Here is a 63,573-nt window from a genome sequence, read left to right on the forward strand (position 1 = left end):
GCCCGCCGGCGGCGGAGTGCCCGGCCCGCTGCCCGCTGTCCTGCCCCGAGGGCAGTCCGAGAGGGAAGGAGGCAGGAACGCCCGCCCTGTGCCCCGCCGGCGGCGGGCAGTGGTCCCTAAGCTCGGTCCCTCGCTAGCTGCAGCCTTTGCCATATCGGTATCCCGGAACAGGAAAGTCCCGGTTCATCTTGCCCCCCTAAGATCCTGTCTCCCTCCTCCCGCTCCCCTCCCTCTGCCCCTTCCTGCCTTTGGCCCGTGCGAGAGGAGCCTGTTCTCTCCTCGCGGGACGGGGCTGGGGCGCTGGGGGCAGCGGGCAGGGAAGGGGGACTGGGCTCTGGGGACCATCCGCCTGGGCTCAGCCCCCTGCCCGGAGCCAGCGGTCCGGCGCCCGCGGGCAGGGCTGCCTGGAGCCCTCAGGGTTGAGCTGAGATCCTGAAGATAGTAATTTTTTTTTTTTTATTTCTTTTTTGTTGTTGTTGTTTTATTTTGATTTTTTTCTCTGCTCTCGGCGCTTCCGAAGCGCCTGTAAGATTTGCAGAGAGAGAGAGAGAGAGACTGGGGGAGGAGGAATTAAGGAAAGGGAAAAGATGGCGAGTTGCTGGAGCAGTGTGGAGAAAGCGGCATTTTTGTGCTGCCTTTTGCTGGCAATGGGGAGTCTCATCTGCTGCGCCCGGCCGGCAGAGGAGGAAGAGCAAGAAGAGCAGCGCTCCTGTCACGGTGCCTTTGATCTCTACTTCGTCCTGGATAAGTAAGTGACAGTCGCATTTAAAAACGTTTATTCACCCTTCAGTGATTCCTTGCACCAGCAGGGATGTTGTTTCTTTCCCCCGTCTTCCCGGACGACTTCTCCTGATGCCAAATATAACGTGTGGGTCTCGTTCCTTATTTTTTCTTCCCAAAACTTGCGCATTTTCCAAGTGGAGCATTTAGGGGAGCAGTGTCCTTTATGCTGGGTTAGTTGTGCATGCAAACCTGGGAAATTGGGTTGCTTTCACGTTGTAGCATGTGGGGTGTGGGCTGTGAGTGTTGGATTTGAGGGGGTGTTGGTCAGTGCCCACATCGTTCCTGGAGTTTTGTGTCATGGGCTGTGTGCAGAGATGTCACTTGTGGGACTTAATCAGTGCTAGGACCATGCAGACCTACCTAAAGATAAGATCAGACTGCTTGTCTGTGTTTTTGCAAATTGACTTATAAGAAGGTTTTATAAAATTTATTTTTGCTCAGCTTCTTCAGAGTTGTCTAAACTTGTGTTTGAATTACATCTATTAAAATAGGACTTCTCTTTGATACTTTGTCAGCTGAATTCAGGTATGGGGGATATGACTAAGCTCATGTGTGTAGGCATGTTTTAGCAAGCACTAACAGAGCAAGTGGTAAACTGGTGCACCCACAGGTGTTTTTCAGAATGTACAAATTTCTCTTTCTTCTTGTGTACTGCTCTGGCTTGACAGAGGATTAAAGCCAAGGGATTAACTCAAGGAGTAAATTGTTAGTGTCCTGCAGTGTGATGACTGTGTTATCTAATACATTCTGGGTTACCTGTGTGACGGAGTATTATGAAAGATGGAAGACCTTGTGATTCTTGCCCTCAAGCCAGGTATAAAGTCTGCATTGTTCTATTTCCCATTTGGGAGAATGGATCAATCCATAAGGCCCTTGGTACAGCCTGCAAGAGGCAAAAAGTCACTGTCACTCAAGATGTATATTTCTGTATTCAAGAAGGGAAAAAGTATCATTAAATAGTGATTCTGTTTTTAGAGCCAAAGAAGCTGAAGATCAAAGGCATTCTGCTGTTCTAAAAGATACACTAATGCACCATGTGGTCATTGTTCTGTTTTTCTTTTGCTTAGAATTTGTTCCTGAAGTAACCTCTGTGTCTAGAATGGGCTCTGTGGGGGGCTAGTGTTAGTTCTCGAATTCATTCCTGCCAGGCTTCCTAGAAGTGACTGACACTGTTGTTATGCCCAGTTCCCACACTGAATTCCCAGTAAAAATGAATTTTGTGATAGCAGTATGGCTCCTCTGTCTTCTGTAGTACAATTCCTTTGTTACAATGACATTGAGTACCCCTAGCAATCTCCACTGTTTTCATCTATATTTCAGAATATATATATGTATATATTTATATTCATCAGTATTTCAGAAAGCCCTTTTTTGCCTGTGCTGTTACCATTTATATTGTATTCAAGGAGATAAAAGCAGAGAAGAGAGCAATTTGCTCAGAGATACTGATCTTCAAACAGTAGGAAGTTGATCATCTAAGCAAGTTCTTCTCTAGTACTCTGGGCCTGAAATAATGTATTTTCTTTTTGCAAGCAACAGGTCTTTCATTTTGTTTCAGGTGCTGTCCATTCTCTACAGTGGTCCACTGGAAATTGGACCTGATCACAGTAAAATGTCATTTGGGTTCCAGTGGGAAAATTCTCTTCAGCTTCGATTGCAAACTGAGTCTTTTTGAGCTTTGAGAGTTACACCAAATAACTCTCCTTTGGTAAAGGCTGTGTTGAGTTACTTGGACCCCTGAGTGGTTTTAGAATCTATCCCTGCTCCCACCAAATCTGTAACAGTGGGGTGGCAAAGCTGCTGTTGGTCTCAATGAGATTGCATTACAATCCATATGGGTAATATAAGAGTGCCAGATCTTGGGAGCTGTAGGTCCTGTGCTGGCTGATGGTGTATTTATCCCAGCTGTGTTCTGTGACATCTGGCACAACACAAGGAGCTTTATGGAGGCAGGAAGGACTGATTTAGTGGATACACCCTGGGTCTTGGGACAGCTCATCAGGAAGGAACTCCAGGTAGTGTTGAGAATTCATTGTTGTTGAAGACAGTCAGCATATTTCAGATAGGGAGAAGGCAGGAAGCCTGTCAGAAGCATCTGGTAAATCTGTCAATACAGTGAACAATTATTTTTTTTTTTTAGGGTTGGATACTGACATACATCTGTGAAGAATTCTGTCTGTAATTTCAAGTGGGAGAAACCCCAGAAAAACCCAGCCATATGCATGAAGTACACCCCTATAGCTTGGGGATTGCCTCTCTTTATTGGTGCCCTGCCAGTCTGGAGTTGGATGCATTCAGTCTTAGTTAGCTGTCTCACAGTGGGACTGAAGTATTGGTTGTGTGAAAATACCAGGCTTTAATCCTGTCACCTTGTAGTGAGCTGAATGACAGCTCCTGTCTCTAAAATCAGCCTGGCTGAACCAAAATGACTTTAAGTCTGGTTTGCTTTGCTTCCCAATAGAAAGATCTGTAGGAGGAAATCTGGAAGAAGACAACAAACCTTTCTCCTTATTCAGTGTGTGTTACTGCAATGACTTTATTGGGGCATGATTTTTCCTTTCCATTCTGCCAGGCAAAGTCTGTGAGGATTTAATCCTGCAGGCAACAACCATCAGATGGAAACGATCATCTTCTGGTGAACTTATTGGTATAATATATGTGCTGCCAATTAGAAAAAAGAAACTTGCTGTTTTCTTGCAGTTTTTCTTTGCCTGAGTTTGACTGCCGTCCTTCATGTTAACTCCACAGGATAAGCAAGATCAGGAGAGTGCCACTAAACCTTAGATGCCCCAAAAAGCTGGCATAATGAAAGGGAAAAGCAGTGTGTGTGGGAGGGAGACCAGCCATCATCCTCCTTAGGATTGGCTGACTGTGCCAGAGCTACATTAGGACTTCCTTGTCTCTGGGGATGCTTAAATGAGGAAATCTCTTGAAGCTGGGAGAGCAGGACATTTGCTGGCTGCAGAGGTGGCTGCCTAGAGTCTGCAGTCTTGCTCTGTCTGAATCTTGTGCTTTATGAGTTGTGCAGGCCTGAGCTTGTTTGGAGGCATAGTGGAAGACTTTAAAATACCATAATGAAGCAGCAAAAGTTCTTTTATAAGCAACTAAGTCACTCTGTGCATGAGGTAAGGCGGCGTACATTGCCGTTGGCACACCCACCTCTCCCATGGCATGCAGTAAGATCAAGTCACTTGTGATAGCAAAGCTCTCAGTTTTACCTTTAAACAAAGTAAAAAGCTTTTAAGCCAGACATAATGGATTTTTGAGTAGTTCTCACTTGCTTTGGTTGCTTCATTTGCTTAGGTTGTCCCAGTGCACAGAGAACTTATTTCTGTCCCATCTCAAACTGTGGAGGACAGGCCCTGTTACGGATTTTGGTTGCTTGACCATCAGGTCTTGTAGTGACATACTTGTGCTTGAGAATGTAAATAATTCCCTTTCATCCTGCCTTGCTGTTAACGTCCAGCTGTTGTTTGTAATCATACTGAGTTGCACTTGATGAGAAGAAAGGATGACTGACCTCTAGTGTTTCCTAATTATAACAATGCCTGGTAGCATCATTATGATTGTTTATTAATGCAACAAATAGAAACCCCTTTAAAGTAAGGAGTTATACTTAGCATAAATATCTGCTGCTGGCAATGCTTGACAAGACAAGTCTGAACTGCTGAGCTATCTGTGTTATAATTTTCCAAATATGAAACAACTTCTTGGTTATTTTTGACTGTAAAATAGACGGAAGTGTTTTCTTATTTTTCCTATTTGGGAAGTTTGCTAAAAGTTGTTTGGATTTTGAGGAAAAATGAGCTTTACAGACTTGGGAAAATGCTTCCTTTTTCTAAAGCACAGATCACGCCAGCAGTAATGTATTAGTAAAGTCTTGGCTAGTTTTCTTGGATTGTAACTGTTATGTTGGGAAGTTTGCTTAACTACATTTTCTTCAATCCTCATCTTCCCCCTGAACTTCTGTGTAGTCCCTCTTTCTCTCCTTGGACCCACAACAATATTGCCTTTCACATCAATTTTACTTTGTCTCCTGTTTTCGCAAGAGCATCCATGTCACCAGCAACTTTGGTAGAGACATCAGTAAAATGTGCCCAGTCTCTCACTTGTAATCCATTTTTCAGCTGCCTCTCTTTCAACGTGGTAAGCCTTGCTCCAGAGGTGAATGTCACTGTTAGGGAAGAGCACAACCTCTGATTAGGTGGGAATTTGCTACCGTGTCCAATATCCTTCCTGATTTTGTTTTTTAGGTTCTGTATACCCTTTCTCAGCTTGCCATTGATAAGGCAGTGGGTGTGGGAAATGTCAGGAGGGAAACAGGTTAATCCTTCCTGATTTGCCAAAAGCTTTCAGAACAAAAGCATTTCAGGAGCTGCTATTTAAGGTCACCTTCTATAATTTTAAGATAACTAGAGGGAGTTGCTGATCTCCATGTATGTTGGTTTTGGGTTTTTTTTCACAATATGCTGCATTTAATGCAAACAAATTGCATTTGATAAACACATTATTTGCCCTCTGCCCCAATCGTTTCCTTGCCAATGATTTGAATGAATTTAGTACTCAAGAATTACAAGTACTAGTGAGAACAAATATTTTTTGCCTTAGGGTCTCAATGCAGCCCTGTGCTTCTTTTCCTGCCTCGTGTAGTCCCAGCCTAAGATCATTGGGATGGAGCTGGATCTGTGGGAACTCCTGCAGCTTTTCTCTCCATGCTCTGAGGCCACTGCCATTCTGGGTGCTGGTTTTGCACAGTGTGTGGGGAGGGGATGAGTGGCTAAACAACTTTGTTGTGGTTGGAAAATCAGACTGCTGGCAAAAAATGAACATGTGTTCTATTACCTACCTTAAATATATCAGAAAAATTGGTAGTGAGTGACTTTTAAAACACTGCTGAACTGTTTTGTCCAGGTAGGAATATCTACCTACTGCGGTCAGACTTCAGTTCATTGTAAGATGTAGAACGAGATGCAGGTCAGCTGAGAGGAGTTGCTGTCTGAACAAAAGTATCAGCTTTGTTCCTTTGATAGCATTGATTTGTGTGTGTGTATTTAAAAGTGATTATCTGTCTTCCTCCTTTTCTGTCTGACTTCCCTTGCTTATAACTTGACCACATCATCTACATGACACCTCTCATAATCTCCAGCTGCCTGTAAGCAATATTTTTTTATTGCTTTCAAAATGTAATCTGCTGGTATTTTGCCTTGCATCTTTCTTTCTTGTGGTTTTATTGCAGCAGTGCTATGATTTGCTTACAACCAGGTATAATTGCTTGGAATGTTCCAAGGCAAATTTTTATTCTATTTCAGACATACCTGTGTTATTTGAACCAGCTTTTATTTGTTTGTACTTTGTCTGATATTTTTCTGCTAGCTCTGACTTCTGTCAGGAAAAAAGAAATATTCAGGAAAACCAATTCTCTTCCCTTTAGTCCACGAAAAAAATTCTTTATGAAACACAAGGCAAAGCTAACGGGTAATGATTATTTGACATAAAACATGTACAGTTAACGGGAAGAAAAAGCCATGGCAGCTTGTCATTTGCAGTCTATTTATGCATGTAACTAAATCTGATTTATCTGGGGCTTGAGCCAAGGAAGTAAACCGTGAGATTCCCACTGACCTAGGATTTTTATTTGTGTGTTCAGTGATTGAGAATTCCATTACTTTTGTCTGGGCTTGCAGACCAAATGCAATGTAAACTGTGAATTTGTATGAGGTGTAGTAGAACTGAATCTTCTAATCTCAAATGTAGAAATGAATTGACTCCTGTGAGCTATTAACACCTCAAGAGTTGTATATCCCCGGTCCTGTCTATCATTTGCACCTTTTTAAGTGTTGCATCATGGCTGGGACTGTGTGCCCTGCTTTGCTCCCTGTGCTGTGCTGAAGAGTACCAGGATGCTCAGAGAGGGTCTTCTTGTCCTGATGCTGTTCAGAGCATCCCTGGAGCTTTTCAGGGAGATCTGAAGTGTTTGAATGCAGTGTGAGCATGGCTTCTGAATTTCACTTTGTGCCCTGTTGTTGGTGAGGGACTTATCAAGAGCTATAGTATGGCACCAGGTGGATAGGATTTGTGAATGAGATGGATGACTGTAGGATCAAAGGGCACTGTTTTGTTTGAGACATGATTTCATAGAAATCTGTCATATTGCTGCAGACTTTATCCCTAGGACAAAAACTAGCTATGAAATTCATGGGTTTGGTCATGAAATTTTTGGATTCAAGTAGTTTGGGTCGTGTACTTGGATGCTGGCCTAGGATTAAAAGCCATTTTGCAGCCACCTCTCTGCATCTTCCCCTCCCCATTCCAGCCCTTGTCTTGTCCATTAATGTTACAAGTACTCTGAGGCAAGGACTGTCTCAGAATGGCTGTCTCTGCCCGTGTTTCTAATTGCCTCTGGAGCAGATGATGGAAACTCGTCCTTCCTTGCCTGGATGAATCACCCAGTCAAGGTCCCTTCCCTGCATGGAAGATGCATTGTTTGGGAGAGGAGGATTCTTGTCACTTTGAATGCTCTGGTGGCTCAGAAGGGAGCAGAGGGGTGGATGAACACTTGGGCATGCATGTCTGAAACCACAACAAACTCAGTGCCCCAGGGTTTGCTTTTATTGCAGAGCCATTATTAGCAATGTGCAAGAATTCTGTTGTACAATGTGGTTGTGACCACAAAGAGCCCTCCAAATAACAACAGTGTCACATTTGTGAGCAATGGACCATGTACAGGGCCACCACTAGCTCAAGGGGGTAGAGACTTACAGGGACCTACAAACTTAGGAGGTCTTGTACTCCCCTGACACCATATTCAGACTAAAACCAGCATCAGTAATAATGTTTCTTTTACTTGCTCCATGATGTCTGGAATTGCTGCCTTCACCTAATCTGTAATGGAGGCAAATGGGCATGGTGTGTGTGTGTGTGTGTGTGTGAAACAGGACAAGGGGCAGCTCTGTGCTTTCAAGGGGTTTCACTCTGTCACTTTCAGCAGGGATGAAAGGCTCTGGGTCCTGCTGCCTTCTCTGTGTACATATGGTAATAAAAATGTTTACCCTTTGGGTAGTGTTGGGGTTTTAACTTTCCCTGCAAAGCCAGGTGACTGCTGTATATTGCACTGGGTGGATCCATACGGGCTCCTGACAGTGAATTCAGCAGAGGCTGTGGAACACATGTGCTCTAGGACAGACACAACTGACCCTCCTGCTGTTTGCCTGCTGAAGTGGCTGGGCTGAAATTGGCACCCCTTATGCCGGGGTTGTGCTGCTTCACTTCTCCAGGCTCCAGCTTCCACTGCTGCTGGGAGTCTGTCAGGAAAGAAGACAAAGTTTCCAACCTATCTTGGCTCTTTGTCTTCACAAACATCAGTGAAATTCTTCAGATTGGGTGGGCACAATTTTAACATGCTTAGGGTTTTTATGCTGACACAGAGCTCTGCTAAACCAGAAGGAATCACTCCAAAGTTGGCAGGAGTGGAATCAAGCCCTGGAATCACATCACTTCCTTCCACCCCCAGAAATACTCACTGACCTCCTCTTTTCCCCTCCTATCCAGCAGTAGCAATATAAAACTAAGGAAAACAGCAGCAGCAGCTGCTCCTCCGAGCCCAGTCCTGATGTGGCCCGGAGGACATTTTTTCCTGTGTTGTGGTTTGCTGACTTTTCTCTTTGTCTTGAGTGTAATGGGAACAGAGCTCACGGAGCAGGGAGCATGCTCAAGGCAAATGGCTTCTGTGGGGTTTTTTCTTATCTTCACTTGGGCTGAATTCTGGTCCCAATTGCATAGGGATAAACCTGGGGAAATTTAGCTGCTTCTCTGGTCCCATTCCAGGTTTACCCCAGTGAAAGCAGGAGCAGTAACAGGCTCTGAGATGCTTTCTGGAACATTCCAGCTTCCCACAGCAGCTGTTTGTTGCTGTGTACTTTCCTTTACCCTGAGAATTATGTCACCTCTGAGGGCTAAAGCCTCACCATCCTGCTTTGACTCTGAAAGGTGCACAAACAGCTGGTCAGCTAAGTCACTACCCTCAGAGCTCCTGTGCTACCCCACTGCTTTGCAGAGAGTATTAGGCTGGCTGGGCTTCTTAGCAGAGAAAGTGCAGGGAGGAGGGCCAGGGCTCAGCAGGGTAGTGGCAGCCTTTGGTCAATGTGAGGGGCTGAACCAGGTCTCTGATGGCTAAAGGCAGGAAATGTCAGAGATGCATCTGCTGCAACACAGTGCAGACAGCCACAGTGCTGTTGTGGCCCAACTGGTGCAAACCTCCACAACAGCATACATAAGATGCCCTGTCTGTGTCACTTCCCCATGGCTTGTCCCAGATGCTGGTGAGTGTCTGTCACACCCCAATGTTTTTGTGCACAGTGCTGGTCTTTGGCAGGCTTCATTTCTTCTCCTGGTCTGGTCCAGCCACAAAGAGCAGCAAGTTAGTTTATGCTGATAGTAGCAGTGATTCTGCAGTATGGAAGATAAGGTTCCAAAGGCAGTGAAATGGCTCAGGATTTTCAATAGTGTGGGGCAGTTCTGTTTGTCAGTGGTGGAACTTATATTTGATGACATTTGACAACTTCGTATATTTTATGTGTGTGTGTATATATATATATATATGTATATATATATATATATATACACACACACACACAAAGTGGCAAATAAAAGTCCTTTACAAATAGCTTTACAAACATGGATATTTAGAGGGATACTTGGGTAAGAGGGGAGGGTAAATCAGGTTCTTCTCTAAGCCAGGCCACTCCCAGTGGTGTTCATGAGGGCTTTGACATGACTGGCATTGATGGCATTTTGGTACCACTTGTGGTGGGAGGTGACACCTGGACTTGGAGGAGTGTGGAAAAATGGTTAAATGCTGACCACTTCCCTGGTACTCCCTCTATGGGATTTTGAAACTAACATTTTCTTGTTAGTATTTTTGTCTGGCCTTGACTTTACCCTGTTGGTAGACTGAGACACTTCTGACACTTCCCAGCCAGTAAGCAACATGTGGGTGCAGAGTTCCTCTTGGGGGTGAAGGGCACCCACTGCTGTGCTGAGGTAACTGCTCTGCAGGGCTGTAGCTCTGAGATGTAGAGCTGGGCACTCTGAGAGCCCACTATGCTTCCAGTGAGGACTAATCCATGACACAGACCTCCCTAGCTTTTCAGGGATGGGGCACCTACTGATTTATTGCAGTCAATTGTCCTCCTGGCTGTACCCTTTCCAAGAAAAAAAAAAGAAATTCTGACAGTCCTTAGAAGGTACTGGAAATGTTGGTTTGTTGCAGTTTGAAAGAAAATGTGCTGCTACTTTTTTCTGGATTGCATCAGTGCCTCTGCAGCTGGCAGTAGAAATTTGATAGTTCATGTAAAATAGGTCAGTCTTTACCAAGTAAGAAATTATGGTTATTCTGTGAGGGGCATTGACTTCATTGAAGATTTCAGGAGTTGAATTGAAGTCAGATGACAAGCTGAGAATGAAATTGAAAGTGTCAGTTTCAGGGCGGGGTGAGGGGGAAAGTATTTTAGAGAAGTTTGGGAGCTGTAGATGCATCTTGGATGGATTCAAGGAATTTTTGACTTCATCATGTTTAGATATTCAGCATGGGACTTCAATAAAAATCCTGGAGAGCTATAGAGTATTGATGGGGTTAATTAGGTAATAGTGCCAGCACATTTTATTGGTGCTGTTCACAAATGATAAACCTGTTGTTGTGTAGCACATACAAACTGGGGACTGCAGAGGATCCAGAGCTGTGGTTTGATTGTCCCACAATCCCACAGTCCCCAGTGTTTCCTTGCCCTCCCTTGCTGCTTGGAAATTTCTTCATTCTTTGTTAACTAGTTTGTTCTGTGAATGAATCACCAGTTCTCCAGAAGAGCAGCATGAAAGCACAGGGTTACACAAGCCAATTTATTCTAGCTTGTGCACTTCAGGAGGTTCCCTTGGTCCTGTCCCTTTGTCTACCCCTTCTCCACTCCACCAGCAGTGCTGCAGGGCAGGCAGGGCCATCCTGCATTGCACATGTGGGCTTCTGTGCCTGACATACAAGGGCAGGAGGAACTGGCATAAGATCGCTTGGAAAGCCCATAGTAGAACTGAGAATAGTAAAATGTACTTTTTCCTCATGTTTACACAGAAAAATGCCTAACAGCAGTTTGAGGAATCCTACTGCTATATAGTACATGAATTTCAGAACTTTTTTTCAGTTCTGCATCAAAGCCCCTGTGATTTTGTGTGTGTGCCATTGTTTCATTTATCTCTCTTTTCATCTGCCTGAGACACCTGATAAATGAGTTCAGCAAGCAAGGAAAGCAAATGGTTCATTCTCTCATAAACACCACAGTCCTAGGGAGGGCTTTAAAAATCATTGACTTTGATGTTTTGTAGACTTTTTAATATCTTGAAAGTGTATGGTAAAATCAACATGGTAGAAATCAATAATTTACTGTAGGGTTGCTGTGTGCAAGGCTCTGTTTGAGGTCTCAGTCCCATCAGACTGCGGGGGTCTCTGCTTAGACTTGGAAAAAATCCAGGGAGGGCCAGTAATGTAGTTTTATATAATGGAAGTGGCAGCATGGATGTCTTCTGCAGTAGAATTAAGTCTTGGCATGTAAGTCTTCTGCATGTAACTAAGTTGTGCAAGTTTTCACAAGAAATCCATAATGAAGCCAGGGCTTGACTGCCCAGAACATTACTCCAGCAAATTAGGCAAGACTATTGCTTTCTCTTTTGAAACAAACAGTAATTCATGGAAAAAAATCTCCCATACATTCTGGGAGAATAGAAGATCAGTCAGGATTCTCTGTGTGTGGTGCAAGGGCAGAGCTGTGCTCTAGGAAAGCAAATAATCTGATAGCAGATAATTTAATGAAGTCAAATAAAATTAATTAAACTAGAAGAAAATATTTATATTTTATGCTATAAAAGGAACAAAAGTAAATGGAAGGACTACTGAGTTGTTTCAAAATTTTATGGCAAGCCATTTCAGACCTTTTACTCCTTGTCTTGGAGTCAGTGGGTTTTGTCATCATGGTTCTTATTACAGCTTTCATCACAACTCTATGTAATTTGTGTCCCTAACCAGCTCTGGAGTAGGACAGGCTTAAAATTCAAAGTGGAACAAGGAATTTCATTGCAAAGAAAACTTCATGTAATCTGTTATGTTTTGTATGCAGATCTGGAAGCGTCAAAAATCATTGGACTGAGATTTACTCCTTTGTGGAAAGCCTAGCTGAGAAATTCATAAGGTAAAGTTTTTTTAAAATCTTTAACTTCCTGCGCATGATCTATTTTTCTGTTTAGTGCTTATTAGCAAATGAATTTCTGCTGAGGTAATGAGTGTGATGTGGATCTGGCTTGTTTTTCTCTTTCAGCCCAATGCTGCGGATGTCCTTCATTGTGTTCTCTTCACGGGGCACTACGATCATGAAGCTGACAGAGAACAGGCAAGTTCCTCCCACTGCCCTGCTCCAGAAACACCCTCTGTCCCTCCTCTCACACAGCACATGGCCCCACACCCAGAGTTTGGGGTCTGTCTTGGTCCTTGTGTGGCAACAGCTGAAACCCTCTCCTCCATTCCCTGCTGGAGGAATGTTTAGAAGGCCTTGGGGTGTTCCATTTCAATTTTCTTTTCAGCTTTGTGAGAGAAAGGCAGCATTGGGCTGTCTGTTCTTTGCTGTGGTATTTCAGGGAGAAATTGCATTTCCAGTTGAGGATCCAGGTACATACTTGCTATCCCCAGCTACCCAAATAAGGAAGCTTTTGTGGAAGAGATCTCAGACCCTGAACTGGTGAGCAAAGGAGTATATGAGAGATCCCCAGTGCCCTTGGAAGGGACTCAGAGCCCTGATCTTTACACCAGGCAGTCCCCAGTGCTGGAACAGGACTTCACCAGGCTGTGGCACCCCTCTCTTGGACTGCCTGCAAACAGCACCCATGCTAGAGGTGCTTTGCAAAGCCAAGTGACAGTCTTTGTAAGCAAAAAGTGGAGCAAAATTCTGGTTGCCAGATTGATAACCAAATTTTCTTTCTTTAAAAAATAAGTGAATAAAAACCTCCAAACCACCACTGAAAACAGCCCCAACACAAAAAATCCCCACCCCCACCCTAAAAGGTTATTTTTAAATTGAATTTCCTCTACATATACAAATCCCTGTCATCTGGGTGTTTCTAAGTATTTTCTTTCATTTCAGCTTCAAGCCTTCACCTTTGCTGCTCCTGTCTGTGTGAGAGGGCCTCAGTAGTACAGGGCGCCCTATAAGTCGTGGGAACTCTGGAGCAGGAAGAGCAGCTACTCCCTCAACTTTGTAGTCCAGGGACTCATCCTAAGACAGACACCCTGCAGGGCTCTTGCATTTCTGCTGGCTTTCCTGAGCTTTTGTTTCAGGTCTCCATCATGTATCTTGGTGGCAGAGCTCAAACTTGCTTACTTTTCTCTGGGTGAATTTGCTCTTTGCAAGGCAGAAAGTTCAACATGTTGAACATGGTATTGGAGTGCTCTCTGTCCTTAAATCCTATTCTCTGTACAGATCACAGTGTACCTTTTCAGCTCATTTTATGCTTCAAAAGAGAAAAAATGTGCTTTTTGCACTAAGGGCATCCCCAATCCAACCTCCTGATTTTTACCTTCATCCCATATAGCCTCCTGTATTCTCTGTAATTGTGGTTGTGCCACCTAAAATACCCGGTTGCAAAATGGAGTTTAGGAAGGTTCTCACTATTCTCTTAAAGGCAGCCCCACAGCATCTGGAGCTGATGTTTGAGCTGCCTGTGTCTTATCTGTAGAATATTTGTGCCTCGTGTTCCGTTAATATGATGAAAACCCTTGTCAAGGATCAGGGTCTTTTGGTGGTCAGCGATCAATTAAATTATTAATGTCCCTGAACAATCTTTTTGGTTAATAGGTATTTGGGGAGTAAGCTATGCAACAGGGGTCATGGCATACAAGTGCTTCTGTGTCCAGGAGTAATCTATGGCCCAGGAAGGCTGATGAGTCCTTGGTCTAGGATAGGAAATTCTCCTCATTCCCATCCTGGTCTCTTATCTTTTGGCCACTTTTTTAAAATGGAAAAATCCTAATCCAGACTGTCCTGATGACTGATTCAATACAGAGCTTTAATTTGTCCCAATTTTGTGACAGGGTCATAAGTTTTTATACTATGTTTTGTTCTCCAGTTTATTAAAGTTTAATATCTGGCATTGGCTTTAATTCAATCTTATCCTGGCTGAGAATATACAAGAATGAGGGAGCAGGGACAGAACTTCATCTTTGAAATATGTTGTCCTAATGCTGTATCCTGTGTCTGGTTTTGTGCTCCCATGGGTGTTTGGGTGATAAATTGTGGACTTCGAAAAAAATTGTGGTTCAGCCAGTGTTCCAGCTGATGTGTATGCAATCTGTGCAATTGATTGACAGGCTGCATAATCTAGCTGTGGTACAGGAATATCTCAACAAAAGAAAAAAAAAAAAAAACTTCTAATAAAACATTCTCCTGGGATTTTTTTTTTTGTTTATTTGTGTTTGGTTTTTTTCAATCCAAAGGGAAGCCATAAGACGAGGACTCGACATTCTTAAGGAAGAATTGCCTGGAGGAGACACGTTCATGCATGAAGGATTTAAAAGGGTACACATTACAGTACCTACTTCCTTTGTTTTACACCTAGAAACTTTGCTGCTGGTATTCTTATGAGCTAACCATGTTCTGCACTTCATTGCAGGCAAATGAGCAGATTTACCATGAGACCTATGGAGGTATGTGCTGTGCAGCATTCATGTTAATGTCTGCATTGAGGAGACTGAGGGATTATGGTTCTTTTTGTGACCTGCAGTAAACCCACTGACAGAAGTGCTGGAGAAGGAGGGCTGTTATGCAACACCACATTCCATTTTGACTGCAGCCCTACTCCTAAATGGGTGATTCATGGTTTATTGAGATCAGAGAAGACCAGTATGATCCCAGATCCGGCCATTGCAGAATGCAGACCAAACCATAGCAGTCAGAGCTGCCCATCTTGCACCCAGCAGACAGGAATTCCCACATTTTCCTTGTCCTTTCTATCCTGATGCACTCAGCCCTCTCTGCTTTGTGGTCCCACATCCTTGTCCTCATCAGTGTGAATGAGAGTTTTGCATGAGTATGAATGATTTTTGTTCAGATTCTGAGTTGCTAAAATGTGCATTTTCACTAGATTTTAAGAGGAAAGTGTATTTGTGGTTTTTGTCTGTGCCAAAAGAAGACCTAGTTAGTTAACAAGACTTGCTTAGTTCATACCCTGGTGTGAGGTTGTTCTCATTTGTGGGCTCATGGTCTCTTAGGAAGATGGAGAAATGGGTCAGTGCCTTTTTATTAGAATAGACTGCGAGTGTAGGAGCAGCAGCTCTGCACAGTGTTGCAGCATTTCTGCCAGTAAAATCAGGAGTCCTGAGGTGTCCAACTGAAAACAATTCTACTTCATAACATATAGCTAAGAACTAATCAAGTATTCTGTAAATTGAATTAGGAAGGAAAAAGAGTAGATGAGATCTGGATCTAGAAGCTAAGCTACCTGGGAAGAAACAAGCATTGAAAAGAAAACAAAATAAGAACTCCAGTTTTTTAAGCATATTTCAAGTATTCTGGGCACAAAAAAAAAAAAAAAAAAGGAATCCAATCTATTTTTTCCCCTCAAGTTGCAGGTCATTTTTTTAAGATTTATGTCTATGTCTGACATGGCATGGGAAGGACCGTGTGGCATAAGAAACCTGTCAGAACTAATCAGTCTGTAATTTCAGACAGTATGGAGGAAGACATTTGAAATTGTAACAGATTATTTTGAAAAGATAACAAATACTTGCCTGAAAGTAACATGTATGTGTATTTGTTACTCTGCTTAAGAACTGTGGACTCTATGGTTGGTTGAACCATAGTTTGAATGTTAATTTGGTTTAATTGTGTTAACTGGTTGCATTTTTGTAGGTAGCATTGTATTCTATACTGCATTATATATATACATCTATGCAGTCTATGCAACCTTTTCACTTAAGTGAAGGGTTGGGATATAAAATGTTGTATGACAATACATGATTTTTTCCCTAATGAACCTGATCTTAAGGTTTCCACATGCTCAGAATCCTATGAATTTCACTGGAAGTTCTTGTTGCTGGAGAACTGTAGGACTGAGCTCCCTGTAGCAGCCCATTTCATGCCATGTTCTGTGGGGTTGCTCTTTCAGAGCCTGCTGGAGGGAAAGGTAGGACGGCAGGAAAGATCCTTTTGCAGAAGTATCTCTTACCGCAATCTCTGGACAATGTTTATGTAGAGACACGTTTGTCAAGAGAAGAGAGGAAACCTCTCCTGTGTGAACCCATTTTGTCAGTTCTCCACGTGTCTGTAATCTTGGTAGCTGCTCTGTTTTATTCAGAGCAGAAAAGCTGGTGTGTGGACCTGGTTAGAGCAGCACTCCCCCTGCAGTGATGCTGTGGTGTGAAGGTGCTCAGGTTTTGGCTCGTTGCAAGCCTTGCATCTGGCCTTCAGCTGGTGTGTCACCAAGTCCATACTGACCAGGCTGAGAGTCTGGCTTAGGGCTTTGTATTTATTTGTCAGTGAAAAGGATTGCCTCACTGCAGAGGTTTTTTTCCATTGCTGAATCTTGTGCCATGTGTGTGCAATCTGTTGTTGACTGTCCTCCACGCAGGAGTTCGGACCGCCAGTGTGATCATTGCCCTGACGGACGGCGAGCTGCAAGATGCTCAGTTCTATTATGCAGAGCAAGAAGTAAGTCACTTCTGTCTTTATCCAAACTAATTTATCATCTAAACCTCCAACACCTGTGCACAGTTACTGCTGACTCCACTGATTACACAGCTTTGCACTTAATGGCACTTCTTGGGTTTTTTAGGCCAACAGAGCCAGAAGCTTTGGAGCTACTGTTTATTGTGTTGGAGTGAAAGATTTCAATGAAACTCAGGTAACTTGCTTATTTTCTCTTGTGTTTTTCTGTTACACTACTGCACAAGGAACAGCATCAGATGAAGGCATTTATTTAATCACTTGGGGCATAAATCATTTCGTGTCACTGTGATGTCTGTTAGCAAGTATGAAAGGGCCCAGTTTTGTTCACTGTAATTTTGTTTTCCTCATGATTTATGATTGTCTTTCTTTCAGCTGTCAACGATTGCTGACAGCATCGATCATGTTTTTCCAGTTAAAGGAGGCTTTTATGCCCTAAGAGGAACCATTGATTCAGTAAGTTGGATGTTCTGAAATACAGTAAAGGCTACCCTTCCCTGCATTAAGACAGCATAGATGAAAATGGTTACCAAAAAATGCCTTTATCTAAATATTTCAGATTCTGAAGAAGTCTTGCATCGAGATCCTGGCAGCTGAACCATCCAGTGTTTGTGCAGGAGGTAAGTTTCCACAAGAACAGTGTGTTAGGCAAATGAATGACATTGATGAAATGTCAGTAAATACCTAATGTGGTACTGGAGCTGAAGCCTGTGGATGTGTTAGAGCATCCTCTCAGGCCATGGCTAAAGCCCTACATTTCCTTCTCATCTTGAGAAAAGCATTCTGACAATAAACATGTAGCTGCTGTGGCTGAGTACCAGCTTGGAGAGCTGTCAGCTTGGAGAGCTGACAGGGGCAACAAAACTGAGCAATTGAGGATACCGTTTTTAAAAAATCAGAGAGGGAGAGACAAGAAAAGTAATGTAAAGCCAGATTGACAGAGGTATTTCAGGGTCTAAAGGCAATATCTCACAAATTTCTGGAAAGATTGCATTCCTGGCATCTGCTGGGACTTGTCAGCAGTTAGAACAAGATTTTGCAAAACGTTTACAGAAATTTAAGCTTTATTGAACCAAATATAATTTGCTGCATAGGCCAAGATACCTCTTGTGATTTCCAAAATGCTAATGTTTTATTTATCTGAAAAAAACATTATTCTTTGTGGTAAACATGAAGGATACCCCGAGGAGTTGTTGATAATTTCATGCCTTTCATGTCTAGTATATTTAACTTGGATTTGTTCTGGTTTATGTTAGCAGTTCTCTTGTTGAGTTTTTTTCTACTGTAGAGGCTATTGCAGCAGAGTAAGAGTGACACCATAAGTTTGCTGGAAGGTACAGTTTTTCAGCATGGTTATTTAGCTCTAGTGTTAGTGTCTTGTGTTCATTTCCTTATACAATGTAAAAAGGAGCACATAAAAAATGGCAATGATGCATGAAAGCTGACCTTGAAAACAGATAAAATATGGAACTCAGGAAAAATTTAGTATCACAGAAGAGAAATTGTTCAGTCTTCACTTCCACATGTCAATCTCAATATGATCTTACCATGAATGTTTCAACTTAACACGAACATCATTGTGTCTCTTGAATTATTCCTAAGTATATTATTGTGAACTAGATGTAAAATCTCATCTGTAGAAAATTTAAAGCAATGATTTTACTTTTAAAAGTGTTCTGGAGTTGTGTAGAAAAAAACAGTTTTAAAGCTTTGACACTTAAAGCTTTTTATTTCATAATGATGCTGTCATATTTTTGCTTACTAATTGTATACCTGACAATTCTTTGTGCAAAGCTTATTACAAACCATCCTGCTCAAGAAAAATGCCTTTAGCTACATAAAAATGTGAGTATTCCAATAGAAGGGATTTTAGTATTCTTGAAACTGTTTGGGGCAATGTTAAGAATATGGGCAAGTTGAACTGGAAACAATGTTTTTCAAACGGAATGTTACAAATATTTTTATAATGTATTTGAGAAAATAAATTCTCAAAAAAATATTATTTCAACAAAATTAATATATTTCAGCAAAAAGAAAAGATGTCTTTCCAAATGATAATGTGTTCAAATCACTTCATTTTTTGCTAAGCTTGCTAGGTAATAAGTTTGACAAATATGATTAAAATTCCACAAGTACACTTTAAAAATAGTTTGCCCTGAAAAAAAAATTAAAAAAAGGCAACAAATCTCAAACAATATTGTTACCTTACTTGGATCTGTAGAATTTTTCATTGTCTTTGTGACTTTCAAACAAGACCAATATAAATTGGGGAGAATCAGTTTTTGGTTGGTGGTGCTGATTTGGCAAGGTATCGGTGCTTCTTTCACTTGAATTCTGAGGTTTGCTCTGTCTGTGTTGGCCCAGCAAGGGCTGGCACGTGGTGAAAGCTTTGCTGCCCGATCTCTGTGCTTGAAGGAGCAGCAGAGAGCTTGAAAAGAGGAGGAAGCCAAGGCTGCAGCTCCACATGATGTGAACTGTTTGTATACCATGGTATTTAAAGTATTAAAACCTTGAGCACTAATAATCACGCCTGTGATAGCATTTATCATTATCCCACAAGCCACAGCTGGAATTACCTTCTGCAAGAGGTTTTACAGCATAAGGCTGCAAATATTTACATTTGTGCTTAGATTTATTATCCTTTATTATCCCACTTACTTCAACATAATTAGAGGTTCATCTGTGTAGATTTGTGCACCACTGTCTCCTGGAAGGAATCTCCTGGGAATAAACAACTTTTTTCATGGTAGTGTGAATCCAGATCTTGAGTTCAGTTCACTGGACAGCTATAGTGCTACTCTGTGCGTAATGTGTTTTATTTTTTTCATGTGCTTCATTTGGACTTTACTTCATAGGCTTCACTAATTTTTGCATTAATGTCAGAATTTTTATGCATTTTAAATTTAGGTAATTACTGATAATATATTCTGTCAAGATCTATAGCCCCTGAAACCTGCATCAACATATACATACACTTTCATGGTGTACGTACTCACTGGCTGAAAATTAGAGCATAACATTTTCTAGAAATTTCCCATTCCTCCTTGTTTAGGTTAGGAGTGTTTGTTTGTTCAAATACATAATGGAATTTTTCATTTCAAAATTATGATTGAAAAATAATGGACCTTTGGAGAGAGTGCAATGTATTATCACATTCTCCAGCAAAGATACTTGTCTGTTTACAGAAATTGAAGTGTGTGTTTGTCCATGCTTTTTGTATGAAACTTATCTGAGCAAGGAGGGGATAATTGGTTTAGCCTTTACTTAGCACTGCTAGTAATTTTTACAATTTGCTATGAGATCATGAGGATATTGTGTGGCTCAGTGGAAACAAGGGATGATTACGGCTGAAAGCAGGGTCTGAGCCACTCCTTGTAAGTGTTCTCATAGTTATTACTGTGTTGGTGATTGCTGGTGATCTTGGCTTCATTTTTGACTTGCCATAGGTTTAGTGAAATGCTAATGGAACAATTTGTGTGTGTTGACAATTCCAGTTGGGACTCTGGCTTTCTGTGACGAAGCTATCTGGCAAATCCAGTTACAAACTGATTTCGTCATATGGTGACAGCTATCTGATGTTTAATGCTTTTTGACCCTGCAAATTCATTGTCCCCAATGTGGAGCAGTGTAGTTGGGTCCTTCCTGCTCCCTGTGATTTAAAGTGACCAAGACATGCAGCCTGTAAACAGGCTATCAGTGCAGAATCGGAGGTGCCTCATATCCCGTTTGACAGCATCATTGCTTTGATTATGCTTATGGTACGCAGACGTGATTGAAAGGTTTTGTTGGATGTGGCATCCTAGTGGCCACATCAAGTACCAGGTGTGGATGCAAGCAGTCAGCTTCTCATCAGAGGCAGAGAAGTGGAGCCGACAGCCCAGCCAGTGCACACCAGCTCCAACCCAGCATCTCGCTGCCAGCACCGCCCGGTGCTTTCAGTGCTGACCTTTTTCCCTTCGCTGTCTTGTCAAAAGCTGCAATCTATGATCTGACAGTAACTAAGGAGGAAAAGGACGCAGCCAGAGCCAGGGCGCAAAATTAAATGGAATTAGCCATTTCAACAGAGCATCACCCAGAACCCATTGATGCTCCAGAGCAACTGAGGTACCAGCTGGTTACGTTTCCCTGGTATATTTTCAGCTTGTGTTGCTGGACAGGTTACTACCCATCACTTGTTCACAACTGACTGTGCAGAGTGGCAGTCACAGTGACAAGAACGGCAGGAGAGGTAAATAGTCCTGACAAGACTAAACTTCTAGATGTAGCTTTTACCTTGGATGTCTTGTGTTGAATTTTTCTTACTTGCGGCATCTTTTTAAAGCCACTGAAGCAGCCACCAGTTAAGCTTTTGTGATTTCTGCATTTTAAGGCCAGTAATTCATGAGAAGAAAAATTTAAGTGCAATTTTGTTTCAGCAAGCTTCTTTTAAAATACAAAATTGAGATGGGGAGAAATTATCATCTTGGCTGGGTGTTCAAGCCCCTGTGAAGTGTGGACTGGTTACGAGCAAGTCTGCCAGTGTGGGGTCCCAGGCAGGTAGTTCTGGTGGATGGGCAGAGGCCCAGTTGCCCTCAGGGCTGGTCATGACTCTCAGCTCTGCTGACAAAAGAAGGGCATGCTCATAATTCTCAGTATAGCAGCTGGGTTAGATGTGGAATGGCTCAAGGCACAAATCTGACTAAGAGTAACTCAAGATTCTTATTGGAGTAAGAGGCAGATGAATCTACTCTACAGTACATTTTCATTTGTTTTAAGAAATGCTCATTACCTCCAGTGAGAACCAGGATGTAAAACTCTTCCCATTAAAAAGAGGCCAAATTATGATGCTGGATTTGTGTATTTGGCTCTTGGTGTGCTCATTGAGATCTCAAATGTTATCATTTTTCTTTAGTAAGGTACCTAAGCACATGTTTCATTTCAAAATGCACTCCAGTAGATACTTTCTTTTTCTCCTCCCAAAATACCTTCTTTGATTCCCACGTACCTTGTGGCTTTTGTCAGTTCAGAGCCCTGCTCTAGAGCAAGTTACCATGTTGAAGACCAGAGTGTGGATTTCCAGTGCATGATTGTATTTTGTAAATGCCCCAGTCCCATTCACCTGGACTTGCATTAGATCTCAATACAGTGATAATGGCAATGAGTGACAGTGGTTTTGACAGAAACAAGCTGTTTGTACAGAAAAGTAAAGCATTCCACGTCCTTGTGCTATCTTGCCTTGCAGTAGCTTGATAAAAGCACAGGCAGATGAGGCTGAATGTATTGCAGCCACCTCTGGGCCTCATGTAGTGTGAGCCAATAACGAGGCCTTCCTCCAAAGCATGCAAATGACATGGTAGTGCCTTGTATGGAATGTTGCTAAAAGCCAAATCTTATATCACTAAAAATCATATACAGCTCCCTTCAATCCTACCAACATTGTTTTGTTCTCCTTTTGAGCATGTTCATCAAAGTATAGATGATGATGCATGTTGATCTGTTCATGGTTTTACTCACTACATGGCGTACTATATAATTTGTTCATGTTTATCAATGTGAAGCATGAAGACAAATTATTCTTGTGTTGTGCTGTTATACCCCTTACATTGGGCTGATCTCAAATGCTGCTCAAAGGCTGGTGTGAGAGCCCTGTGGAGGATTTGGTTCAAGTAGGACATTCATGCATGAAAGTGCAACTTGAGTGCTTTGTGCCCTTGCTGTGTGCCAGCAATCTCAGCTGTCAGCTGGCTGCTTGTCTGCAGTGTCAAAGGGAGTTTCAAAAGCGTGCTGGGGACAGAACAAGTTTGTAACGTGTCTCTCTACCTGCCCGCATTAAAGGTCTTATCTCTGTGGCCAGTGTGGCAGCCACAATGGCTTTTTGTGTCCTAGAGGGAAGTTTCCCTTGCCATGTCCCTTCCTGGTGCATCTTGTGCCTAGTTTGGCAATTCAGGCTCACCCCAGCAGAAAGGGGACTGTGGCTCTGTGTTGGGCTTCACCTGTGCACAGTAAAGGGAGGGAAGAATAGCAAACTGGTTTTGTGTTAGAGCTTTGAGTCACAGGAGGTTTAGGAGTGGAGTTCTGTCTGTCAGCATCTTCCTGAGCAGAGCTCTGCTGAAAGCCTGGTGCCAGGAGGAAGGACTGGTACAGGTGGTTGGCAAAGGTGTCTGTCCCAAAAGCCACGGAGGAACCATGAGATGACATCAGTCAAGTCAGACTTAGTTTTGCTGTGGCACTTTTAAGGTATTGCAGTTGTGTGTTACACTTGTGGGAGCTGACTTGAGACAAAGAAGACTCTGAAGCACTAATGCCACTGCAGCACTCTTGGACATTGCTGCTGAATAGAGGGAGTGTCTGTGGGGATGTTTTATTTCAGGCACAGGGCAGAGAACAGCAGCTGTCATGTTTTAATTTGGGTCACTCTGAACAGAAAAGCTGTACTTGAGTTATTTCTCATAAATAAATCATAAATCTTCTATATTTTTGCTTACAGAATCCTTTCAAGTTGTGGTGAGAGGCAACGGCTTTTATCATGCGAGAAACATCGACCAGGTGCTCTGCAGCTTCAAGCTCAATGACAGCCTTACTATCAGTAAGTGTGCAGGCTGGAGGACTGCAGTCACCCCTGTGGCTGTGTCACCTCACAGGCCAATTCTCATCCATGTTAAGGGGAGCCCTTGCAGCAGATGTGAGAGGGAGCTGGGGTAGAGGTGTGCACTTAAAAGGAGCTTGAAATTCACCCTTGTTCAATGCAGTGACCTGTGGGCACTCTGTAGTGAGCACTTACATGGCACATGGGGCTGTACAGTGACCTTAGCACTGTTGCAGTGATCCACGTGGGTGCTGCATGCAGCAAGAGAGGACTGGGGATCCAGTTTTAAGATGGAAACTTAAAATTGTTTCCTATTCCCTTATCCATCAGCAGTAAAAAGAAATACTGCTATCTTGATCCCCTGGTGGTGTTTTCAGAGTTTTTAGTCACCAGTTCAGGAGACAATTGCCATAAAGCCAGGCCTCCCAGGCACTCTGCTCCTCTCTGACACCAGTTTCTGGTCCCATCACAGTCACTGTGTAACATGGAAACCCCCTGTCCTGTTGTGATGAACAGGATCTTTTGTTTGCTGTCTCAGCAGCCAGGCAAAGGACTGAATGGCCAAAAAAGATGGAGTGTCCAGTTTCTCAGCAGTCCTCTCTCATTCCTGAGAAGCTGTGTATTTTGGGCAGAGTGAAATATGGTGTGGGGAGAGGAGCTCTGCTCCTATTTCATATATGCTGCCCTTGTGGCCTGAGCACAGTGGAGGCTTTCATATGCTGTCGTGGCCAGACTAGTGCCTTCCCAAGCAGTGAATTAACTTACAAGAGGGAACACATGAATTGCTCATTCATTTCCCATCCCAGTTGTCTATGCTGATGCTGCAGTCAGTCAGCTCTGGTGGTCTTGCATTTATTCCACTCACAGATATGCTTTAACCAGGATTTGTTTTGTGTGGTTTATCAGTTAGACTTTTTTGCTTTTTCTTCCCTGACCCCAATCATTAGCACCTTGACTGGGCTTCACACAGTGAGGGCTCACCTGAGCCTGGAAATACACAGGAGGAAAACTACTCTGATTCCATTCCAAATCCATGCTGTTTTCCTTGGGTTAAGTCTGCAACAGATGTTGTGATGAGATGCTGATCTGTGATGCCTTTTTTTCCTTCCCTAAAACATACCACATTTCCATGTCCTCATCTCTGCATGGAAGGGGAGTTTTGTCTTCAGATGTGCTTGAAGTGGGTGAAGCATGAAAGAACAATTCTTACATCTGTTGTTGCTTGAGTTAATTTTTTTTCCTACATAAAGAGTAAACAAGCCTCAAAAGGATAAATAAGATGGCAGCCTATATCAGCCCTTTATTCCCTTGGGTAGACCATTCTATCTCCAGGCTGGCAGCACAGTTGTTTGCTGGCCACTCAGAGCTAAGCTGCAGTCACTGCAGTGGTGTGTCTGCTCTTGTGCCTCAGCTTACACACCTTTGGTGGAGTGGCAGTGCAGGATTACTGCTGGGCCTCCTGTCTGTATTCATAGGACTTGGCTTTCTGGATGTGACTTTTGAAAGTGACAGGATTAACACTGCTGAATCTTGGAGCAGTGAAATGCTTCCTCCTTAGGTGGGAAGATGTGTGTCCTTGTGTTTGACCCTGCCTCACCAAACCCTTAGAAACAACCTGTGGGCTGTTTACAGATGATGCTGCCACAGAGGGGAGGTTGGCTTCAGGAGAAGCAGAGCAGATCCTCATGATAACATCAGTCATGAACCCTCTCTGCCTCTTTCCTGTAAATGACCAACCATCTCTTGGGTTTGGTTTTTTCCCCCCCAGTATTTTTCCATTTCAACTCCACCCCATCCCTCTCATTCCTTTTTCTTAGGCTCAGACAGTGCAGCCTTGGATTTTCTTCTCTGTGTATTTGAACATGGGTAGACAAAAATTGAGCCTTCACTTTTGAGCCCTTGAGTAACTTGAGGGGTTGGACTATTCAGTGTGAGTAGAGGTTGCACATAATTTTCAGAAAGGCATGATGAATACTGCTCAAAGCTGAATTCCAAGTGGCTGATCACTGCTGTCAGGAACAGAGATAAATGTCCAGTTCTTAGCTGTGGTATCTCTAGCCTGAAAGCATGATGTTGGCATCAACATGAATGGTTATTCTAGTACTTGGATTTGTAATCAGCACCATTGGGGAGTATTGGTACTTGCCAATATATTGAGTTTATCTGTGGCTTTCGTTGGTGTCAGCACTTCCCAAGGGGGTGGCCTGCTTGAAACAGTTTAATTTTTTCATCCCTGAGAGTTGTATCCATTTCCTTTCAGATGAAAAGCCGACTTATGTTCATGATACATACTTGCTTTGCCCTGCCCCTGTGATAGAAGATGCTGGACAGTGAGTATTGCATTTCAGCATGTGTTGAGAGGGTGGACTTCTGAGTGAAGATGTCATAAATTTCTGCGTGTGTGTCATATTGCAACCATCTCCTTTGTACCAAATCCTTTCCTAATATGAGCCACCATAGCTCTATTCAGTGTTGGGTCTTCAGCACAATTTAACCAAAGATCTTCTTGGACCATGGCCCCATACCATGGAATCACAGAATGGTGATTCCTTCTCTCTTCCTATATCCTGTTGTTTCAGACCAAAGACTGTTTCAAGACAGTTCATTACATTCAAGACAATTGCATTTAATTTTGATTGAAAGGAGATGCTTGATTTGAATTCCTTTGCTGTTATTGCATATGTTGTTTCCCGAATTTTGCTCTGCTATGCCTAGAGTTGATATTTTTCAGCCTTTTTAATCCTGTAGACTTCTGGGAGACATGGCAGAATGTCCAACCTGCCTTTTCCCTAGGTGATCTTGTGGGTGCTTAAATGCTGTACTGGGGCTACGGGTGAATGGCTCCTTTGCCTTTTGTATTTGTAGATGAAGGAAATTAATTTGGTGGGGTTTTGTAATTTTTTTTTATTATTACTTTAATTTTTTTTTCTCTGATATTGGAGAATGGCTAGGGAAGATTCTTCTTGAATTTCACTTGGCATTTCAGTGGTTTTACCCTTCTTGATCTCAGTGCAGGGGTTCTGGATTTGCTTGGATTCGAAAGAACACACTCTGTTTCATTAACAGAAGGGTTTCTTTAAATAAATAAAAAGTCTTAAAGTTTATTGTGCTATGTACAGTAGTATTGCTGTTGTCTGAGGCATTCTGTTATGACTCAGTGTCCTGGTGCAGGTGGGATGCGTTTTTTTAATAAAAAGCATATGTCCCTGCTCAACTAAGGTAACATAAAAAGGTTGGCTCCTGGGTAAGCAGGGAGGCAAATGCAGGTAAGTGCCTGAGGCCATGAAAGTGCCCTGACTCATCAGGACCCACTATCCATGCAGACTCATAAACCAGTGGTTAAAACACAGACAGAATAAAGGTAAGAATGGGTGTAAAGATGACACTAAAAATAAACATATCTGTTTTGTGCTCTAGGGTGGTTTTCCTACAAGTCAGCATGAACAACGGGCTAACGTTCATCTCCAGCTCTGTCAGCATCACCAGCACACATTGTGTGAGTAACTCCAATGGGGCTTGACAGAGGAACCATGAGACTCTGCAAAGAAATGGTTGTTCTCCAGGCAAAGCCTCCTTGAGTGAGCCTGACCTCTCTGCAGCTTCTGTGTCACTGCTACTGACTGATCCCAGCAGCTCTTGGGAAAATAACCAGGGCTGCTTAAGGTCAAATTGTTATTGATGGTGGATAGATCATAATAGATTTTCTGAGTAAAAAATTAGAGTAAGAGGCACCCTGCCCATTCCTACCTCAGGAGTGAGATCCTCAAAACTAGGATCTTAACAGAAGGAGACCTGAGAAAATGATCACAGGAGCATCAGGGGGCAGCACTCTGTTGAGCCTTGGGGTCCCTGAGGGGATTTAAGGTAAAAGGCACAACTCTTAGGACTTCTATCTGGAAAGGCCACAGAGAGAAAGGACATGATGCCTGTCCTGCATCATGTGGTCAAAAAGACCAGGTAGAGTGTCAGGGACAAACAGCTAGAAGTGATCCTTTATCAAAATCTGATTTTAGAATCAAATAAACAAAATTAGGAAACTGACTAATAGATGAGGAGTTGTCTTTCTTGCCTTGGGGTAAAAATAGGCAGTGCTGAGAGCTGGTGTGAGCAAGTACAGTAATTAAATATGTGACCTTGTGCTTGTGGTCTAAATCAAGCCGGCTGAAGTACCTGATAGCAGTTTGTATCATTGTTATTAGTGTCAAAAGGACTTTTATAGCCTGTGCCAAATGCTGTCATATTGGTTTGTAATCATTGTTGGCCATTTTGACAGCTGGAGAACAGGAGGGCAGGAATGCACATAGGGCTGACTGTAATTTGTAAATCTAATTTTCTGATGTTTGCAGCAATGAGGGTGAGAAATATCACACCAGAATCCTGAACAGCTTGGATTGTAGGGACACAATACAGCAGAGATGTGTTTGTTTCTTTATGCTATTATTTCTATTTTGCTAAAACTTTCTTCCAAATTTTCCATACTGAGGACTGATATTTTCACATTTAATTCCACTCTTTTACCTCAGGTACAGTAAAACCTTTCAAGTCTGCACAAGTGTTAACTGATGTATTTAGTTACCCATATGTAATCTATTTCTGATGAAGACTGAAGTGTCAACCCTAACCAGGGTTCCTAAAGGCCAGAGCATGGATGGAGGAAGCTTTTCCTTTTGGTAGCCTTAGGATAGTAAGAGGAATCCAATCTCCAGTCATGTCAATCTGACAGTTTTTGACCAGCCTCTTGCAGATTGAATGTGAAGGAGGCAGGAAGCCTGATTTGCAGCTGATAGAAAAATACTGTCTTACTTCTGTTCTGTCCTATAAGCAGCAAGGTTGGCAGTTCAGTTTCCAACTTTGTCTTAATTTCATGCGTTTCACTCTTCTCGTTTTAGAGACTCCCTCCATTTCCTTTCCCCTCCTGTTTCCTTTTCTGTGGGTGGCAGTCAGCTGGCCTGCTCAGCTCTCCTCCCCAGCTGGTCCTTCTGTCTTTTCTGTACAGTAAGTATCTTCACTATAATCCAAAAGCCTCTGTGTGATCCCCTTGCTTATTTCTGTTCAGCTGCATGAAGTCTGCTATTTTCTTTTCAAAGTCCAGCTTCACTATGGAGCTTTGTGTCATTAAAATCATTAAAAGAAGACTCTTTAGCTTCTTGCTGCCAGCAGCTCCTGAGCTATTGCTGGTAAATGTCTCAGCAATTTATATGTGCAGTTAGCATGGGAAAAGCAATGCCTGGAAACAAAGGCTACAAAACAAGGAGGTAATGTGTGTTTGGAGTAATAGTAGCACTGGTACTGCATTGCTACTGTATTTGGATTTGTTTTTAAGGAGTGCAGCAATAGTTCTTAAAGTTATGCTTGATTTTTACTCAGCAATCTGGCTTTACTGAGAATTCATTTCTCTGTAAGTATCTGCTTTCCAGATGCATTAGTTGTACATGGGGCCATGGGAGGGACAGAGAGGGGGGCTTAGCACTGAACTGCAGCTGGGTACTGTGTCCTCTAACAGGACTTGTTTGAGCAGGACATTTGGCACATTTTGGGCAATCCAGCTGCTCCCTGGCCAAAAGAAGGTGAGCCAGACAGTATATCCTAACACAGGTGGGTCTGTTGCATCGTTAACCAAAAGCCAAAGAGCAAAGTGGGGATGGCAATGCTGTGACTCAGATATGGGATACTGGGTTACCTGTTTAAAAGCATGGAGTAGGAGCTGTGTTTGTGTTAGTCCCTTATTGAATGTGTGAGTCCTGGCAGCTCTAGGAATTGGCCTGAGAGAGAACTAGGTACCATCTAAGTTGGGATCTAAGTTGGGCGTTCAGGATCTCACCCAGACTTTGCAAAGTTCTTACCAGTTGGTGCTTTCCACTCTGAGCTTTTTCATTGTGTGAGGGCAAAACAAATGCACTTAGAATAGCGAAGGAAATCCCTGTTGTAAGAAGGGGCTAAGCATCAGTTTCTGGTGTCATGGAAATTCAGCAAGTTGCAGTATAATAGGGTGAATCTCGTTGACTTTATCACATAGAAATCAGTTTTGGAATTTGGCTTCTTTCCCTTTATCCTTCCACCTATCCTTTGAAAATCTCTTACAGCTTCCTCTCTAGCCAATTCCTCCTTCCTCCTCCTTCCTCAGCCTGATTGACAGGCCCCAGGCTTTCCTCTAGTTTCCTGATAAGTTTTTCCTGTTCCCTGATATCTCTGTTGCTGGTGAATTGAACCTCTTCTCAAATGTTGGAAATCTACCATTGAAGAAGTTTCATTTCCCAGTGTATATTAAAAAAAAAAAAAAAAAAAGGCTTAAACATCAGAGCTAAAGTTAGTATCATTCCAGAACCCAGTACAGTCTGAGGATAGGGCATCTGAGACCTCATAGTGATGGAAAGCTGACTCTAAGTGTGTAACTTCAGGACTCCTGCCTTCTTTGAGGCATATAAAGGTAACTCAGAAATAATCATCTTGTTTGCAGCTGACTGGGACCATCCTTTTCATTGCTCTTCTGATTCTTTTTCTGCTGCTGGCTCTGGCTCTTCTGTGGTGGTTTTGGCCCCTTTGCTGCACAGTGGTAAGTAAAGTCTTTTTATTCTCTTGACTTGTTTTCATATAGTCTTTGCCAGTTAAAGTGTTGGAGCGGGTGGTTAACCTTGCTTTAAAAAACTGCCACATTTGTAAAGCCCTGGTTCAACAATTTGCCTAAAGTGCATGTTGAAGTTACTCTTGTCTGGGTTTTTGATTGTTTCAAGGCCTATGTGACTTTTACATTGAATGAGAATTTTAAATAAGCTCATGGATGTGACTTAAGTTTCTGTAGGGATCGAGACCTCCTTCAGACCAGCTTTGAAACCTGCTGCATAAAAGTGTAATGGAATTGATTTACTAATGTGTGCACAAGCTGTTATGGTCCTCTTTAAAGACAAGAGTTAGGGTTGGTTTTTTTTGCATTTTGTTTGTTGGGGTTTCTTTAATTTATTCAGAGGAGCTGCGGATTCTGAGATAATATCTTTGCACTAACTTGGTAATTATATGGTATTTTTCATCTCATCTGGGCTCATTTTCCATGGGACTAATGAGAGGATTGAATGGGGGGGAATGAAGCAGAGTGACTCATTTGTGACATGGGCAAGAAAGCAGGGAGGACATAGTTATTGAGAAGGATGAACCCTGCCATTGTCTCAGATTTCTCCATTGTTTGTTTATTGCAGGTGATCAAGGAGCCACCTCCACCACCACCTCCAGAGCCTGTAAGTGTGCTATTTCTGAGCTGTGGCACTGCCTGCAGCACTGTAGTGTGCCATGCTGCCCAGGAATGGCAGCCCTGTAGGTGTACTAATGACACCTTAAAGGCTGTGAGAGGAAGTGCTCTGGGTCAGGACAGTTATTTCTGCCTCCTGGCCTCTTTATATACATACAGCAGAACTGCTTCCATCCAGGGTGAAAACAGTTGCATAGCTCAAAAATCCACAGGCCAGCAGTTCCTACGGTATTTTGTTCCTTCTGCTGTGCATCAAACAGGTGTGTAAGCAAATCTCTGCTTCTCAAGCTGTGCTGACAGCTGTCCCTCCTCCAGTACAGCTGCCATTGTTCTCAGCAGGAGTTTAGCCCAGATTGGTAGTAAGGAACAGTCTGGCAGCTGGAAAAAAGGACAGCAAAGGCCACATTCTTGTGGCTTTGCTACAGGAGGGGAGACAAAGCCTGCCCTGGCTGTGGCTCTTCTGCAGAGTGACCTTTGGAAGGACATTTAGCCTTTCTCCATTTAGGTTTTGAGCTGTGTGAGGCAGGATTGTGTTTAGCTCTTTTGGGGACAGTCACTCACTGACCCTGACCTCAGTTTAGTCTCACCATACTAGTTTCATGAAAATAATAGTAGCAAATAAAAGCACCTCCAGAGAAAACCTATGCCTGCCTTCATTTCTTTCCTAGGCATAGACAATGAAATAATGGAAAAATACTTGCCTAACCCACAAGAGAAGCTTATAGTTTACTGTTAACTTGCTGTAACTTGGCATGAATGTAGGGAGGCAACCACAGCTGCTGTTTTGAGGTTGCTAGAGGCCACCACTAGCGTGTATGTGATCCTGCTACTTGTCCTGAGCAGCAGCACTGTGACAATTTAACTTCAGAATGCACACCAGAATTCATGCTGGGGTTTGTGTGATTAGTGCTATCACAAAGCCTGCAGTTGCAGCCATGCTGCATTTGAAGGAGGTTTCAGAGAGCATCACAGCCCTGCAGAAGTTCCAGATGCTTTGCAATTTTAAATGCAAAGAGAATTAACTGATGTAAGCCTCCAGGAACAACACAGAAACAGATGTTATCCATCCCTTTTCTTGGCCTTGTCTTTATCCAGCATGAGTTGTAATAATCATGCATTGTAATAACTGTAACTGTGTGATGAATTCCATTACATTTAGTATTTATTAGGCTCCCTAGGTATGGTGACCTGCCCTTCAGCTGATACAGTGTGGTATTGCTACTATTAAACTGAATATAGGTGTGTAAAATTTGTTCTAAAGCACAAGCATTCGATTTCCATGTGGTAGCTGTTAATGTTACTTTGCTGTGTGTACAGTGTAGGGGATATTTGGTATAAATCCTTTATCAACTAGAAAAGTATCAGCTGTTGCTGTTGGCTCTGTCCTGCTAGAGTCAGGCTTGCCAGCAGTAAGAACTGTTAGACATGAACACTTGCAATCTGTGTTACCTTGCACGGAAGAGGCAGAATAGCTTAAATAGTACTCATGTTCACAGTGAAATCAAATATTAAAACACTGATGCAGTTCACTGGGTACTGGTTTAGATTAGCATAAAGTGGGATAAAATTTGTGTATTTGTTGTACTCTCAAAAAAAAGTTTACTGAAACAACACCAAACCCAACACCAAACCACAATACTTTCATTGTATGTTTATTTTCCCAATTTAGGATAAAACAAAATAACAGGAACAAAAAAAAGAGGTAAAACAAACACCAAAAAGCCAAACCACGACAATAAAAGCCCCAAACTCAAACTCCCCTTACTTGTTAATGCAAATGTCAGCTCTAGTCTTGCCTGGCCATACTAAAGAATTTGTTGGAGGAGCTGACCTGTTGAACTGTACCTGAGAGGCCACTGAAAAACCTTTCTCCAAGGCATAATCTAAGAGGTAAATACAAACGAAAATTAAAGCCTGGTTTCAAAAAGCTGTTATTGTCTTTTGAGCTCTTAATTCCTTTTCCATTCCAATAGAAACATGTAGGGCAATTTTGTGAAAATGCCATCTAGTGATGTAACAGTAATTTACATCTCTCTATAGTATTTGGCTTTTTAGTTAATTTTTTGGGGTTTTTTTAATAAAAAATAAGTTCAGGTAGTGTTTCTAGAAGCATGCTTGTACTGAGGAACAGTAGCAATGAGCACTGTGCATGGCCAGTCCAAGACCAGCATGCATGTCTGCATATAAGCATGAGGTACAGTTATTTGAGGAATGAAGGAAATATTGTAGGAGGTTTGTTGTGCCCTCTCCTCAGCTATGTGTGTACTTGGAGAGTGTCAGGCTGGGGCTTTCAGGTATCTTGACTTAGTGTAATGATATGGAGTCTGAGAAATCGTCAAGATGATAGAGCTGGAGATGTGTTCCCAGGCTTGTTGAACTAGAACCATTTGCCAGCTTTTAGTTAGGCAAGAACAGAAAAATGAACCTGAAGTTAATTCCTGATTCAGACTCTCACATGTTCCAGAAAAGGAATCTTTGTCTTTATGATTGCTCTGGTTCTGATTGCCCTAACAACTGTGAAATGCTCCTGTCTGAATCCTTTTTCAAATTGTACAACTTGAGCCAGACTCCACAAAGCATCAAATAGTGTAGAATTACTGGTTACAGCTGCCATGAGAAAAGGATCTGATGCATATGTTAAAAAACTCAACAGTGGTCACTTTTTTCCTCTGTTAGGTGACATTAACTTCTAAAAGTGCAATTAAGAATTTATTTCTCTGGGCCAACTCATCACTGCATTTTCTGTATAGCACAGTGGCAAGCCAGTTTATGTACAATTCATCTATACTTTGCCTTTCCTTACAAATCAGTGGAGATTTTGGAGCTCAATGCATATTTGATTAAATAAAAGCAGCCCAGACAGAGGAATAGGCAATCCTCTCTGGCTTCCCTATTAAAATTGCACCTGCAGAGACAAGAGACTTCCTTGGTTTTTGTCAGCAAATAAGCATAAAATACAGAGCCAGATATCCAAGGATTGGACCATAGGATGTTCAGCTGTTTTCCGCAGTTTATGCTTTTTATGTGAGAGCAGCATTAATATCTCCCTGTGTTTCCCACAGGACTCAGATGATGAAGATGGATTGCCAAAGAAGAAGTGGCCAACCGTGGATGCATCTTATTATGGAGGCCGAGGTGTTGGTGGGATTAAGAGGATGGAGGTATTTGGCTTATTCTTTAGTGCTATAAACCCCAGCACATTGAATTGAAAACTGTTGCACTGTGTTTTCATGTGATTCTTGAAGAGGACTGGAGTCCGGGATTTAATCAGGGCTTGTGTACCTAATTCACACCTGCTGTCCAAGTAACAGGCATCAAGCTGCTGTCATTTGCATGAATAATTAAATGAATCTAGCATTAAGAGCCAGAGAAAATTTGAAGGCTAAGAAATGAGATAAGCACCAAAAGAAGTTTTAATCTCGTGAGTCAAACCCTTTGGTGCAGTTGCAACCAGTTCTCTTGTCAGAGGAAATTCAGGCAAACTACACTGGTTTTATTTTTGAGGATGCTGTCTATGCAGTGCCTGGTTTCTGTGGCTTCTCAGCAACTTCTTGCAGGACTGCAGATGAAGTATTGCATCTTAATATCCTTAACTATTTTCCTTGGAAGAATTTTATCCTTGATGCTGAGAATGTATGCTGACTGTGACACCATGGATCATATACTGTTCTTGAATGCAGAGTCACTTCTCTGCTTGAGCTAAGTCAGACAACAAAATCACATATTAAGATATTAGATACTGGGAAGAATTTCTTCACTGAAAGGGTGATTAGGAGTTGGAGCAGGCTGTCTGGGGAAGTGATGGAATCACCATCCCTGAAGTGTTGAAAAGATGTGTGGATATGGCACTTGAGGTATGGTATAGTAGGTGCTGGGTTAATTCAATCATCTTAGAGCTCCTACCAACCTCAATGATTCTCATCTGCCCCAGATGCTGTGAATTCCCACAACACCTTAGATTGCTTGAATGTGCAAAGGCTGGTAGTTCCAGCAGTTTTTGAATTAGACTGTTTTATTCTTAAATGTGTATTTCTGATTATGGTAGGAGTTTGGTGCTTTCATAAATTTGACTTAATTCTGGTAGCACTTGGTCATCTGATGGGAACTAGATTATTACCTGTGGGAACCACCTGCTGGTGGGGACTGCTGAAGTGTTTCCTTACAGTGTGCTCTCCTGACATCAGGTGCGATGGGGAGACAAGGGGTCGACAGAGGAAGGAGCAAAATTGGAGAAACCCAAAAATGCTATTATTAAATTGCCAGAACAGGAGTATGAACCGTGGGAACCCAAGCCAAAGAAGCCCCATGTGAGAAAACCACCTTCCCAGCGAAAATGGTACACTCCAATCAAGGTAATGTGTCTGAGCTTCCATTTTAGCAAGTCTTTTGCATCTTGCAAGATACTGTGATACTGTATCCCACTTCCTTAGCACAGCCTTTCTTTCAGCAGAGCTGAGTGAGACTATTTAGAAAAGTGGCCATTAATTCTCACCTTTGCCTGGTTTTGGAATGTGTATTTCACTTGGCACTGTGTTGCCATAATTTTTTGAGAAGAATAGAGGGCACAAGCAGAGATCTTCCTTTCCTCAGCTCACACTGTCTTTTCAGGTTCTCTTGCCTGGGGTGCAACAGCAGATCTCTTGAACCTTAGGGACGACAGATGCTGTTTTCTGCCATCTGAAGGCAGCATAGAAAAGGATCAGATAAAGGGCACTGTCCTTGCTTTGACTGCATTGTGGCTAAAGGCTTGGGCTGGGATGCAGATCTCTTTCCCCTTGGTTCAACCACAAGACAGTAGTGTTTGGTTTTTGGGCAAGTCACTCAGTCTCCCCATATTTTCACCCTCAGTTCTCCCATGTCATTATAATATCTGTTGTTTCAATGTCTTTTAATGTATGCATCCTCACACAACCTAAAGGCAGGGAAGAGCTGTAACCTCTGCTTGCAGAGAAGGAAGCTGGAGGGCTAGCACAGTCAAGGCTGCCATACTCTGCTCATCCCAGGAATCTATGACCATGTCCCAAAACAGTGCTTTGTGAGATGAGTTCCCCCTTTCCCTGCTTACTCACAGATCAGTTAAACAGTGCTTGAATGTTTCTGGAAAGCATCTGTGAATGTTAAAGCCTGCCTAGGCAGGTATTCTTCTGGCTGTTCATCTATGCCTCAGTTCTCTTCCCATCTGTACCGTGCTTTTGTTCTGCCTTTTGTAACATTTAAAGGTTAGTGCTTTAAAGTAACACCTGTCTAATTGTGCCTCTTAAGGGAGTTCACAGTAATCTCCTCTCATCCTGCCTGCATATTTGGTATTTCTCCACTGAGGTTCTTCTGGTTGTCCAGATAAAGGATACAGAGGCCAGGGTACAGGACCAGTGTGTGTGCAGACAGCTTAATGCAGAAAAGCTGTAGCAACCCACCTGTTGTTTAATCTCATGCTATTTTTACCACATTTCTTGGTCATACCTTGTCTCCTTTTTTTTTTTTTTTTATTGCAGGGTAAACTTGATGCACTGTGGGCTTTGGTTCGACGAGGCTATGACCAAGTCTCTCTTATGAGACCACAGCCAGGGGATAAGGTAAGGCATTTCAAATGCACTGGCATCACTCCTCTGGTAGTAGCAGCAATGCTCTTCTCTCACAATCAGCCCATCTCTTTTATTTTCATAAGCTTGATTCTTTTCACAATGCCCTAAAGCTAAAAACTAAACATTTTCAATGTTTCTTAGATTAAGTAATGGAGTTCAATGATTATTGCAAAATCATGAACTGTACAGATGATGAAAAAACAAATCATAGTAAGGTTAATGGAGAACAAGTTGGTTGAATTGTGTGCAGGCACATTTTTCAGTAATCTCCTACACATAGACAAGGAGTATGTCCTGCCTTGGTGAAGTCTATTGGCCAAAAGTGGGTCAGGAGTACTGGGAGGCAGCAGGGAGTTTGTGCTTTTCAGAGCCACAAAGATGTCTCTGTACTGTCCCTGGGTCACTGGCAATAGCTTGGTTCAGAGCTCTCACAGTTTATGTGAGCCTGGCACTGTTATGGTTGTCTCTATTTTGTTATTCTGAGGGAACAACTCCCTAAGAATTGAGTGCTGCTGCTTTGAGCTGTTTCACCATCAAGGTTTTGCTTTCTGCAATGGTTCTTTGTAACGTGAGAACGAAGCAGACACAGCAGCATCTCTCTTTCCCTGTGGGCAGAGTCCATGCATTTCATCACCCTGGCTCTCAGGTGAGGGGATTATAGTTACAGCAATAGGGTCCATAAAGTGCTTTTTTGGGGATAGGACTGGTGCAGATGCCCAGGCTTGTTTGCCTGGGTAGTTTTTACACCTAATGACAGACTTTAAAAGTAGCTCTAATTTGCATCAGCTAGGGCAGTAAGTTGCATGTCTTATGCTTTTGGCAAAATATTAAGCCATTTGTCTAGTCATTACTCAACCATGCGGCATCAGTATTTAAAGTTTAAACTCATCCATTTTTCTTTTGACACGTAAGGAAACCAAGAGAACAAACCCAGCTTCTTATACTACTTTGTAAAATGGTCTTAAATGTTTCACTAAGCTGCATTTTCAAGGCAGCTGTGCTTGAGACACCTTATTTACTTTTTAAGCACGATCTAGAGCTTCTGAATAGGCTCTTTAGGTCCAGCTGTATTTTGATAGCACTAACATTGTATAATATGAATCTGTCCTCTGCCTTTCACTCCCTTGGCTGGGACATTTCTATCAGTGCAGAGCACAACAGAGCCTCTGTTAGCCAGCATAGTGAAGAAACATGCAGGGGGCTGGCTCAGAACAGGGATCGTCAGTTCCTTGCCTTCCAGCTCTGCTGTGGGGAGAACAAGGGGCTGAAAAGAGGCAATGTAAAACATCAAGCTGAAGGATTATTGTATCAGGGATAACATAAGAAAAATCAAATGTACATCTGGGAAATAGGGTGGAAAGAATCCTATTGAGCCAGATCCAGTGGAATCATAGAATCATCTCTGTTCTCTGGCCTGTGAAATTAACTAAGGCTGAAGAATATTGAAAGTGAAACAAGAATATAACTAGACAGCCTTCTGCTGTTTAAAAAAATATCACAGGCCTGTATTTCATGGAGAGAACTAGCACAGAAAGGAACAAGTTTATTATTTGTTCTTTGAGTAACATCTCTAGTAGCAGTCTCTCAGTGGATAACTGCCTCCTTGTAAGCTGGGTTTTTGCTGGAGGTTGTGTACAAATCCACCTGTATGTGCAGGTCAGTAAATGTGAGCGCACACACGGGTGCACACTTATCATGGTGGGGGAAGAACTGGGAGATCAGGTCAGGGCTGGGAGGGAGCAGCAGCACAGAGCTCTGGCAGCCCGAGGAGCAAGGACACAGCTCTGCCCCAGCCCAGGCAGGACGAGGTCACTCTTTGGCCGGCTGTGCTGGCAGCAGGCACGGCATTTAGCGTGGGGCTGGGGAGATGGTGTTCATCCACAGGCCAGGGAGTGTAGGGTGATGTTGGAGTGAGAGCTCGCTTTGGTTTGTGTGGTTTTTAGGGACTGAGGGGAGGGAACAGGGGAAAGAGTTCTTGGTGGGGTCTAAGTGCACCTTTTTTTTAAATTTTAAGGTCATTTCATAGCTGTCCATCCATCTAGTTTTCTTCCTTCATCATGGTCCTGTTGCCATTCCCCATTCTGCTCTTTTCCTTACCTGTGCCCTGCTTGGTCTCCTGCCCTAGACATTGCCTTCTGTTTCCTTCTGTGGTTCCTTCCTCGTTTTCTCTCTCAGTTGATGTCTGCATGCCCTTGTCCTTGATGAGACAGACTGATTCCCTGCACTCCTGTCTTTGGGAGCAGTGGTTGGTCCCCAGGTTAGCCTGTTCCTCTCACACTGCAGGACCTGAGCTGCTGGTAGCATCATGCTCTGGGCTGTGGCCTTCCTGCAGAGCTGGCTGAAGCTCTGAGAGTTCCCTTGCCCTGGCTCATGTCTTCCATGAACTGAGCAAGAAATGGATCTCAGGATGGATGATTTGTTATTATTAGGCAAGATTTTATTAATAGGCTGTATTAATCCTTGTGAAAATCACAGGAGCTTTTTGGAACTGCCTATTTAGAGAAAACCATGCAGGCACAAGCTCTGGTGCTCCTTCTCCTGTGTGCCCACAGTGTTTTGCTTGGCTCTTACAGACAGCTCCTCCTCTTGGTCTCCATTCAAGAGTGTATCATTCATGTCATAGCACCAGCACTGAAATATTTTGGTTTGGCAAGTTCCTCAGTAAAGGGTCACAGGATCCCTCTAGCTTGACTTCCTCAAGTCATGTCTAGCAGGAATTTCTGTTGCACCAGGATGGGACAACAGGGGATAAACACACTTAGCTCTACCCCACCATTAGCAGCTAGGCTGTTATTTGTGGCATGGAGTTTTGCTGAGCTCTCAGACAGCATCAGCAGAGGAGAGGAGTGATAAAAAAGGGCTTGTGGCTCTGTGGTGGGTTTCTGGGCCCATTGCCTTGCTAGAGTGTACAAAGGTGAAGCCTTTATAGGCATTTGTGCTACTGCTGCAGCGGTGGATCCCTCAGAGCTAGGCTTTCTTCCCGTCCTTGCTCAGAAATCTGTGTTTTAGAGGACCAGCAGTCACTCTTCTGGCCCAGGAAAGGGACTGACAGCTCTGAGGTGGGGACACTGCTCATCCAGCCACAGGGGTATGTTGGTGTCCACATGGCCTGATTGAGCTCTTTTTTGCTCAAGGTGTTCAGATTTTCTTGAAGACTTTCCCATCACTGTGTTGATGTGCGTTCTCCTGAGCTTGGTTCTGAGCTTGCAGCAACTGCTGTGAAGGTTGGAGTTTGGGAAATATTAGTGTCTGGCTGTCTTGAAATATTTCATCCAAACAAACCCCAGTAGCTGGCAGGGCAGGTTGTCAGTAGCCTCTGTGAAAGGTGAGTTTCAAGCTTTGCCTTGGCCTCACAGTTCAGAAGGGGGCTGTTACCAATGGCAGCAGGTAAACACTGCAAGCCCCAGTGTAGGCAGAGAGGAAGGGGAGGTGCTTTCCAATGGTCTGTTAGTTGCTGCTTTCAGCAATTCCATTCCAGTTTGCCTCTCAGCACGTACTGATTGATGCAGGAAATTCTTAGAGGCTTGGTTTACCAAAGTCCTTGACTAAAACCCCAACATTTTTCCCCTCAGGCAGAATTGATCCTTTACTTTAAAGGTTTAAAACATGATCTCATTATTTTCACTGAAAATTTTGTAGCTGCAACAGGGAGTGTAGACTGGATTTTGCTGTCACCATCCCCTTGCATTCCCCTGGGACTTTACTTAGTAAAAAGCAATGCCTTAGTGGTACTACCCTGTGGTTTGTACATGTAAAGTCCTTTCCTGGGGAACAGGACTAGAAGCAGGCTGCTGTGCAGCCAAAAATGTCACAAACTATGAGCTGTTGGTCCTTTTAGAAGCCAGAACTTCTGGATCTGTTCAAGTTCCCACCCTTGAGTTATGGTGTGACTTTGAACAAGGCAGAGAAGCTGCAATTTTAAACTGCAGCCTCTGAAATGAGGAGTGTATGGGTTCCTTATTCTGTGCCTCCCTTTCAGAGTGATCACTCCTAGTCTAATAGGTTTGTTGAAGCTCAGAAGGTCTGATTACCCTCAAATTTTGTGTGATTACTTGTAATGCTGACCATGACATCTATGTGCCTTAGTTTTCCTAGTTTTCCTAACAACAAAAATAATCATGAGAACACAGTATTTACCTTCCTTACAGCTGTGAGGTTTAGTGTTCTGCCAGGCATTTGGGACACCAAGCTTATGGATTATTAATGACTAATAATTGTTCTCTAGCTGCTACTTACAGGTGGTCAGCAGCTTGACTGCAGCCCACGGAGATGGCAGCACCCACCTGTCACGCCACGCTGGCTGCCCACGTGCTGCTGCTATTTGCAGCTTATTCTAATTGCTTCTCTGCCAGACCCAGTAATGGCTTCTAATAGGCTTCCCTGCCTCTTGCTTGGAGATGTGTTGTAATCACCCGTGCAACAACTGGCAGAGCTACAGGGGGGGCTGGAAAAGCAGCCCTGAGCTCCTGCAGACTGTAGTTATCAGTGGCTGCTGCCTGGTCCTGGGGCTTTTCTCCCTTTGCTTTTTACCTTCATAAGCTGCTGAAAAAGTTAAAGAGATGAGGGCATTGCCTGCCATAGTGGGTGATCTCACTTTGTCACTTTCAATGAAAATGTGACACGTTTAGCTCCCATTTTGCTACTTTTTCTTCTTTTTTTAAAGGACATAGGCATCTCTAAGATTTATTCCTGCTTTAGCAGACATGGCATGGGGGAAAAATCTCCCTTTCTGTGGTGTGGGACCAATGTCCTAATGCACAGTTCCCAGGACATGTTGAGAGCTGCAGCTGGAAACATGTAATCAGTGACTAATGAATTTCCTGTCCTACAAGAAGCCCACATACTGCATTACCCCTCACTTGTGCCAGGACTGTGTTATTTCTGTTGTGGAGGAGGAATTCACAGACTTTGGGGATGGATGCTGCCTGTCTGCACCCAGGTCAGACCAGCAGCCTGTCCATGTCTTTGGCAGCCAGAGGCATGCTCAGGAGCAAGGGGCTCTTGTGAAGGATGAGTGCAAGTCCAGGGCTGGTGTTACTTGGCACACAACAGGGTGAAGAAGGATTGGCCTCATGGTTAAGGCACTGGCTGTAGCTTGCATAAGTTACTTCACTTCTGTTCTACTGCAATTGTACAGTGAATGAGTGAGGTGAAGAGTAAATTCTAGGAGCTGAGATCATGTTCCTACTGGTACTATGAGCACTTAGTAGACAGACTCTGTTAGGTAGAAAGGGGACTCTTCTTCTAGTCTTAAAACATATGTGCCATTTTTCTCTTTTTCTGATATTTATGATAAAGGAATAGCTTCATCAACTCTGATTCTCAGGGCCTTTATATAGGAAACATGTCTTTGGGATAAGGCCTGGTGAGTTAATCCCTCATTAACTGCAGCTCTGACATGTCTGCATGGGGGGAACAGGCTCTTGTGTTATCACAGTTTTCCAGGCATCACTTCACTGATGCTCCACAATCCTACAGTGTGTCCAGGGGCCTGACTTGAAGCCTGGAGGCTGCCTTGGGCTTTAGCAGTACTGGTGGCACACCTCTTTTGAGAGGAAAAGTGCACAAATGCACACGCCCTTACTAGGGCAGCATGTACAGATCCACAGTTTGCACATGGACAGGAATGCTGCAGCCAATGTGTTTATTTGTTTCTCAGCAGCACCCTTGGGTCAATGCTGAGCATCATCTGACTGTTTCAGTTGATTTTCTGGGATCTGTGCATCCCTCATTGTCTTTGAGTTGGGTAACACTGCAGAAAGTAACCTCCCCAGCCTTCCTTAGCTCTCTGCTTACATTGCATACTTCTAGTAATTATGCAGAATGTGTAATGCTGTGACCTTCTGATGGTGTTTGAGCTGCAGAAATAAAAAATATTGTGTAAGAGGATGTATTCACACTATTATTCACACTAAAGTTATTGTACAGAATGATAACTAAAATTCAAAATGTATTGCCTTATTACTTTGCTCAGAGGAGCTGTACTTCCAGATGTCTCTGTTCTTGTAGAAATTATTGTGATTCATGTTGTGGTACCAGAAAAAAAACCCAAATCACAATCTCCCACTATACAAGTAACAAAAAGTCACTAGACAGCAAGAAGAGCTTAGATCTGTGTGTGTTAGGTCTCGAGATGAACCTAATCTTGCTTTGAACATTCCAGCTTTATGTACCAGTTTTAGTCTGGAATATAAATAGGAATTTAGATAGGAACAACAGGACAGCAAATGCCTTGTGCTTTCTGTGGCAACACTGAGGTTTCTACAGCATTTAAAAATTGTTCAGGTTGGTTGTTGTGTTTTTTGGGGTTTTTTTTTTGCCATGTGAATAAACCTCTGCTTTCCTCACCCTTTAGGAATTTAATTGCCTAAGAAGACAAATCAGTCTTCATTGGCTTATTAAGGAGTGGGATATACAGAAACTTTAAAGTTAGGCTTAACAAGAGCAGTGTCCCTTCTTGCAATGCTGGCACCAGGCATTCTGAGTTGAGCTTTGAAAATGAGAGGAGGTGTATTTGGGGTTCTTTCTACTGCTGGGGGACAGGCCACTGACTCTGCTGAGGTGAGAGCAGGGTGTGCAATAGAGTTCCTAGGAGAGAACTGGCAGTGGAGTGCTCATGGAAAAGAGTAACTGCAAGGTGCACAGGGAAAACATGGCAGGGATCTGTTTGCATAGTGTTAGGTCTCTGGCATACCTGAAATGGGACACTGAGTTCCATGTCAGGACTTTGGTACTTAGGTTGCTTTTCTAGTGTGTTCGTTCTTAGAGTGAGGTAGTTGTGTCCCACAGCAATCTGCCATTCAGTTTAACACAGGAGCTTTTGCAGGAGAAGAGGTTTTCTGTGCTGTGTCAAGGTGCCAGCACTGAAAATGAACTGTATGAGTCCCATCCCAGAAGAAGATAATCCATGTGAGATAAGCACAGGGAAAGCTGAGAACTGTGGATTTACCATCTGCTTGCTCTAGGTAGCAGTAGAGCCATTTAAGGGCCAGTTACCCAGAGAAGCACTGGTGATAGTTGTGCCTGTTTCCAGACTTTACACTAAGAGGCAGCTTGTCTGAGTTGTGGGCCAGGATCTTACATTTTTGACTGAGGCAAGGCAAAATAATAAGCATTTCCACCAGGAATCTCTGAGTTTCCATCATTATTCTGTACCTTAGTCAGGTGAATAACATTGTGTACACAATAACCCCAGCTTGCTCTTGAGAGACAGTCAAATAATTCACTCAGGAAAGCATGATGACACTTAATTGCAGTTTGAGCAAGATCAGTTATGGTCCTTTGTGGCCTATTTGCTACTCCCAGCAAGCCACCAATACCTCAAGGCTGAGGCTGTTGCGCCCAGCAAATGTTTGTTGCCTTTGTTGCTGTGCTCCAAAGCCCTCCCCATTCTAGGGGATGGACAAATGCAAAGTCCTCTTCCCTGAAAACAACCAAAGGAAAGAGGAAAATCTTTTGCAAAGCAACCACTGTTGTGTTTTTTTTCTTGAACCACATTTTAGTCTGGTCAGCATTCAAGTCTGGAAATGTGTGGTGCTGTGGTTAAAACAGGGGATGTGAGTCACAAGTCCTCAGCTTGTAAATACCATTATTTCCCCCTGCATAACCTTGAGTAGATGACGTGACCTGACAGTGGCTCTCCTTGCTTCCTCTACTCTGGGACCCTCATCCATAAAAGCTGTCAGGAGAGGGGAAGGCAGTAAAACACATGTGAGTGCAGGCTTAGGTTAAGATACTTTTCTGAGATTTGGATGGGATTTGGTCTGGTCATACTCTGAGATTCATACTGAATGTAAGGTGTACCTGGTAGACCTTGGTTATGTCCAGTGTTACTCTTCTGTTCCCGTTGTCACTTCTGCTTTTTTAGGGCTTAGAATCAACAGGCTTTGTTACGGATCTGCACTGTGCATTAGCTCAGCCACAGCCTCAGCAAGGTCCAAGACATGTGATGTTTTGTGCATTCCTGCAGGATATCTTGTGACTCTGGCCATTCCTTCAGGAGATGTCTGTAGCCCATTGCTGCATTTCCTTGCAGAGGCAGGGCTGGAAGCAGCATGCAGTTTCCTGCTGAATGGAGTGTGATGCATATTATTTGAATGGCCCTGTCTTCTGTCCTGGGGTGGGCTCTTCGTGCCTCTTTCCTTGTGTGCCTAAGCTGAAAAAGTGGTATCAGGCATGAGAGAGCTGGATGGTGGGCTTGTGTTCAGCAAAGTTTATTTTGGTTAAGGGTACTGCTCCTAGCTTACAAGTCTGATTTCCCTGGCTGAGCTATTCCTCCCTCAGATTCCTCATTATTATCCACTTTCTCCAGTGGTAAATTGGAAGTAGCCCCCCTTGTCTTCAGTGTATTCCTGCACTTGTTTCCAACCTAACTGAACAGACTGCTCCCAGCAGACCCACCCCTTGTTTCAAGCAGTGCTGTGCTCAGCTGGGACTGTGAACTGGGAACAGTGCAAATGTGTGTCTGGGAAAACTGTCAGTACTTGATTGTATTCGACTCTCAGTATTCTGGTAAAAGAAGCTACAGTAGCCTGGGATAGTGCAACTATTAATCTTACTGCAAAACAGCTCCTGTTTTAATTGCCTGGTAGAATTGAACACAGTTTTCCTTATTACTGTCTTTATTTTGATTTTAAACTGTTCCTTTAGATAATCTGTAAATGTTTTTTCATGTTAGTAGAATTAGCTGAAGTTGAAAATATACCCTTGAAAAAGTTTCAATATTTTCAATTTTTGTTTTGAAACACCTTTTCTGTCTGAAACTCAAGGATTATTTGAAATGAACAACACATGTTTCAAGCCTAAATTAAACTTATTTTGACATATTTGTTTTACCTGAAAAATTAAGACTTTTGGTTGCTGTTGACTTTTCCTTAGGCCAGCAAGTGAACCAAAATATGAACTTTTATTGCTGCTATTATGTGCAGTGCATGCCATGGATCTGTTTGTCAGTTTGTCCTAGCAACCTACCTCCCTTAGTCCCTGGGGGATCCCTGGATGGGATTGTCACACATTGAGTGTCAAAAGAAGACCTCCTGTGCTCTCTCATCCCTTCCCCATGCCATAAATCCTGTTTTCTCAGCTATTTGGCCCCCACAGCCAGGGTGTCTGAGGGCATACTACACTTGGAAGGATTTTTTTTTTCCTCCCAGCTTATTTACAAACACGGCTGGTCCCACTTTGCCTCTATGAGAGGGCTCAGGGATCTTGCCGGAGCTTTTTGGGCAGCAATGTCAGCCATGTCTGGGCCAAGACAATGGATTTTGTCCTGAATGTGCCAGCAGCCCAAGGAATAGCTTAGCTGTGTGTCACTGTCCCCATGTGCCCAGCTCCTGGCCCATGTGCAGGATGTCATTGTTTGGGAGTCAGAGTTTGTGAGGCAGGGATTAACTTCTGTGCTGTGTCTCCTGGGCTGCTCCTGTGAGCCAGTTTGTGGGTGGTTTAGTTTGGTTGCTAAAAGGAGAGAAAGCAGCTATTTACTTATAAGAGGGTTTTTGTGGACTTTGTGAAGGATTCATGCATGCCTCAGCTGCTTTTAAATATCACTGCCCTTTCCTGGGTCAGGATCTGTATCCTGTTTAAAGCTGGGTTACCTCCCACATCCTAAAGCTCAGGCTAATTCCTTTAGCAATGAGCAGCACTGTGGGTGAGCCCAGTAGGTCACACCTCTTGGTAGCATCACCTTGCTCATGCTGTGCTGTAAACAGAGCTTGCTGCTGCTGCTGCTGCTAGGATCATCCTTGTGCATTTGCATTTTCATTTTGTAATTCTCTATTTGAGTTTATCTGATGTGCCTGAGGGCATTACTGGGTCCTGACTGTTAGAGTGAGTGATTCACAGCCCACAGTGCAGTGATTTCCCTCCCCTGCAATAACTCCATCGTAGAAGGGAGGGAGCAGAAGTGACAGGAGCTTCCTTAGGAAGAGGCCTGATAATACACTGGGAAAAGAATGGGTGAACTTATTTTCTTTTTTAAATGCAACACAAAAGGAAATTATTACATTCTCATTGCTGGACACTGCCACTTTACTGGACCTTACCTACAAAAGCATCTTCTCTTCAGTCAACCCCATTTTCTCTTATCTCTTCATAGTTTTGGATTACCATCATTATAGGTGTTAGTCCTGAGTGCCAAATAGCTTCCCAGAAAATTTTTATGAACAAGAGAGGACTTATTAAACTGGAATATATGTATGAGAGTCAGGTTGTTGTGCAAACAAATATTTTAACTTGATGATATTTAATGTTTTGATTCGAACCCTGATAACCTAAAGTGGCTTCATATAAAAATTAAAGACAATTTCATAAAATAATTGTTAATGATTAATGAAATAACCACCATATAATTAATTTTGATTATTATAATTTAATAATTTAATAATATAATTAGAAAATAATTATAAATTGCATATTTATTAACCTGAAAATGTGGTCAGTCACCTGACTGGTGATAAGGGAATTTCTGGCACTTCCAATACTTTATTTTTCAACACAAAAATGATATCTGAGTCCCAAATGTAAGAGCAGGAGTTAGTAAAAGTAACTTGTATGTGCCTGAAAACCAGGCAGCCCTGGGTTTTACATGACAAACTGTTTCAGCAGCTCCCTAATTTCTAGCCTGTCTGCTGGAGGGTAATCAGTGCAATTCCCAGGAAATCCATGAAGGTTTTAATGAGCCATGACATGTTGAGTGCACAGTCAGCGTGAAGCAGTGCAGTGTGAGGAAGCTTTTGGCAAAGGCTGATGCTCATAGATGCTGAGGAGCCAACTGCTAATCCTGACACTTGCCCAGGGAACTCAAATATTGGGAACTCTGTACCACCTTGCTTCATCTCTTTCACTGTACAGGTGTTGTATCCATAATCTACCTCTGATAAATGAGTTTCCCCTACTGGCTGGTTTAGCATATTCTGTGTAGGTGTTTCTGCTACAACACTCTGGTTCTTTATTAGAAGACAGGGTAGTCCCTAATTTTGCCAAAATTCAATTTTCCCAAAAGTCTCTGGTCTTTAATGGTGTCTGTCTCATTGTTTTCTGGGTTTGTGAATCAAAGCCTTCACTTAGCTAAAGTAATTGTGACTTTTTGTTTATGCTCCCTCTTGTGGTTTTGTAAGTAGCATCAAATCTGAATCTGTTCTTTTGAGATTTAGAGCTACATTTTTATACTGAACTATTGAGAGATATTTAGGAAGTGAAGCTACGTGCTGATGAACCAGGTCCATAGAAATCTGGCAGATTCATCCCACAGACAAACAGATAACAAAACTGGAGAGAGAGACCAAGGAAATTATATTAATTTTGGATTTCAGCATCCTAAATAATACTTATAGTAAATAACCATTAATAATTATTAAAATTACTTAAATTTAAATATTATTAAAATACTTAAAATATAATAAAATTATAAAACTATAGAAATATTATAACATAATGATTAATAATTTAATACTTCCTTACTGGGAGCAACTTCATTTTTAATTTGTTAGTCTAGTATTTTGAATGGCCATGCTCAAACTTTAAATAGCTTATTTTATTCCATTCTAAAATGCAAGTATCATATTCTTAAAAGATCAAAGACAAGAAAATTTAGTAAAGTGAGGCTAACTCTTTCAGTCAGATAAACACCTCTTGAAATCCAAATTGCAGCACTTGGACTCTGTAAGCCAAACCAAGAGGGAATGAAAAATCAAGCAAAATTTATAACAGGAAGGATGCCTTTCATTAGGTCAACCAATGTAGCTAAAAATAAGAAACAGGCATACTTTTGTGTACACGAATACTGACATGCACAGTGATGAAACTAGATTTGATTTTTGTTAAACAACAATGCATGTATTAAAATGAAGAGGGAAAAGGGACAGCTACTGGCAGATGGCCTGGATTTTTAAAATTTTTAAAACTTCTTTTTGCTGAAGTATTCCTAGTATCATGGGTGAAGAGACTTCCCCATGGCACTCTTTGAATTGCCTGGATTCTTTAGCAGTCATTTCTGTCAATTGAAAACTTGCTGAGTAGTAGCTAAGGATTTTGGGGAAATGAGTGCTGGGGAATGATGTAGTGAGCACTGTGATGAAGATAGCCCAGCATCATGAGGCAGTGGCTTTCAGGAGGCTCCTCCCTTCCTGCTCCCCTTAAACCACACACAATAACACATCCTAGGTGGTCGAGGAGACTTTGCCTGGAAGTACAAAGTGCCTGAATTGCACATGTGATTGTTACACTGGGATAAAAGCTGGAGTCGGGACGAGGGCAGATCCCACTGCTTCAGTATTTGTACTTTTTGAAAAGCCAGTTTGGCAAGCAGCATAACAAGAGCCTAACAAGTGGATGGACATATGGGGAGGCAAGATAATAGTGCATGAGGAAGAGGGTGCAGATGTGAGCTGCAGCAAGGGCGTAGCTCCATATGGCACTCTGCTGACCTTCGGTTGGTGCCTGAATGGCCGAGCGCGGCGCGGGGCCCAGCCAGCAGGGCTGGCCCCACACACATCATCTGCCACCAGAGCACAATAACACAGCTTCCACAGCTGGGGTGCCTGGCATCATCCTGGTATTGCTGCACCTTGCAGCTCTGACACCTTCCCTGAAACGCTTGGTGTGTTCCATGCTTCTGGAAAAATATGTACCATTACTACTAGTAACGTGGTGGTGGCTTCTTAATCCCCATTAATCCTCTGTGCAGGAAGAGCAGAGATAAGTGTGCAGGGTACTTAATTTCTGTCTGTGTTCCCAGGGTTTAAAAGCCTTTATATGCCTTTGGAAAGGAAATTACTTAATTCTTTCAAGCAGAGAATATCAAAAATCATGTGGTTAGCATGTTTATTTGAGAAACATAGTGGATTTTTTTTTTTTTAATAAACTAACCCCAGAGGGATGTGCATGTTAGGTAGAAAAACAGAGGCACTCTGTTATAAGGAGACTGTGATGTGTGGAGGGCTTAATTCTTCAACCTAGAAATCCTTTGACAAAATACACTTGATAAGTCCAAACTATCACTTATGATTTATTGTCATTTGTTCTTCCCTTTCCCTTTTCAGCTGTTAATCCTGACACTGGCTTAGAGTTTGGCCCCATTTTATCAATGGCTGCTTGAAGTGCTCAGGAGGATTTGCTCCAGTATTCAGCAGAAGTCTTTGATATATGAGATTGCAGGCTAACACTGATAATCTTTTGTGAGGAAGTGTCACAATACATACATCGATCATCCAGGCCTCTGTCTGTCAGACTCTCCCAACCCAACCGTATTTTTCATGACACAATGCAGCGCATGGCCTTTAAATTACCCATCTGTCTGACAAATCAGTGAGTGTGGCAGAAACTGGCAGCAGTTTGACGTCGCCTATCACTTTAACTGAAGTGAAAGTAATGCAAACAGATTTATGGGATCCCCTTTGATTATAGACTATGAATATATTTGGAATTGATGTTTGTGAGAGAGACACAACAGAGGGGCAGGAAAGGCTTGTAGGCAAAAGCACTAGTGTTGGGTTTGCAGCTTTGCATTTACTATGAGGGAGATTGTTCTGTCCTAAATTTTTCCCTGCCCATACGGTGCATTTCATCTGAGCACCTCTGACCTTTTTTCTGTTTAGTCTTTTTTTTTCTTTCATCCTGACTGATTATTTAGCTGCTCTAAATTCATAACTTTATAAATATCAAAGCTGAGTTTTCTAAAATATTAAATTTTAGAAATTTAATATTTAGCTGTTAAATATATCTGTAACATTCATTGCGTGTCAGTAAATACTGCTGAATTTCCAAGTGGACTCTGAATACAGTGGAGCACAGCAGAAAACAAATAGCTGGAAAGGATGGCTGCTTGCTGCAATGCTGGTGAGGACTTGAGTTCTGTAGTGGAGTAGAGCAAAGCATTGGCTTGGCTTTTTTGATCCAATGGTTTGTCTTTGCAGAAGTAACCAAGACCTTGGCTTTTGCCTCCATGCAAATGCTCTTGCCCCAGTATAGTATTGCCATGAACCTGGTTCATAACCAAAGTCTGGCGTAGCAAGCCTGGATTTTTAAGGAGAGAATTTTATCCTACTCATTGACACTGTTGTTTAAGTGTAGTGGTGAATTGTGATGGTGAAAGCTGGGACAGAGTCCTGCTGAGTGTGTCTCATGTGCAGGCAACAACATGTCCATTCAAACGACTCGTGTCTGCAGCTGAGCTCTGGAAGCCCAGAGCCATTCAGTCCAAGTAAGTGGTAGGGTGGTACCCTTTGGGTTTTAGTACATTTGTAAAATCATTTTCTGAGCTCTGGAGCTTACACAAGCTTCTTTTGAAACACTGTTTTCCTTTCTTCATAGAAGCCATACATAAGTGATTACCCTCTCTCTAAAGAAATAGTTTTCATGAACAAAGGTGCAGACATTGGAAGTCACTCAACAAAACAGTTGAGGTTCTGCTGTGATGGCTTTTGCCTCATTTCCTGAGGAAATTGTGATTTGTGAGTTTGCCACAGAAACTCAGCTCATTCTCAAAACACCTTCAGAGTTTTCTCGTGCCAGGCAGCACTGAGCCAAGAGAATCAGTGACTGATGTGGGTTTTTGTATTCTTGCTGCCACAGCTATTGGTAGTTGGGGATGATCATGATCTACAGCTGCTTTGAGATAAGTTTTCTATATTTGGAGTCCTTCCCCAGATTTGCTCAGGGGATGTTGTTATAACCTCAAGCTGAATTTAGTTTGTTGATTCCAGCGTGCAGCCTATCTGAGGTGCCTCACTGAGGTTGCCATGTTGCTTTTGCATTACCTGGGAGCCTCTGGCTGCTTCCCACAGGAGAGGCTAGGTGGTCTTTGGGGTCTCTATCTTTCTTTCTTCCTGTCAGGAACTTGGATAGTGGGAACCTATGCAAAGCTTTATTTTGGCTAAAGGAAACCCTGATATATTTGCATTTAGCCCCTACTTGACTAGGGCATCCTCAATGCTTGCTTTTTTTTCAAATCCAAGCTACTCCTATTTAAACATTTCCACACACAGTGCTCCCATCATGTCCTGCCTGTCTGCATCCCACATCCATCCTGAAAACACACTCATTGGAGAGCCCTCTGTGCAAGTCCCACACCTTGTTGGTGTTTCTGCAGTTCCACACTGCAGCACAGAAGACACATGTACTATCCCAGTGTAATGTTCAAAGCACAGACATCAGCCAGGCTAGGATCACTTTGAAAATGAGAGCTATGGATTGTCTTTGCTAATGTTGTTGCTCTGGTATAATCCTGTACGAGTTTTTTTTGAGCACAGCTTTGCAGTCAGGAATCCCACCAAGGCAGGCATGATTTAGGTGGAGCTGTCACTTTGGGCATGTTCTGCTCTAGTGGCACAGCAGAGAGCACATGTGAACACAGTTCCAATGTGGTCCCTTTTGGTTTAAGCCAGTGCTAGGCTATTATCTACAGGCAGTAGCTCTGAAAATCAAGTAAAGTACGAACTTTAATACAGCGCAGTTTGAATGTAATTTCTAGGACCAAGAGAGTGATACTAGATGAACTGTAGCCTGACCTCTCTGCTTATAGTACCTTTGACTAAGTACTGATGAGTCAAAATACCTACTTTTTAATCATGAATTTTTCTTCACCTGTAGGGAAGATGCATAAACTTCACCCGTGTGAAGTCGGATGGCACCTCTGCCCCTTACAGCCCACCACCGAAGCTGCCGTTGCGCGACAACGCTCCCCTCAACAACGCTCCAAGGAGCCCTTCCTCTCCTGTGTCTCTGCAGCCTCCTTCCAGGCAGCCACCTCCTGGGCCACCTCCATCCCGAGCCCCTCCTGGACCTCCTCCTTCACGCCCACCCCCGCAGCCCATGGCTTAGAGTGCAGCAAAACCTGATCGACACAACACGTCTCTTTGCTGAACACAGCATATTTATTGAGTATTGGTTTACAGTTAAAGATATCGGAATTTGTTGCTGGTCAGCAAAAAGAAAAAAAAAAGAAAAAGGGAAAAAAAATATTGCCAAGTGTCAATTTTAGTGTATGAATATATTTATACCACACGTGCTGAGTAAACATTCAGTGGAAAGATTCAGAGCTATGGGGTATAGAAACAAACAAAAATGATCACTAGATACAGTAACAGCTTTTGTGTGTATACTTTTGGAGATGTATTTAGCTAGGACAGTTGTCTGACTTGGTGTGTCAGATCATTCATTAATAACTTTAACCGGTACTCGTGCATCAGTGGCTTCGATAGCTGCCGCCTACAAGTTGGTTCAACATAGTTCGTTGAGGAATTTGCTTTTTTTTTTTTCCCAACAGTACTGCATCCAGATGTTAATATGGATCAACAGTTGCAAAGATAACTTTCTGCCTTTGGTTCTGCAGGTGGAATTTCCATGGAAGTTTTAAGAGGTCTATAACAGTCATGAGATAACATAAGACTATGTGCCAATAATCTAGCTCAATAATCTATCATAGAAGAGGGATATATTTTTTCCCCTAGAAAAATCAGTTTTGAGCCTGCTATCTCTGAATACATTTAGACGTGGTTGCATAGGACAACCACTGAAAGTGAGATACTCCATCTAGAAATCCAGATTTTGTATAAGACTTGAGTTCATATTTGTCCAAAGTTCAGAGGAATTTTGAAAAAGCTAAACACCAATTGACTTGGTGTTTAGCTTTCATTTATAGAAAGAGTAGTCCAAAAGGAAGCAAACATACATGGAATTTGAGCACAGATGCTGTAGTAAGCAAACAGAATGTGTTATTTATATCAGCAGCATTGAGGGACTGATTCTATTGCTATTTGATTGGATAAATTTCCCTTTGATCCTACTGCCTAGAAGAATTTGATCCTTTTGTGATTAAAACATAAATTCCTCTTTGAGCAGCTATTTCTTTAGACAGTTCAGATCCCACTAATATGAAACCCTGCAGTCTACCTGTGGCTGAGAGGCATGGTGTGAAGAGTGAGCATGAGCTTTTATCCCTGTTTTACATGCTTGGCTGCTCTCCCATGCTCTCAATTTGGGTGTCACCAGAAGGGGATGTGAGCGCCCACACAGAGGTGGGAATTTCTGACGCGGGACTGGGGGCCAGCCCATTATTAGTGTTCACTGAGCAATACCTGACTGGGTTGTGCCCAGAGCATTCCCTAGTGAATCAAAATAACACCTGATCTTGCTTTTTCTCCACCACTACCTATTGTATTGGAGAGGGAACCTATGCTGGTCTGCTTTGGCACTGGCTGTGTTTTTAGGATAGTTGTAGAAATAATATGTTGCATTATGACACAGCATATACCTGTTTCTCCATCTGTGTGTGGGTGTGTAACACATCACAAGAGTTGTTGGCACATAAGTCTAGGATAAAACACTAACTGTATTGTGCAGTTGCTCCAGATTTAAGACCTTTTCATGCAGTAGTTACAGGCATGTAAAGTTGTGCTGGCACAAACAGAAATCACGCTTAATGTTTCCAGTGGAAGGCCCACTTGCAGAACACCACCAAGCTCTCATCAGTCTATGCTTATCACTGTGACATGCCGTGTGTATGCAGCTGAGGCTGTCAAACATGACTCAGAAGAACCACAGAGCCTCCTTCTCCTCTTGCACTGCTCTGCTCTCTTGAGCTTAGCTCTTACCTCATGTATATTGGTGCAGGTAGTGGAATCATGGTTGTGAGTGCCAGCTGGCCTTGGAGCTGTTCCTAATTTAGGCCAGAGCCAGCAAAGCATTTCTGCATGTGTTAAAATATCCTGCAGGTCAAGAGAAACTTCCTTATGCCCAAGTGCTTTGCTGACCTGTGACTTCATTGTGATCAGAAAGGAGAATTGGGATGCAGTCAACCCTATCCTCATTCTTTTTAGACTTGAATAGGGTCTGCATAATTTGGTTCATGAGAATGGATTTCTGTTTGGAGGGGAAAGAAGAGTGTGTGTGTGTGTGTGTGTGTGTGCCTGTGCTTGTGTGTGGGAACTGTGCAGGGTTTTGTTTGGTTTCTCTTGCTTTACAAAAATTGCTTGAGTGTTGCACTCCTATGAATAGAAAGGCCTTTTGCAGCCAGTGTAACACACAGAGTCATCACCTATCTCTGTCTCTTTCAGCTGAAAGGTGAAACTAAAGCAGTTCTATTTTCCACTGCAGTTGTGGTGAAACTCTGGTTTTACCCCAGTGAAAGGAACTGGATGACTGCAGTGAGAGGGCAGGAGGAAGGGTGGGGAAGGTGCTTCACAAACAGAGATCATTGATGGGCGTTATACTGGTAATGTGGAAACCCTGCAATAGCCTTGCTGGGTCTAAGACCATTTGTAATGTGTATGTACAGTGAACCTAACAGCTTCTCACATTGGTTGTGTGAGAATAATTAGCCAGCAAATGCCAACTAGAAATTGAAATGGCAGAGGACAATAAAACTGATACCCATGCCAGGAAAAGCAGGGAATTAGAGCTTTAACTTCTTGTGGGGCTGCAACAGACCACTGCTCCATAGATGCCAAGTCTCTTATCAGCAGGCAGCAGTGAGATTGAAGCAGTGACTTGGTGGGTCCAGAGTTAACTTTAGCTAATGACAAAGCCTGGGAGCCAGATTTTGTCTTGGGTTGCACCTGTAGAGATCTTGGGAGAGGTGAGTTGAGTTGGCGATTTGCCCTCATGTCAGTGTTGGTGGAATTTGACTCCCTGCCAGTGACAGTGGAGCTGTTGGCTCAGGCAGGGCTTCTCACAGTCACACATCCAACATGCCTGTTGTTTGCAGTTGAGGAGATGATTGGTCTTTGCTGGAATACACAGACTTACAAAGATAACACATGCTAACAATTCTGCACAACTTGCAAGTACAGCAGGAATAGGAGCAGCTTAGGCTTTGCCAAATCCCAGGTGAATGGCTTCATGTATGATGAAGTGGGAACTACCATAGATTTGAGAATTAGATTTGGCATAAATGGAGTTTCCTGCATTCTCACTGTAAAAAATTAAGCATTTGGTGTGTAACTCAAGTTTTGGCTGCAGCCTCTGTGACAGGAGCACTGCAGGTTTAATTTGCTGGTAAAGCAGAAAGGGAAAGTGAACTTTTTTGTGTTAAACTGAATTTTCTTTGCAAAGGTGGGAGTAGTGAATATGCTGCACTGGCTACAGAAAGGCCTTTTGATTGTACAGAAATGTACCCATTTGCAGTGATCTCAGGCACTGTAACAGCACAGTAAGAGAAAGTAGTTGTTATTTTATCATCTGTTGAGCTTGATCCTTACCTGGTATAAATCAAAATAGACCAACTGAAATCAAGGCAGTAATATTGGTGTCCATCAGCTGAGAAATGTCTGGAAATAAAGGAAGGGACAAAGTGCCTCAAATCGGCCTGTTATTTCAATGTTTGTTTTGGCATTCTTTTCTATGCCAATTGTGATTACAGTAGTTACACTGCTAAGAAATGTTCTCATGTAGGAATGATTCCCGTGTATTTTCCAGTATATAGCACCATTTGACACTTGCAAAAAAAGTGAATATCTAATTCTTCCCGAAATCCCAGAGGAAAATGTGGATTCAGGAGGCCTTGGTCTCACACTTACTACAGATGTGAAATGACACAAGGTGCAAAGCAGCAGGAAGGGAAATTCAGTGTGTTTAAACCTGGTACAGAACCACATTGATCAAAGCATATTTATGGCCATTTTTCAAGCTCAGTGCATGTGTTGCCATCTGTGGGAGTAGCCTGCAGAGCAGACGGTCCTAAATAGAAAAAGGAAAAAAAAAGGAAAAAGAATCAGCTTCTCATGTGAAAGAGCAAGCATAACAATGAATGACATTATTTCATGAACTGTACCAGTTCAAATGCATGTGCACCTGGTGCTCCTAATGCTTTTTTAGTCCTGTTGGTCTTCAGACAACACAATCAGTAATACGCTTTCTCTCTTTAATCACTTGCAGTGTTTATTGTTGTTACTTTGGGGTTTTTTTTGTGGTTTGTTTGGGGTTTTTTTTGTTTTGTTTTTTTTTTTTAAGAAACATTTCACTGAGAAAACAGCCCTACTTCTGTAAATATAGAGTTTAATTTGGAGGAGAAAGCACACTTCTGGATGTTACTGCTGGACAGTTATTTATTAAAAGGGGCTCAAGGTGAATAAATAGAGGTGGCTCAGGATCCATGCATGCAAGTGTGATAATGCAGTATAGCATTTTCAGTTCTCTGTAGTTTTGGGGCAAGGGGAATTTTTGGGTCATCCTAGTTTTTTAGAAGTTTGTTACTGATATACCTTTGAATAATGCAGTAGAGATTCCTGTCATATAATATTGCTTGAACAAATGTGTAGATTACAATAGATTTTTTTTTTTATTTGGGAGATGAGGAGAAGGGTTGTGAGGGATAAATGTTTTAGGAAATGTTTTAGTTTTTATGGGGGGAAATGTACTGTACTCAATTTTTTAAGTTTTTGTTTGTTTAGGAAGATATAGTGTTTTCAGAAACAGTGGGGAATGTGGGCTGATCAGCTGGGGCATGGAGATGTGGGACAGAGGAAGCAGTAAGATTTTTGAGGGATAAAGAAGCTTTACGTGGGGGTGTGGGTTTGTTACTGATACATGTGGTACAAATTTCTGTAACTGACATGCTGCTTCCATGTTATAATCATGTAACTTCATGCATTTTAGGCACGTGCTCTGTTTTTCTGAGAAAACCTTGCAAATGTAATGCCTGCATGCGAATGTGGGAGATGTAGCCAAAATTTTGTAATCCAACATAATGTAGTCTTAATGGCTTCAGAATCAACAATAAAAGTGCTTACTGGTTAAACACTATAAAGAATTTTATTGCAGGGTCATTTTAAGAGCTGATAAACTTTTCTGTATCTTCTTTCCAATCAGCTCAGCCACCTAATGGTCAGGAGAGGAATGTGGAGTTGGGCTGTCACAATTACCACCCTTGACTTGCTACTAACTTCATTAGAGACAAGAGTATGTTCTGTGCCTCAGTGTCATGTCTCTAGGCTGAGAATTTTGATCTTTGTCTAATTCAAAGGTAAGCCATTGTTTTTTGAAACCAGCTAGAAAAGCTGAGTAAATTGAACTGGACTCAGGGTTCAGACATTTATTAACACATGGGGCAGAGCCTGAAATAATTGCTGCTGTCTTAAAGAGGAGTCATAGAACACACAGACATAAAGTAAAATCCATGCAAGACACAATGCCAGAGCTCAAGACTTCAACAAAGAGAAATTCCATGGGAAATCCTGCACTTCTGAAACCCCTGGAGTCACCAGGCTTCAGACAGAACTACAGATTTTCAGTCCTCCCTACTTCTAATGTTTCCTCTGTATCTGTTCCAGCCCCACTGAGGACTGGGGGCAGAGGGCTGGTGGACATAAGGCAGGCAAGAAATTCAACAGGGGTAGGCCACAAAAATCTCCAACCAAGCAGGCTGCAGTTATGGGTAGTCAGGGCTGCTGCAAAGCTGCTGAGCTGTGGTGTGCACTCAGTGTGCCCAGCATGGCAGCCACAGCCCTGTGTGCCAGGGGAAAGGAAGCTGGTCTTTGCACACACATAATCCCCTGAGCCTCATCTGCAGAAAACGCTGGGCACCCAATTTTGGGGCTCTGGTCCACGTGGACTCATTGCAGCAAAGCAGGTGGGAGCTGCCTGGTGCCCTCTGGGCAGCTCCAGCGGGCTGTGCTGCTAATGGGAATTGAAATCCTCAGCCTGGAGCTGAGCTGCTCCCTCATGGAGGCAGGGCTCTGACAAAGAGCCTGGCTTGCTCTCACCCTGCACCCCAAGCTGGCAAGACAATAGTCACCCAGTATGGTTTTGTGGCCTTCGCTCTGTTTTGTTCTTCCATCTGCTTCTTACTCAGAAAGCAGGCTTGGGCTCTTGGAGGAGATCAGATAAACAAAAGTGCTCCTGCAGCCAAGGCTCTGGGCATTTTTACTCTGCATTAACAAAAACCCTACATTGGCTGCAGCTGTGGCTGCTTAGGTTTACGCATGCCTGAGACAACAAAATTCAGATTTGACCTGAACTTTCCCAGAGACTGGGAATGTGCAGATCCAGGTCTTTAGTTATAGAATTTTCTATAAATAGTCTCTAGTGCTGATTTAGAATCTTTCATCAAATGTCCTTCACAGTCTCAGGAGTGGCATTTATATGTTCACATATACCAATCTCTCTGCCCTATCTGTGCGCATGAAAAATCAGCAACAAGAATTTTTTTGGCTTCAGCAACTTGAGCCAGGAATGGAAAAAATGCTCTTTTCCCCTCTCCTCTCATTCCTTGAGAAACCACAGGCAGAGCATGTTGCCCATGCTGGAAGCTGTCTGGTCTTTGCTCTGTGAATGTGCTTTGCCCTTTGGGATGGGACTCATCTCAAGTTTCATGTTTCTGTGACAAATTTCCCTTTTCCTGCACATCAGAGCACCTTCCTTTTCACTGCACAGGAGGCTTTGCTGGAGTTTCCTGGCCAGGTAATATCACTGATTTCTGGCTGCAGCTCAGACTGTGAGGTTATGTATGATATGAAAATGTTCTCTAAAAGAAAGCTTTCCTGCTGGAAGCTTTTGCCTGTGGCATAGATTGAGAAATGTTTCCTTTTAAGCTTTCTGAAATGCATGGTTGCAGGGGTCAATCACCTTAGATAACCACCCTAGGTCCTGTGACCCAGAACACCTCACACCTAGAGTGTACACTTTTCCCTTTAATGGCAGAGGGACAAGATTGAGAGCATGTTTTCCTGGTGAGCACAGGAACACAGCTGCCAAGCCATAGCCATGCAATAAACACCATGTGTTTGCCACAGGGTACCAAATACAGCAACTCTTGCCTTACTGATCATGCCTCAGGCACTCTTAGGATAAAATACTTAGTGCCCTCAAATGTTTTCTAGTTTCTGGTTTTTTCAGTACATAGAAAGATGTTTTGAGGTGGAAACAGGAGTCTCAAGATTCCCCTTCATCATCAAAGACATATTTGGCCAATCAAAGCCAACAAAAAAAATATGGCAAGCATATGTGGCAGCTCAATCTCTTCAGAAGCACAACTGTTCCTGCTTTGTGCCTCTCTTTCCTTTTGCATCAAGAATATCTTAGGTAGCAGAGAATGTGCCTAGGGGGAGAGGTTGGTCCAAGTTCAGCTTTTTTTGTTGTTGTTATTTTTGGGGTTTTTTGTTTTTTTTCCTGGATTTCTGGTGCACCTCTGTAAGGTATGTTTGGATCATCAGTGATAAAGGGAGTTCAACACATCAGTGAGGCTGTTGTTTCCAACGGGGAAATGCAGCAGTGCCTTCAGAAGGCAGATAAAAACCCTTGAAAGCCATAATCACAATGGCAGACTTGGCTCTGCTATAGCTCACCAGGAAACTCCAGCTCCAGGAGTGCAAACAGCCTGTACCTGGGACAGCAGGAGTGAGTGTCCTGTCTGCCAGGACAGTGAGAGAGACCCGGGTGGGGTCTGTCTCTTCCCAGGCTAGTGCTTATGATTAGGGACTACTTGTGCCTTGAAGCACTTTTCTCTATGGAAAAAAGCGAGCAGGGAGAAACTGTTAACTCTGCAGGCCCTGGAATTTCCCAGCTCTGTTTCTGCCAATATTAATCATTTGTATTGCTTAAGTAACTCACAAATGAAAATGTGAAATATCTCAGTTCCCTCTGGGCCATACACAGGAGCAAATGAGCAGCCCTGCCTTTAACCCAGGCCAGCTGGACCCAGCATCACCCTTGGAAGAGAAGACAGGATGTCTCAGGAAGTGTCTCTGCCATGGTCTCCTGGCAGTTCTGTTTGGAGGCTGAGGATTTGCATCCCTCATGGATCCTGTTCTCCTTTTCCTGAGCCATGCAGGAGTGGTGCTTGTCTGCTCCCCATGGGTCAGAGCTGCAGCCTGCTGGTGCCAACAGGGGCTCTGAGGGGCTGCTGGAGCACCTTGGAGTTCACAAACTCTGCACAGTTGTTTTTGTAGAGTGCCTTTCCCTCCCTCCTTTGAGGCTAGTGCAGGCCAATCAAATTACGGCTGTTTCTCTGCCCTCCTTTTGTGCCTCAGTTTCCCTTCCTGCAAGGACAGAGCCCAGCTCTGGCTGTTGGAACACTGCAGCTCAGCCCTCCTGGCCAGGCAGGTTCAGCAGCTGCAGCTTTGGGGCTGCTCTCAGACTTAGCAGCTGCCAGCTTTCCTCTCTGGGTACCTCTGCAGCAACCCCTGGGGCTCTCCAAGGCTGGAGAGGCTCCTGCTCCTGGCCAAGCACATGACTCATGGCATTTGGCATTCCAGTATTTTTGGTAGCTCAGGAGCAGCTCTAGCTTAACAGCAGGAAATAAGAATACAACTAGCCTGTCAGTGTGTTTGCAGCCAAGCAAAGTGCATGATCCTGTCTGGCAGGGCTGGCCCCATAGCCATGGCCCCAGGACAGGGAAGCATTATTTCATGTCTCTTTGTTTTGTTTTCCTTTGGCAAGATTTTAGGATGCCTTTTCTACACCCTCCAAGAGAGATCTGGGTACCCATTGCAGTGTTACCTGTGTGAGTGGCACAAGCACACTGACTTCAGTGGGGTCACTGCAATTCTGCAGCAGTGGGAAGGGAGCCAAAATCAGCCAAAAGGCCATGGATGCTGCTCAGCTGTGACATAAATAACTGGGAGACTGCAAGCACTGAAGTGTATGTGGCTGCCTTGCTACAAACAGCTGGACTCTGACACATCCAGGGATGTGAGCAAATTTTCATTTTTTACTTTTCTCTTAGGTTGCTCTGTGTGTCTGCCTCCATCACAGGGTCATTTCAAGCAGCAGGATTGAGTTTAATTGTGTACAAACACCTGTACTTTTTCCATCAAGAACCTGCCTACATAGAGGCAGGTAGGTACATGCACAAAATACATCACAGCCAAGCAGTCAAAGACTTTCTGGGTGCTGCCTCCCACTCTCTGCTGGCATGTGAGCTCCTGGCACTTGTCATGTCCCCATCAGACCCAAGTGAGCTGCCTCTGACCATTCTGATTCACAGCGTGCTTTCTTTGTTGGCCTTTGGGGTTAAGCAAGTACAGCAATTGCCTGTTTTGTGTGGGGAATGGTTGTTAGAGCAACTGGGAGGAATTCCTTGGCACCAACACGAGCTAAGAAAAGAATGAGCAGAAAAATGCTCAGCCAGAGTCAGTGCCAGAGCAGAGGCAGGGCAAGGGCTGGGGCCTCACCCTGACTCTCCCACCTGCAGCAGAGTCTCCTGGGCAGGGAAGCTGCTGGGAAAAGCCAGATCCACACCCTTCACTAACCTCTGTGCAGAGAGCCCACAGCATAGGCACCCCTGACACTGAGGTGCTGCGGAGAATCTACCCCTGAGTTTTTACCCTTTTGTTCCTTCTGTAACTGAACATGCCCCACAACATCCAATATGAAATTTCTCTTAAGCTTGGCTCATAGCTGCTTGCAGTACAACTTCAAAAATTAAATTGTGATAATGATTTTCAAATTGAAATAAACCTATTTTGAGGTCATTTTCACTGTGAAGCTTGGTTCAAAGGCGCTGGAAGAAATGGCAGGGTGAGTAGTGAGCTGACAAGTAGTACAATTTTGGCAGGGCTTTAGAAACTATTTTTACATTAGAGATGCTCTCCTTGCTCTAAACTGCTGCCTTCCCCATCTGACCCTTTTCCCCACCCAGCTGCCACCTCATTCATAAAAAGATAATAACTTTGTTTGGATAGGCTTGCTGGCAAATTTACACAGCTCTCCATTTAGAGATCTGATTTCAGGTGAGGTGATTAAGGGTGATGAACAGGAAGAAAAGGAAGAAACGGAGGCAGGGGGGTGGTAGGGGTAGGGAAATGGAGCAGCAGAAGGCAGTGCCTGCTCTCTGCTCTTGTTTACAGAATGACTTGAAACCTGCAGGATGGAACTGCCACGGTTTCACAGTGAGTGTGAGCCTGTCTGCAGGCACGGCAGCTGCTGCAGCAAGGGGCTGGGCTGTGGAAGGGAGGGCCAGGTGCTGTTAGTAATGGGTGTCAAGCTAAAAGACTTGTGTAAGGGTAATGTTCAGATCTGGAAAGCACAGAGCTATGTGAGTTTGGTCATTTCTTTTACACATGAACAAAACCAATTCTGACGTTTCAATCTCTGAACTGGGTTCTCATCAGAGCTCCAGTTCTACAGGGGGTTCTGCTTACAGACTGGGTTGGAGGAAGATATCCATTTTGTAGCCTAGTAGCAGAATACCCCTCTCCTGCTTGGTCTAAAGGGTATGCTCTTCAAATTTGAGTACTTATGTCACACGGTTATAGTATTATTGCTTTGCCCAACAGTACATCTCTGTGTTTGGTCTTCCTTTCCCTCAATGATTTCCAAGTTCCTGGCTGAAAAAAATCAAACAAATGCATACTTTGGGATGAAATTCCCAATGGACTGTGCTGTTTTGTTAGTCTTGATATGATTTTATTAGAAGTGAAAGCCATGAAAGGAAATTGCTGAGCATTTGAGAACCTGGTTTCCACAGGCTTTCATGTTCCAAAGAAGTCAGCTCTTGGCCTGAAACTTTCCAGGCATAGTGCCAGACTTCACAAGCTCATAGATGGAAAAGGGGGCTGCCTTTATACCCTAGAAGACTTTAGTCACCCTCTATCTAAATTAGAGCATCCTTTATGCTGTTGTCATTCAGCCTACAACAAACCTGCCTAAGATTAATGGGTAGCAAAAGCTTCTTGACGTGATGTCAGTCGTGCATCTTCCCAAGGCTATTGGTACCTTTTTGTTAAAAATCCTGACTGTGATTTCTGTTCCCTTTGTGCTGGCTGAGTACATATCAGGGCAGCTCCAATGTCCGTGATTCAAGCTTGGGAAGTCCTGGGGCAGAGTCAAGAAAAGCTAAGTGTACTGGTCCCTGCTGCATTTTGTCTAGCTGAAAATTGGTTAGGACTAAATGGCTTAAAAATGCAAACCCACAGCTGATTGTGGTGTAAGATGCTGCTCTGCTGGAGGTTGCTGCCCACTCTTGCTGGCTGTGCTGGGTGTGTCAGCAGGTGCAGGACTCTGGAAGCCTGGAGGAGGCCGGAGGGTGAGGCCTGAGGGAGTCACTGCACTGACACACTGTGGGTGTCTGCAGCCATGGTGTGACTGACCCCCTGCCCAGGCACTCCTCCTGCAGACAGATCAGAGATGGCGCTGCATTTTCTGGGGTACCACAGTGCCCTGCAGTGTAAACACACACAATCACTGTCTGAGACAAATTCTAACCACCTTAGTACTCTGTTGAGCGGAGTTTCTGAACAGTCTGGTTTGTGCATTTGGGGTTCACTTCCCAAAACAGAGTAGTACCTGAAATGCAGGTGTGGCCCCTGGGCTGGGGGACAGTGCCAGGGTGAGAAAGCTGAGCTTGGGAGAGTCCATGCATCATCTTCTGCCCCTTTTCTAAAGAGCTGCATGTTCCTTAGGGTAATCACTGAGCTATGTGTGAGGCTGTGCCTTGCATTGCTTGCTGGTGCTGTAACAGCTGTTGTGTCTCTGGTACACAGCAGTAAAGTCCATGAACCTCAGATAAGCTCTCTCACACAGCACAAGTGCTAAGGGGGGAACAAGAACTGCAATGAAGACAAATCTATTCATGTTTACAGCTGCTCAGGGTAACTATATTTGCACAAGCAAAAGGGATACTGGTCTGCCCTCTGCTCCACTAGCCTGCAAGTGCTGACTGCTCTGGTCTATATTAAGTCTGTGCAGTCTTGCTCTGGGTCTTGCAGCACATTTCAGGTT

The 63,573-nt window shown here is 43.1% G+C and overlaps 1 protein-coding gene across 1 annotated transcript; it reads left to right on the plus strand.

Annotated features, from left to right (window-relative positions):
- Nucleotides 1-343: 343 nt before the first annotated feature.
- Nucleotides 344-56,665, plus strand: ANTXRL (ANTXR like). Its single transcript, XM_059476716.1, has 18 exons — nt 344-748; nt 11,943-12,014; nt 12,141-12,212; nt 14,309-14,390; nt 14,485-14,518; nt 16,441-16,520; nt 16,645-16,713; nt 16,911-16,991; nt 17,095-17,155; nt 23,002-23,100; nt 25,361-25,430; nt 26,518-26,596; nt 29,558-29,653; nt 30,291-30,329; nt 33,403-33,501; nt 34,525-34,692; nt 35,833-35,913; nt 51,508-56,665. The coding sequence occupies exons 1-18, from the start codon at nt 588-590 to the stop codon at nt 51,736-51,738; spliced, it is 1,674 nt and encodes a 557-aa protein (XP_059332699.1). The 5' UTR covers nt 344-587; the 3' UTR covers nt 51,739-56,665.
- Nucleotides 56,666-63,573: the final 6,908 nt, after the last annotated feature.

This window comes from Ammospiza nelsoni, chromosome 8 (genome assembly GCF_027579445.1).
Source record: "Ammospiza nelsoni isolate bAmmNel1 chromosome 8, bAmmNel1.pri, whole genome shotgun sequence".
In the NCBI taxonomy this organism is placed as follows: Eukaryota; Metazoa; Chordata; class Aves; order Passeriformes; family Passerellidae; genus Ammospiza; species Ammospiza nelsoni.

Coding starts and splice junctions, on each gene's coding strand:
- ANTXRL (XM_059476716.1), top strand. CDS start 588: ATGGCGAGTTGCTGGAGCAGTGTGGAGAAAGCGGCATTTTTGTGCTGC. Junction 26,597..29,557: donor GCATCACCAGCACACATTGT/GTGAGTAACTCC, acceptor TCTTGTTTGCAG/CTGACTGGGACCATCCTTTT. Junction 30,330..33,402: donor CACCACCACCTCCAGAGCCT/GTAAGTGTGCTA, acceptor TGTTTCCCACAG/GACTCAGATGATGAAGATGG.